This window comes from Oncorhynchus gorbuscha, unplaced genomic scaffold (assembly GCF_021184085.1).
Source record: "Oncorhynchus gorbuscha isolate QuinsamMale2020 ecotype Even-year unplaced genomic scaffold, OgorEven_v1.0 Un_scaffold_2983, whole genome shotgun sequence".
In the NCBI taxonomy this organism is placed as follows: Eukaryota; Metazoa; Chordata; class Actinopteri; order Salmoniformes; family Salmonidae; genus Oncorhynchus; species Oncorhynchus gorbuscha.
In genome coordinates, this window is record NW_025747351.1 from 1 (window position 1) to 59,634 (window position 59,634).

At 43.1% G+C, this 59,634-nt stretch overlaps 3 protein-coding genes and 2 long non-coding RNA genes across 7 annotated transcripts; 2 read left to right on the plus strand and 3 right to left on the minus strand.

Annotated features, from left to right (window-relative positions):
- Nucleotides 1-7,624: 7,624 nt before the first annotated feature.
- On the minus strand, nt 7,625-11,155 carry LOC124027193. Of its 2 annotated transcripts, none has more exons than XM_046339659.1 (4): nt 11,019-11,155; nt 10,412-10,774; nt 9,558-9,661; nt 7,625-9,338 (listed from the first exon to the last, which is right to left on the minus strand). In XM_046339659.1, exons 1-4 carry the CDS (start codon nt 11,074-11,076, stop codon nt 9,126-9,128), a joined length of 738 nt encoding a protein of 245 aa, XP_046195615.1. In that variant the 5' UTR covers nt 11,077-11,155; the 3' UTR covers nt 7,625-9,125. The 2 variants fall into 2 exon arrangements, with proteins under 2 accessions (XP_046195615.1, XP_046195618.1); XM_046339662.1 differs by having other exon boundaries at nt 9,558-9,607; nt 11,019-11,045.
- A 3,942-nt stretch (nt 11,156-15,097) lies between these two features.
- LOC124027194 (sterile alpha motif domain-containing protein 9-like) lies at nt 15,098-24,369 on the plus strand. 2 transcript variants are annotated; one of them, XM_046339663.1, is made up of 4 exons: nt 15,098-15,158; nt 15,936-16,092; nt 17,357-17,394; nt 20,196-24,369. In XM_046339663.1, the coding sequence occupies exons 3-4, from the start codon at nt 17,391-17,393 to the stop codon at nt 21,338-21,340; spliced, it is 1,149 nt and encodes a 382-aa protein (XP_046195619.1). In that variant the 5' UTR covers nt 15,098-15,158; nt 15,936-16,092; nt 17,357-17,390; the 3' UTR covers nt 21,341-24,369. The 2 variants fall into 2 exon arrangements, with proteins under 2 accessions (XP_046195619.1, XP_046195620.1); XM_046339664.1 differs by lacking the exons at nt 15,098-15,158; nt 15,936-16,092 and adding an exon at nt 16,545-16,568.
- Nucleotides 24,370-26,417: 2,048 nt separating this feature from the next.
- On the plus strand, nt 26,418-33,681 carry LOC124027196 (protein Njmu-R1-like). The gene is given in 10 exon segments (XM_046339665.1): nt 26,418-26,674; nt 28,084-28,209; nt 28,578-28,706; nt 28,839-28,899; nt 29,364-29,454; nt 29,457-29,482; nt 30,764-30,828; nt 31,009-31,142; nt 32,922-33,025; nt 33,461-33,681. Coding segments are annotated over 10 exon segments (1,104 nt in total). The 5' UTR covers nt 26,418-26,519; the 3' UTR covers nt 33,674-33,681.
- Nucleotides 33,682-43,015: 9,334 nt separating this feature from the next.
- Nucleotides 43,016-44,801, minus strand: LOC124027192. Its single transcript, XR_006837374.1, has 3 exons — nt 44,706-44,801; nt 44,513-44,587; nt 43,016-43,894 (listed from the first exon to the last, which is right to left on the minus strand). It is a non-coding gene; the product is annotated as an uncharacterized LOC124027192 (long non-coding RNA).
- A 3,571-nt stretch (nt 44,802-48,372) lies between these two features.
- LOC124027195 lies at nt 48,373-54,598 on the minus strand. Its single transcript, XR_006837375.1, has 2 exons — nt 54,338-54,598; nt 48,373-49,692 (listed from the first exon to the last, which is right to left on the minus strand). It is a non-coding gene; the product is annotated as an uncharacterized LOC124027195 (long non-coding RNA).
- Nucleotides 54,599-59,634: the final 5,036 nt, after the last annotated feature.

Genomic DNA, 59,634 nt, shown 5'->3' on the forward strand with positions numbered 1-59,634 from the left:
CATCACCTCCACTCTATCCCTCTCTGTTCATCACCTCTCTATCCCACTCTCTGTTCATCCCTCCACTCTATCCCTCTTCTCTCTGTCTGTTCATCACCTCCACTCTATTCCCTCCTCTCTGTTCATCACCTCCACTCTATCCCACCTCCACTCTATCCCTCTCTCTCTCTCTATCCCACTCTCTGTTGTTCATCACCTCCACTCTATCCATCTATCTCTGTCTCTCATGCAAGGATCACTTTAGCCAGAGATGGAGAGGTTTTTGAATTGTGTTAATTTTTGGGGGGTTAATTTTTTTTGGTTTATTATTTTCATTTCTGGAAAAATCTCCAGAGTTGTTATTTTAGTTTTTGTCAAACTTGCTGTTGTTGATGTTTGTTTTATGATGATTACAATGATTTTTACGGATGTTTTTTCAACGGCTCCATGCAGTGTTCAGCTGCTCTCCTGTCCCCTGCTCTTACTGCTCGTAAGCAGAAGCTAAAATACTTCTGGTTCGACGCGCACCTCAGCAAACGCAGCCCACCACAGGAATGTTATGGATACGGACACTGCAGATCTCAGTGGGGGTGGTTCATTTGGTGTGGTTGTTGGACAGTCAGTGTTTTGGTTCAGGAGCGGACCTAATGGTTCTAATGTATAGTCAGATCATGTGTGAGATTGAGGGTATCTATCTACCCGGCCTGCTCTGCTCCCCCTCTCTCTCAGCCTCTGCTGCCCAGCCCACCCTCTCTCTCAGCCTCTGCTGCCCAGCCCACCCTCTCTCTCAGCCTCTGCTGCCCTGCCCACCCTCTCTCTCAACCTCTGCTGCCCTGCCCACCGTCTCTCTCAGCCTCTGCTGCCCAGCCCACCCTCTCTCTCAGCCTCTGCTGCCCAGCCCAGCCCACCCTCTCTCAGCCTCTGCTGCCCAGCCCACCCTCTCTCTCAGCCTCTGCTGCCCTGCCCACCCTCTCAGCCTCTGCTCAGCCTCTGCTGCCCAGCCCACCCTCTCTCTCAGCCTCTGCTGCCCAGCCCACCCTCTCTCTCAGCCTCTGCTGCCCAGCCCACCCTCTCTCCTGCTCTCCCCTTCCCATCCTCATGTTGTCCGCTCCACACACACATACACATCCTCCACTCCAGTCAGGCCTCATTCACACTGGTGCTTTATTTTCCATAGGCTGTCTAGGACAGACTCCTAACCACTATCCCTCTCCGTCACCCTGAATACCAATAAAACTGACGCAGCACTCGATTTCTATGCAAAGACAGAGGTTCGCGCTCAGAACCATCAACCATCAGTCCACCAACCATCTGCCAATTGTCTAACCCTCTCCTTTCCACCCCCTGGCATTTTTTCTTACCAGCCAGCACTGGGCTGACTCCCAACTACCCTCCCCACTGTCCCATCACTGTGGTGTGTTTGTAATTCAGTCTCACTGATATCCCTCATACATACACGCCTCAGGAGGACCACTGAGTGGACTCTGCTTTCCCCTGTTGGCGCTCTAGCATTGTGTAAAGTACATCTGTAAAGTACAGTTCTTCATTATGATGATTTCAAGAGCTTTTAGGTAACACTAATAATGAACTGCTGAGTGGTATGAGAAGTATGAGTGGTGGGGATGGGGGTTTCTGGGAGTCCTTCCTCATGTGTCATGTGCCAACTGGACTAAAATATATACTTCAGCCCTGCCATTTACCATTGAGTTGTCTCTGCTGTCAAATGAGCCTTCAATTTCCAAGATTCAGTAGTTTTGAGACTACATTTCCTCCTAAATCCTAGACTTAAAGGCACATGGGTCATGGAGGAATGTGGGGTGGGAGGAGGGGGTAATATTTGGGCCAGGACATATGAGGCAGTCCCTTGTCCCAGCTGTCAAAAGAAAACAGGCAGTCTTGTGTGTACTGTTGATGGGTCACATTGGGTACACCTTTTATAAAACCAAAAACATGTTATCTTTTTTTTTTGGGGGGGGGGGGGGGGGCAAAAAGTAGAAACTAAAGTACAAAAAAGTGTTTTCAAAAGTCCTACAGTATGTTTTTTGCTGTGCACTCCTTGGCTGAGAGGCCTCGTTCTGTCTCTGCAAGCCTTTTCCCCCCAACTGTGGCCCTCTGACTGGGGCTTTCTTCTGGAACACTGTGTTGATGCTGTTTGTTTCTGACCTCCAGCCTCGAGTGCACCACCCACAGAACATTGCCCCAGATCTGGGTTTTTGGGTTAGGGTCCAGGTGGGGCCCACCGTATCAGCAGGGCCAGGACACACCTCACAGTTTTGTTCGGTACCAAGTCTTAAAAGGGGAAAGGCCTCTTCCAAGAGTTGTTTTTCGTACTTGTCATTGTCGTGTGACATTAGCAACAATCACTAATTGCCTATTTCTGAAAAACCTGAATTGTTTTGCTCCACGCTGGGCTCTCGAGGCTACAGACTGGAATAGGGTCACAAAAAAGGGATTAGGGGGGGTCAAGTCTCAGAGGCGTCCCAGGATTCTCTGTGCAGCACGAGCACTGAGAGCCCACCTGTCACTCTACCCACCCCTACCCCACCTTATTGACCCACCAATATACACCATGGATGACTGGTGTAGGAAGTCAAGAGAATCTCCCTTTTTAAATCACTCAAAGGCAACTGGAGTTTAAGCAAAGTATGCTTCTCAATCATGGACCAGAGTAGGTTCTGGGGTAGGGACCCCATTTCAAGAGGAAAACAAGAAAACAAATCTTTGTCAAGGGCCTGGGTTGAATATGCACATGCTAGTTTATATACATGTATACATCCAAGTGTGCATATGTATACAGCTAGGTTTCTCTTTCCACTTTACCCTAAACCCGCTCTCTGCCCCAGGTCCAACCTTACCCCTATGTATTCTCCTTCTCTGTATATTTCCCAGAAGATAAATATAATATTAACATATCAGAGTAATACAAAAATAAAGAATACAAATACTTGAATCAAAAGAAGCGCCAATATTGTAATGTGAACACTTTGTAATAATTTTGTCTCATTCATACACTTCCTGGATATTTGAGAATATCTGTTCTGAGTGAACTAAATCTGAAAAATGAGGATTGTTAAAAACAAAGATTGGTATAAAAAAAGGCTAAATGACATCTGTTGTATCTGAGTGTTTGCACAAGGTTGCCTGTACTGTATGGTTCATGGGTGGGTGGATGGATGTGTCTGTTTGACAGACTGTGTGTATGAGGTTTCAAACGATTGTGAGCCTGTGATTTACAGCGGGAATTATCTCCGCTTTTTCATTTGATTTCTATTCAGTATATTAGTTTTATGTTTTATTTTGGCTTATCAAAGTATATTGTGATGTTTATTGTTATTAGACTCTAGCGTTGCACTGAGTGTCAGTCCTCCCCTCAAGCTAATCGAACAACGCCAGATAAAATACTGGGGGCAGACGGCGACTTCACGTGTAAATGTTTACTCAAGGACTTAAGAAAATAAGTGTTTTTAATCTGTAATATGTTTATATACCTTGTAGTGGCTTTCATTGTGGAATAATCCAAGAACAAATATGGATTATTAAGTATAAGTATTGCACCATTCTTTTCAGATTATAAACTTTAAAAGTATACAAAAGCAACAAAAAAACAAATATTGAAAAAAGTAACAAAAAAAGTATTTTTGAAGACCTCTGTGGCCATAGAGTTTGGGTAGAGAGACTTGTAGCTCTCCCTGTCTATTCAGGGAGAAACCGAAGGACAAGACATCAGAAGGAGGGTTGATTACAAGGCTCACTTCAGAGGTGCCTACCTTTTTGGTTTGTTAGCTTTTGTTCAGTTTCATTTTTGTTCAAATCTCATGCGTTATGTCTGCTTGTTTTCTGCAAGGCCACTGACGGTTTACAGCCATGTTTGTTTGTCTGAAGTTCGAGGAAAATGAATTAACTTTACGAAAATGTTGGAGAAAAAAAAAAAAAGGACATACTTCCATTTTTAAAAAGAATAACAAAAACACTTTACAGAATGAAGATTTTAATATTGTGCTACTTTCAGAACTCTGGGATCCAACAGTGTTGTCATGTTATATTTGACCTTTGACATCTTTGTTCTATGTTGATTTCATGGACTATCTAAAGCCTGTGCGTTTTTATTACATTTTTCCTTTGTAAAAAAAACTTTAAAAAAACCATAATTGCTCACTATCTTGCACATAAAGTGGATCTTGTCTCAGGAAGGCCAGGGTTCCAGAGTTCCAACTCCACTCCATTTTAATGTACGAAGAACAAAAAATGATTTTAAAAAATGAAGCACTGAAAAACTTATGACTTTCAGAAAGAGAGAAAATATCCTTTGTTTTTAAATCCGTAGCAGTTTACAGGGCCTTCAGAAAGTATGCACACCCCTTGACTTTTACCAAATGTTGTTGTTATAGCCTGAATTTAAAATGGATTAAATGTAGATTTCTTTTGGTCACTGGCCTACACACACTACCCCATAACGTCAAAGTGGAATTTGATTTTCTACATTTCTAAATTCAATAAGTATTCAACCCCTTTGTTATGGAAAGCTTAAAAACATTCAGGAGTAAAAATGTGCTTAAGTCACACAAGTTGCATGGACTCTGTGTGCAGTAATAGTGTTTAACATGATTTTTGAATGACAACCTCATCTTTGTACCCCATACACACAATTATCTTTAGTCAGCAGTGAATTTCAACCATAAAGAACAGGGGGGTTTTCCAATTCCTCGCAAAGAAGGCCACCTATTGGTAGATGGGTAAAAAAAAAAAAAAGGCATAGAATATCCCTTTGAGCATGGTGGTTATTAATTACACTTTGGATGGTGTCTCAATGCACCCAGTCACTACAGAGATACAGGCGTCCTTCCTAACTGCGTTGCCGGAGAGGAAGGAAACTGCTCAGGGATTTCACCATGAGGACAATGGAGACATTAAAACAGTTACAGAGTATAGTGGCTATGACAGGAGGAAACTGAGGATGGATCACTAACATTGTAGTTACTTCACAATTACTAACCTCATTGACAGGGTGAAAAGAAGGAAGCCTGTATAGAATCAAAATATTCTGAAACATGTATCCTGTTTGCCACAAGGCACTAAAGTAATACTTCAAAAAATGTGGCAAAGCAATAAACTTTTTGCCCTGAATACAAAGTGTTATGTTTGAGAGTACCACCCTCCATATTTTCAAGCAGTGATGGCTGCATCTTGTTATGGGTATGCTTGTAATTGTTAAAATTCTATACGAAAACCTTGGTCAGTCTGCTTTCCACTAGACTAGACACTGGGAGAGGAATTCACCTTTCAGCAGGACAATAACCTAAAACACGAGGCCAAATCTATGCTGGAGTTGCATACAGTGAATGTTCCAGAGTGGCCGAGTTAGTTTTGACTTAAATCTGCTTGAATGGCAAGACCTAAAAATGGTTGTCTAACATTGATCAACAAACAATTTGACAGAGCTTGAAGGATTCTAAAAAGAATAATGGACAAATGTTGCACAATCCAGGTGTGGAAAGAGACTTACTCAGACTCAAAGGTGATTCTAACATGTATTGACTCAGGGGGTTGAATACTTATCTCATCAACATATATTAGTGTTTTTATTTTTCATGAATTTTGCACAAATATTAGATTTTTTCTTACACAATTCTCTCATTTCAAAGTGTATATCATTGCCAAAAAAATCCCACTAAGTAACAACAAAATGTGGAAAAAGTCAAGGGTGTGAATACTTTATGAAGGCACTGTACATATTAACCAAATAATGGGCTTTAAATGAACTTACAAAAAATGGAGTGCTTTATATACATTTTTATTAAAATTGCTTTACATTTAAAAACAAAATTATCATTTGATTTTGATTGTTACAAAAAAATGACCGTGAAAGAACATGCAAATTCTGTATGTTTTGAATCTTTATTGTATTTTCTTAGAAGTCCTGTCCTGACTGAATAAGGACCATTGTGCATTACTCTCTTTCCTCTGTCATTCTCTCTTATGTCTGGTATTAAAGAACAGGGAAATAACTGACGTCGATTTATTTGGAGGATGTTTTTAAAACTAGCTGGTTGTAAAGGATCATGATCTATGCACAAATTTGGGGGGGGGGGGGCTTTGATGGGTACAAGGTGCATTTTATGCAGGGGTTTTGGGATCCACTGTTTTTATTTGGTTGGGTAGGCCTACCCCCCCCACCCCAAGACTCCAACATCTGGCTTCTTTAATTCAGATTGACATCACGCTACATGGCTATGCTGTGTATTCAGATTGACGTCACGCTACATGGCTATACTGTGTATTCAGATTGACATCACGCTACATGGCTATACTGTGTATTCAGATTGACATCACGCTACATGGCTATGCTGTGTATTCAGATTGACATCACGCTACATGGCTATGCTGTGTATTCAGATTGACATCACGCTACATGGCTATGCTGTGTATTCAGATTGACATCACGCTACATGGCTATGCTGTGTATTCAGATTGACATCACGCTACATGGCTATGCTGTGTATTCAGATTGACATCACGCTACATGGCTATGCTGTGTATTCAGATTGACATCACGCTACATGGCTATGCTGTGTATTCAGATTGACATCACGCTACATGGCTATGCTGTGTATTCAGATTGACATCACGCTACATGGCTATGCTGTGTATTCAGATTGACATCACGCTACATGGCTATGCTGTGTATTCAGATTGACATCACGCTACATGGCTATACTGTGTATTCAGATTGACATCACGCTGGCTATGCTGTGTATTCAGATTGACATCACGCTACATGGCTATGCTGTGTATTCAGATTGACATCACGCTACATGGCTATACTGTGTATTCAGATTGACATCACGCTACATGGCTATGCTGTGTATTCAGATTGTCATCACGCTACATGGCTATGCTGTGTATTCAGATTGACATCACGCTACATGGCTATGCTGTGTATTCAGATTGACATCACGCTACATGGCTATACTGTGTATTCAGATTGACATCACGCTACATGGCTATGCTGTGTATTCAGATTGACATCATGCTACATGGCTATGCTGTGTATTCAGATTGACATCACGCTACATGGCTATGCTGTGTATTCAGATTGACATCACGCTACATGGCTATGCTGTGTATTCAGATTGACATCACGCTACATGGCTATGCTGTGTATTCAGATTGACATCACGCTACATGGCTATGCTGTGTATTCAGATTGACATCACGCTACATGTGTATTCAGATTGACATCACGCTACTGTATGTGTGTATTCAGATTGACATCACGCTACATGGCTATGCTGTGTATTCAGATTGACATCACGCTACATGGCTATACTGTGTATTCAGATTGACATCACGCTACATGGCTATGCTGTGTATTCAGATTGACATCACGCTACATGTATGTGTGTATTCAGATTGACATCACGCTACATGGCTATGCTGTGTATTCAGATTGACATCACGCTACATGGCTATACTGTGTATTCAGATTGTCATCGCGCTACATGGCTATGCTGTGTATTCAGATTGACATCACGCTACATGGCTATGCTGTGTATTCAGATTGACATCACGCTACATGGCTATGCTGTGTATTCAGATTGACATCACGCTACATGGCTATACTGTGTATTCAGATTGTCATCGATGGCTATGCTGTGTATTCAGATTGACATCACGCTACATGGCTATGCTGTGTATTCAGATTGACATCACGCTACATGGCTATGCTGTGTATTCAGATTGACATCACGCTACATGGCTATACTGTGTATTCAGATTGACATCATGCTACATGGCTATGCTGTGTATTCAGATTGACATCATGCTACATGGCTATGCTGTGTATTCAGATTGACATCACGCTACATGGCTATGCTGTGTATTCAGATTGTCATCGCGCTACATGGCTATGCTGTGTATTCAGATTGACATCACGCTACATGGCTATGCTGTGTATTCAGATTGACATCACGCTACATGGCTATGCTGTGTATTCAGATTGACATCACGCTACATGGCTATACTGTGTATTCAGATTGACATCATGCTACATGGCTATGCTGTGTATTCAGATTGACATCATGCTACATGGCTATGCTGTGTATTCAGATTGACATCATGCTACATGGCTATGCTGTGTATTCAGATTGACATCACGCTACATGGCTATGCTGTGTATTCAGATTGTCATCGGGCTACATGGCTATGCTGTGTATTCAGATTGACATCACGCTACATGGCTAAGCTGTGTATTCAGATTGTCATCGCGCTACATGGCTATACTGTGTATTCAGATTGTCATCGGGCTACATGGCTATACTGTGTATTCAGATTGTCATCGGGCTACATGGCTATACTGTGTATTCAGATTGACATCGTGCTACATGGCTATGCTGTGTATTCCTAAACCTCTTACTCTTTAGCACTGTGCCCGTCACCCCATCTGTATGTTCGGTCGTTTCATTCAGTTATTGTGTTTTTGTTGGGATGATGGGTGGGACGGGGATTTGGGGTTCGGGCTGCTTTTTGCCTTTTTTGTTTTAGAAATATTAAGGAAAAATGTCTGTACTGAGATTTAAAGAGTCAGTGGCTTGTAATGATTTATTTTCTCAATGTATCTCTTTCTCCTCGTAGAATGTGATTGTTAAATGACATGCACCGAAAACAATGTTTTCATGAACTATGGAGCTTCTTTCATCTATTAATAAAATTGCAGTTTTTTTCTGGTCTGTTAAAGGGTGTTGTGGTCAGTTCTTGATGCTTGATGTTGATGTTTGTCAATTAGTTTGCAGATTGGAGTTTTCCCTATTAGATCCTGTTCTGAGGGCATCACCACTAGTTCACCTATACAGGCACTGTGACCTATGTACTAGCTCTCAGTATTTTCCATTCTCATCCTGTTGGTGGGTTTGTTGGGCAACCATAGTTGGGTGACTCCTTGACACTGTAGAAAAGAGAGGTGAGGTGGGACCAATAGTTTACGATCTTGCACACACTTGAAAAAGCAATGATGACAGTCAAACTCTTTCCCACCACCTGTCAGAGTGGGTTAGAACATGTATATCTGGAACTCTGGTACTGTTATTTCTGCCATCCACTCCCCCTTTAAAAAACATTAGGGGGGCATGACACCACCCTCTGTGGTTCGCTCAGGGCTTCAGAGTGATCTGTCTGGGGCTGGCGTAGTGGTTCTCCTGTGCTTGTCTGGCCTGGGGGTTGGCGTACACAGGGGACTCTGTTTCCTCCAGGTGTGTAGGCACGGGATGGTTATTTTGGGCACTTCCAGCTCCTCGACACCCACTGTTCATTTCCTCATAGATGGGAATGGGGGCTTGTGTTTTATGACGTTTTCTCAGCTTAGCCTGAAATGGATATGAGGCATACTTTTATACTGACAAATTTACTCATGACTTTATACCTGACTAAAATTAGATGTGGAAACAATGTTCATCATGTGTCTGAAAAATAAACTGAAGTAATTCCCGAGAGTAACAGTGAGGACTGCCCCTTCCTTTAAATTTCGACATGAACATACTTGGTTTTGGTATGGTGGTAAGATTCGGGTTGATTAGGCTACTTACACACTCTACTGCACACAGGCAGATGAGGACGAGGAGAAGCAGGCCAGCTGCTGCAGAGATGGTGTAGATCAGTGGGGGGTAGCTGGAGCACTGACACACACTCTCTGCACAATCAACACCCACACACTTTTATCCAAATACATAGTAATTGTAAATCCAGGACACTCCAATTAGTATGATATGTTTTGTAAGGTATGTATTCATTTGTAGATGTCTATTATCCATTTCGTATGATATGTTACGAATTACAATTTGTTGTGGCTAACGTTAGCTAGGTGACTAACGTTAGCTAGGCTATGGTTTAGGGGTTAAGGTTAGAGGATGGTTAGCTAACATGCTATGTAGTTAGAAAGTAGTAAGTAGTTGTAAAGTTGCTAATTAGCTAAACAAATGTAAGTTGTCCGTGATGGTATTCCAGACTGCATTCACGGTAAACGCTGCATATGTCGGCTCAATCGAAAATGACCTTTACATTTATATCGCGGAATCTGTAACAAACACTTAAGCTTTACAAATGGAATAAATCCCTAAATCAAGGTCAGAATGCAGATTATCTGTAGACACATCTCCGCCACACCTTAATTCATTGATCTCCACCCAAACGAATAGCGGGGTGAATAGCATTCTATTCTCATGCTTACATTTAAGGTCAGAATACGTGGAGGTAACAGAGCATAAAAAGGAAATTGTGTTCCATTCACTTGCATTTAACTCAGGTCGGAATTCCCCCAATGAGAATGTGGACACATAGGATGAACAGGGCTTATAGCCGTCACTCTCAGTAACTCCAGTACCACGGTTGGTGACCACTGATAGTTCCTTCTCAGTGCTATAGCCAAATCATGATCACGTACCTGTCCCTTCAACAAACAGGAAGTATTCCAGACTGCCGGAGCCTGTTCGATCAGAGGGGTCAGCTGTGTAGACAAACTCACATAGGTACAGGCCTGTGTCTGTGCGCTGTAGATGGGCTATGGTCACGTTGAGCAGGTCAGAGTTCAATCCGCCTGTGACCTTCAGACGATCTTTGTATAGCCGGTTAACCCTCACCGTCCCGGGACTCCGGTCCTTGGCCATGAACAGCACCTCCCTCTCAGGCCGGACACACCTGCGGGTCAGGTAGAGACTGACAGGGGCTCCACCTGTCTGCTCAGGTGTACAGGAGAGATCCACTGACTGCCCCTCTGAGCCCTTTATGTACATCACCTCCTGACGGGCTGGAGAGACGGTTGTGGGTTAGTGAGGGTAATGGATTAAAACTCATGCAAGTTACTCATAACCTCCATTGTGTATTAATGGTAACCTTTTGGTATTTGCAGGCGATATGATTGAATGGATAAATGAACATCAATATATTTTATTTTCCAACAAAGCCAAACACAACTTTTATTGTGTTCCTAAAAAACCTAGTTTTAACCTCAGTCCCCGGAGGAAACCCCTCAATGGAAATTCACCACTTACCAGTGCTGATCATCAGTGTGAGAATGAATATCCAAATAAAGTACCAGCTGGTCTTCATGGTTTTACTTATGTATTGATCCACATGACCTGCTCTAGCATATCACCCTAATGTTAAATCATGTGAGGAGGACTATTTCCTATAGGCTACTAAACTGTGAAGCTCTGCGGTTATGCATTGTGTACATGTATAGTTCTCCCACCTATGAGCTCAGCACAGGAAGAAGACTTGAAAGCCCCAACTGTCATCAATCTAGATGAATACATTTGAGAGGAAACACGACCATATTTGATGAATGGCTGTGAGCACATGCAGGAAACTGAACACTGCTTTTGCTCAAACTCACTTCTGAAAGTGCAGTGTGGTATAACTTTTATGTGCAAATTGAATTCCAGCCTAAATATTGATATTTGGGTAACATTATACATGGAGCTATACATAACACCTCATGAAACCAGTCATAACACCTCTATGACAGTTTCAATATCATGCATAACAACCTTTATAACACATGTATTCAACATCATTTATGAGGAGTTTTCAAAATGAAACTCCCTTTAAATAAATAAAGTGTATTAATCCGTTGTGACATTGAAATGTGTATCTGTACTGTCACAGTACCAAAACTCCTTACACACTATTCAAGCAACAGGCTGGGAGCACAGAGCCACAATGGCAGTAAGAGATGTCAGCAGCCCCAAGTTTAGTATATTTCAAATACAAGACATAGCTGTGCTTGATTGAGCTTGCCTGGGGCGTTCTCGTCTTGTTTATATTGTGGGAGGCAACCTGTCTGCCTAGGGAGACGAGGCGAGATCCATCAAATCAAATCAAAATCAAATCAAATTTTATTTGTCACATACACATGGTTAGCAGATGTTAATGCGAGTGTAGCGAAATGCTTGTGCTTCTAGTTCCGACAATGCAGTGATAACCAACAAGTAATCTAACTAACAATTCCAAAACTACTGTCTTATACACAGTGTAAGGGGATAAGGAACATGTACATAAGGATATATGAATGAGTGATGGTACAGAGCAGCATACAGTAGATGGTATCGAGTACAGTATATACATATGAGATGAGTGTGTAGACAAAGTAAACAAAGTGGCATAGTTAAAGTGGCTAGTGATACATGTGTTACATAAGGATGCAGTCGATGTTGTAGAGTACAGTATATACATATGCATATGAGATGAATAATGTAGGTAAGTAACATTATATAAGGTAGCATTGTTTAAAGTGGCTAGTGATATATTTACATCATTTCCCATCAATTTCCATTATTAAAATGGCTGGAGTTGGGTCAGTGTCAATGACAGTGTGTTGGCAGCAGCCACTCAATGTTAGTGGTGGCTGTTTAACAGTCTGATGGCCTTGAGATAGAAGCTGTTTTTCAGTCTCTCGGTCCCAGCTTTGATGCACCTGTACTGACCTCGCCTTCTGGATGATAGCGGGGTGAACAGGCAGTGGTTCGGGTGGTTGATGTCCTTGATGATCTTTATGGCCTTCCTGTAACAACGGGTGGTGTAGGTGTCCTGGAGGGCAGGTAGTTTGCCCCCGGTGATGCGTTGTGCAGTCCTCACTACCCTCTGGAGAGCCTTACGGTTGAGGGCGGAGCAGTTGCCGTACCAGGCGGTGATACAGCCCGCCAGGATGCTCTCGATTGTGCATCTGTAGAAGTTTGTGAGTGCTTTTGGTGACAAGCCGAATTTCTTCAGCCTCCTGAGGTTGAATAGGCGCTGCTGCGCCTTCTTCACGACGCTGTCAGTGTGAGTGGACCAATTCAGTTTGTCTGTGATGTGTATGCCGAGGAACTTAAAACTAGCTACCCTCTCCACTACTGTTCCATCGATGTGGATAGGGGGTGTTCCCTCTGCTGTTTCCTGAAGTCCACAATCATCTCCTTAGTTTTGTTGACGTTGAGTGTGAGGTTATTTTCCTGACACCACACTCCAAGGGCCCTCACCTCCTCCCTGTAGGCCGTCTCGTCGTTGTTGGTAATCAAGCCTACCACTGTTGTGTCGTCCGCAAACTTGATGATTGAGTTGGAGGCGTGCGTGGCCACGCAGTCGTGGGTGAACAGGGAGTACAGGAGAGGGCTCAGAACGCACCCTTGTTGGGCCCCCGTGTTGAGGATCAGCGGGGAGGAGATGTTGTTGCCTACCCTCACCACCTGGGGGCGGCCCGTCAGGAAGTCCAGTACCCAGTTGCACAGGGCGGGGTCGAGACCCAGGGTCTCGAGCTTGATGACGAGCTTGGAGGGTACTATGGTGTTGAATGCCGAGCTGTAGTCGATGAACAGCATTCTCACATAGGTATTCCTCTTGTCCAGGTGGGTTAGGGCAGTGTGCAGTGTGGTTGAGATTGCATCGTCTGTGGACCTATTTGGGCGGTAAGCAAATTGGAGTGGGTCTAGGGTGTCAGGTAGGGTGGAGGTGATATGGTCCTTGACTAGTCTCTCAAAGCACTTCATGATGACGGAAGTGAGTGCTACGGGCGGTAGTCGTTTAGCTCAGTTACCTTAGCTTTCTTGGGAACAGGAACAATGGTGGCCCTCTTGAAGCATGTGGGAACAGCAGACTGGTATAGGGATTGATTGAATATGTCCGTAAACACACCGGCCAGCTGGTCTGCGCATGCTCGGAGGGCGCGGCTGGGGATGCCGTCTGGGCCTGCAGCCTTGCGAGGGTTAACACGTTTAAATGTCTTACTCACCTCGGCTGCAGTGAAGGAGAGACTGCATGTTTCCGTTGCAGGCTGTGTCAGTGGCACTGTATTGTCCTCAAAGCGGGCAAAAAAGTTATTTAGTCTGCCTGGGAGCAAGACATCCTGGTCCGTGACTGGGCTGGATTTCATCTTGTAGTCCGTGATTGACTGTAGACCCTGCCACATGCCTCTTGTGTCTGAGCCATTGAATTGAGATTCCACTTTGTCTCTGTACTGACGCTTAGCTTGTTTGATAGCCTTACGGAGGGAATAGCTGCACTGTTTGTATTCAGTCATGTTGCCAGACACCTTGCCCTGATTAAAAGCAGTGGTTCGCGCTTTCAGTTTCACGCGAATGCTGCCATCAATCCACGGTTTCTGGTTAGGGAATGTTTTTATCGTTGCTATGGGAACGACATCTTCGACGCACGTTCTAATGAACTCGCACACCGAATCAGCGTATTCGTCAATATTCCCATCTGACGCAATACGAAACATGTCCCAGTCCACGTGATGGAAGCAGTCTTGGAGTGTAGAGTCAGCTTGGTCTGACCAGCGTTGGACAGACCTCAGCGTGGGAGCCTCTTGTTTTAATTTCTGTCTGTAGGCAGGGATCAGCAAAATGGAGTCGTGGTCAGCTTTTCCGAAAGGGGGCGGGGCAGGGCCTTATATGCGTCGCGGAAGTTAGAGTAACAATGATCCAAGGTTTTACCACCCCTGGTTGCGCAATCGATATGCTGATAAAATTTAGGGAGTCTTGTTTTCAGATTGGCTTTGTTAAAATCCCCAGCTACAATGAATGCAGCCTCCGGATAAATGTTTTCCAGTTTGCAAAGAGTTAAATAAAGTTCGTTCAGAGCCATCGATGTGTCTGCTTGGGGGGGATATATACGGCTGTGATTATAATCGAAGAGAATTCTCTTGGAAGATAATGCGGTCTACATTTGATTGTGAGGAATTCTAAATCAGGTGAACAGAAGGATTTGAGTTCCTGTATGTTTCCTTCATCACACCATGTCCCGTTAGTCATGAGGCATACGCCCCCTCCACTCTTCTTACCAGATAGATGTTTGTTTCTGTCGGCGCGATGCGTGGAGAAACCCGTTGGCTGTACCGCCCTGGATAGCGTTTTCCCAGTAAGCCATGTCTCCGTAAAGCAGAGAACGTTGCAGTCTCTGATGTCCCTCTGGAATGCCACCCTTGCTCGGATTTCATCAACCTTGTTGTCGAGAGACTGGACATTGGCAAGAAGAATACTGGGAAGTGGTGCGCGATGTGCCCTTTTTCGGAGTCTGACCAGAACACCGCCGCGTTTCCCTCTTTTTCGGAGTCGTTTCCTTGGGTCGCTGCATGCGATCCATTCCGTTGTCCGGTTTGTAAGGCAGAACACAGGATCCGCGTCGCGGAAAACATATTCTTGGTCGTACTGATGGTGAGTTGACGCTGATCTTATATTCAGTAGTTCTTCTCGACTGTATGTAATGAAACCTAAGATGACCTGGGGTACTAATGTAAGAAATAACACGTAAAAAAACAAAAAACTGCATAGTTTCCTAGGAACGCGAAGCGAGGCGGCCATCTCAGTCGGCGCCGGACTAATCAATGGAATAGCCTCAAAAGTGCAGACCCCACATGCCCAAGATTTTAAATACTATCTAAACCCAGGTCTAGATGGCACCTGAGTAATTGTTTACCATTGTAATGTGTTAGTAAGCCATCTATAGCTGCGACCTGAAGACGAGCTCCACAAACTAATGCCTATCTCAGCAGGCTAACACAATGTTGTGGTGTGCAGGAGACCTGGGCTTCAACCCATCCTCTTAGTAACCATCTGGTTACTACCACCAGATTTTTCTACTAAAATAACCTTTTGTACTTTAATGAAAAGGGACTTCTTTTGAAGAGCCCTTATTGGCCTACTGCAATTGAAGAATGACCCAGTTGTTTCTTTAAGTTTTTATTTCCTGACGTTTCTTTCCTGAAGTTTCGATTTCCTGTTCAGCACAAAACCCCCATAGTTTCAGTGTTGCAACATTTAGCTGTTGCAACAGAATTAACTCATTAAGTACCATATCTGATTGGAGAGAAATACTTTATGACAATATGTATCAAACAGTTAAATATGTGTATGCACCAAGGATAAGATAGTTATGTACATTATTATTCAATACATTGTCAGCCCCATAACATCACACTTACTCTTTAAAAGGATGGACATTATTCAAATGCACTAGGACAATGTGCATGTCTATGTGGACTGCCCTGGCAGAAGACACACCCTGTTGCTACGACCGGAAAATAAAAGCAACCACACTGTCAAGTAGTCACTTCATATGGTGAATACCACTTCAGCCGTCAGTTTCAAGGTGAGCAGAATGAAATGTACTTAAACATTGTGGAACATTTGTATTTTGTAAGAAGCTAATTGAATGCCATAATAATCATAAAGGCTTTTAAAAGTGCAATGTGTGTAGGTTTTGTTGTGGATTCAAAGGAGTATAATTACTAAGGGCATAAGATTATCCCAATCTACAAATGTACCATTAAGCATTGCCATTTCATCTCTAGAATAAAACCAATACATTTTTAATGATTCACTATTTAACTTTATTCAGCTATTAAGAATGATATCTGCCTGAACTTTTAGTGAACAACATTTTGTTACGATTGCACAGAATTTAAGGTATTTATATATAAAATATAGAAATAAGAACTGGAATTGATTTGTTTATGTTTTGGAATTTGGACTCAGAAATGTTAACTGTCGTTCCTTAATGTTTTGTTATGCGAATGATAAAAGGTGTGTAGAGAAGAGTCATTGAAGTCCTGCAGGAATTATAGGGTGAGAAACACATGCAATTACATGTGTTTTAAACTTTTAAATTAAGTTCATATACTTCCAACTAATGAAAGTTAAACATAGAACATTTTATTTTAAAGAGGAAGTTCTGAGATTCCTGGTTGAAGTGTTTGTCAAATCTGACAAACCTGTCTTTGAACAACAATGCTGCGCTGAATATCAAGTTCATGTATGAGGGTAGATAAGCACCCATCTGAATCCCCGTTTACACCTTATGCTAACATGTGGTTGTTGTGTTCCTATCAAGGTGACCCAATCACTTTCTGATCAAGGTTTCTTGTTTCTACACATGGTATTTATATGTTTATTAGCCATCCACCTTGTTTACAGTGTGACTTTATTTCCTGATCCCTCCCTATATGCAAATGATTTAAAATAAATTGTTTCAAAATAATGATTATTTTATGTTAATACAAATAATGATGCCTTAGGTCAAAGGTGCCACCTGTCAATGATTTTAGACAGGGGTATAATGATGATTTAAATGTTTGATCATCCAGTAAGATATCCAGATACAATACCTCTATCTACCTCCTGAGGTCAGGAAGATCTGATCACAAACAGTTATTTTAATAATCTACACCTGTCTAAAAATCTAAATGTGGACAAGATCAGGACACACAATGCATGTTACTACCTGGTATAAACAGGGCTTGAATGATTTCATTGTAAGTAATTTGTCAAGGGCAAAAAATAAGGCTTATTGAGATCAACGATTCATTTTTCACCTTTGCCTCAATTACCCTTCCTTTTATTTTCCTCTCTCAAAGATGCCAAAATGAACTGACATGTAGTGTCTGCAAGATGGGTAAGTCAGATACATCAAACTGTCAAATACTTTTATACTGTGTGTAGTTTTAAAGAACATTGAATGAAAATATATCAGTGAAATGTGGATTCTGTTTCTGATCAATTATATACATCTAGGCAATTGCTATACAAGTAGAGATGGCCTAGATATGTTTATATATGTCCAAGTTTCATCCATCTTAAATAATTGGCCAAAGTGTTATGGCCTGGAAGAAGAAAATAAAAACCATGATGTGTCACAGTTCTTAAGCCTAGTCACGACATGTAATCAGAGAGGAATGGCTATTATCCATCATCTGATGAATGTTTCAAAATAAATGGGGTCATTCTTGAAATGAGGCTTTTGCATCCCTCACTTTTGCCACCATGACAAACACGTAAAATGTTGAAAAGATACACATCATATATGCTTTTGTTTATATTGAACAGTTTATCAGTGATAAAACATAATGCCAGTGCTTTAAACTGCCAAACTGTATTTGTATGCATTGTTTAAAGTACAATATGACAAGCAAATTAGCTTGAGCCAGCAGTGATGAGTAGAGTTGTAGTGACATGGTTTGGGGATTTATTGATTTTGGATATACATTACCAGTCAAAAGTTTGGATACACCTACTCATTCAATGGTTTTTCTTTATTTTTACTATTTTCTATATTGTAGAATAATAGTGAAGACATCAAAACTATGAAATAACACACATGGAATCATGTAGTAACCAAAAACGTGTTAAACAAATCAACATATATTTTAGATTCTTCAAAGTAGCCACCCATTGCCTTGATTACAGCTTTGCACACTCTTGGCATTCTCTCAACCAGCTTCATGAGGAATGCTTTTCCAACAGTCTTGAAGGAGTTCCCACATATGCTGAGGACTTGTTGGGTGCTTTTCCTTCACTCTGCGGTCCAACTCATCCCAAACCATCACAATTGGATTAATGTCAGGTGGTTGTGGAGGCCAAGTCATCTGATGCAGCAAACCATCACTCTCCTTCTTGGTCAAATAGCCCTTAAACAGCCTGGAGGTGTGTTGGGTCATTGTCCTGTTGAAAACAAATGATAGTCCCACAAAGCGCAAACCAGATGGGATGATGTATCGCTGCAGAATGCTGTGGTAGCCATGCTGGTTAAGTGTGCCTTGAATTCTAAATAAATCACTGACAGGGTCACCAGCAAAGCACCCCCACACCATAACACCTCCTCCTCCATGCTTCACAATGGGAACTACACATGCAGAGAATAACCTACTCTGCGTCTCACAAAGACACGGCGGTTGGAACCAAACATCTCAAATTTGGTCTCTTCAGACCAAAGGACAGATTTCTACCAGTCTAATGTCAATTTCTCTTGTTTCTTGGCCCAAGCAAATCTCTTTTATTCACTGCGTGAATCGACCATTAAGGCCTGATTCACGCAGTCTCCTCTGAACAGTTGATGTTGAGATGTGTCTGTTACTTGAACTCTGTGAAGCATTTATTTGGGCTGAGAGTTAGTTTCATCATAGCGCTTGATGGTTTTGCCACTGCACTTTTCCAGAAATTTTCCAGATTGACTGTCCTTCATGTCTTACAGTAATGATGGACTGTCATTGCTTATTTGAGCTGTTCTTGCCATAATATGGACTTGGTCTTTTACCAAATAGGGCTATCTTCTGTATACCACCCCTACCTTGTCACAACACAACTGATTGGCTCAAACGCATTAAGAAGTAAAAAAAATCCACAAATTAACTTTAACAAGGTACACCTGTTAATTGAAATTCACTACCTCATGAAGCTGGTTGAGAGAATGCCAAGAGTGTGCCAAGCTGTCATCAAGGCAAAGGGTGGCTACTTTGAAGAATATCAAGTATAAAATATATTTTGATTTGTTTAACGCTTTGTTGGTTACTACATGATTCCGTATGTGTAATTTCATAGTTTAGATGTCTTCACTATTATTCTACAATGTAGAAAATAGTTAAAATAAAGGAAAACCCTTGAATGAGTAAGTGTGTCCAAACTTTTAACCGGTACTTTACACTCCCGGGCAAAAGTTTTAGAACACCTACTCATCCAAGGGTTGGAACCAACATTTTGGCAGCATTTTGTATTCCTAGACAAATTGCCAACGGTCCAGTGTCCAAGGAAAATTATTAGCTAATCACACCCTTTTAACATGTCATACATTTGAGAATGATTTAGTGGGTCTGAAAAGAAGTGTTACTGGTTAATTATATCACTTTAGTAAATTATTAAGTTAATGACCATAGATTTGAGCATCTCTGGCCTCCATTTAAGAAGACCCTCAGTTACCTAAAATGTGTCAGTCATTGGTGCTACCGTCATTGGTGTTACTACTCCTACTGGTGGTATAATGTTATAGTAATGGTCAACAACAAATCATTTTCAAGTCATTGGTGTTACTACTCCTACTGGTGGTATAATGTTATAGTAATGGTCAATAACAAATCATTTTCAAGTCATTTTAAAGTTGATTTAGAATTTTTCCATAATTCCATGTCCAAAGCCACCACAATTCTAGAATGACCTATGTACAACATTCCTTGGATAAAATTAATACCTGATGGAAAATCTCAATCGAAAATGATTAGTCTATGCTCAGGGTTGGGGTACATTTTACAATCAGACATTAGAGAGTGAATTGAAATTCAATTAATTATTTTCTGAATATTTTCAATTAATTTATTGGATTTCATCTTCCTGAAATTACTCAATTTTAAATATGATTCACTCCAACCCAGGTGCAAATATTGATATACCATGAAGTCTTACATGGGGTGTATTCTTTTTTTACAGAGTGGAACGAATTGCCATGTGGCAAATGGACAGAATCCCATGTGAGCTCCTGGTTAAAATCCATTGGAGTGAAAGAGAAGTACATTCTGAAACTGTACGAAGAGGAGGTTACAGGACCTGCACTAATGAGGCTGCAAAGAGAATATCTACGTGACACAATTGAAATGAAAGGTGGCCAAATCGAACTTCTGCTATCTAATCGTAATGATCTATCAAAGCCAAGGCCACAGAAACTAAAAGCAGGCAGTAGCACACAGAGAGATACCAGAAATGTTGAATCCATTGCTGCATCCACACAAGAGTCAAAAGACAATGTTGAGAGTACCTGTGAAACAAGTGAAAATGAACAAACACCAATTGGCGCATCTTCTTCTCTAAGTAACTTCCGTGTATTTGATGACCATGACAACGACTTCCGATATGTCAAGCACAGAGTGCTTCCAGCAGAGACTGGAATTGAAAACATGATTGTTCCATGCCATGAATACAAATCACTGGAAATTGCCCACAAATTAGAACCACTGAAGCTTAGAGTCAAAGTCGCAAGTGAGGTAATCAGATTTGCTTGTGGGTGCATGAACATGCGGACCAATGGCACAATACACTTTGGGGTCATGGATAAGATTAAAGGCAGCTACAAGCATGGTGAAATCATCGGAATACCAGTTGAAAACCAAAGTGACTTTGTGGATGCATTGGACTACATTGAAAACTGCTTCAAGGATTTAAACCACCATTCTGATGCCAGGAAATGCATAAGGAATCCAAAGTTTATTGAGGTAATTGACAAGGGGAGCAGTGGAGGAAACTGGATCATTGAATTTGATGTTGTCCCAAAGGCAAGAGTGGTGAAAGACCAACTCTACAGTGTTACTATTCCAAAGTTCAGCGAGAAAACCAACAAAGTGATCTATGAGGAGAAAGCACCATACCACAGAGTAGGGGCCAATACACCCCGCATACCTGGTGAAGACTTAGTTCATTTCATTCAAGGACTGAAAGAGAAAGATCTGCAGAGGGAGGAGGCAGAGTCTTCTACCAGTCAAACAGCTGCAGACACCAGGGAGGATCTTGGGAGAAAATTGTCAATTCTCTTGACCTGTGGAAAAAGTACATGGATGACACCTTGTCATTCATCATTGTGACAAATAAGTTTCAAGAAGAACATCTGAAGACTATCAACTTCTTAGTGCACATGAAAATATTCTGTGTTTTTGACTTCGATCCAGACTCCAAAACATCTGGACTTTGTGGACAATATCGTGAGCACCATGCTGCTAACCTCCACTTTTTGCATGACTTTGCTATTGATCCTGGTCTAAGCACCACTGACTTCAAGAAGAGCTTACAGCTATTTGATAGGACAAGCTGGATATTCTGCAATGGGCGGAATCATTACCTTGGTGGAGAAGATCCTTGTGATGAAAAAACCTGGATCAGAACAAAGAAAAAACAACTGAAGAGGACTGTCTCTGTCATCTGCAATGAAATCCTTCCTAAAGGTTCATTTGTGGTGCTTTTCTTGCTCATGTCTCAGGTCGAACAGCCACTTGTTGATACATTTCATGAATTCTATGCAGAAATGAATGGCCATGAGGATTTGGCTATCATTTCAGAGTCCAAAGAGAACTACAACAAGTGGTCAAGTCTCGCTCAAGCGTCTTGTGATTTGGAATCACTGGAACAAATTAGTATTGTTGGCATGCCAATGAGTCATGTAGATGCTACAATTCAAAGCATTCAGCTTTCCAATAAACAACTGACCCGACGCTTACCTGTGTTCAACAAAGGTCTGTGCTTCCTGAAGCCTATAGATGAAGACACAATGCTTTCTCTGGACATAGTCAGTACTGATCAGTGTGAAGAAACAAACTTGGAAGTAATGGGCAATGACCAAGTTAGTAACGTTGAGAAGTATTTCTATCAAGGAGGGAAAATCAGCTGGATGCACTTGTGGCTTGCAGAAAAGGTGAAGTGTGATGAGGTCATTCAGAGAGACGCATACAAAGAAACAACCAAGATTTTAGAGGCCATTTTACAGGATGATACAACAAAAAGGTCCATTCAGAGTGTTAACATATGTCACCAACCTGGCAGTGGTGGAAGCACAGTCGCACATCAGATCCTCTGGAACTGTCGAACCAAACTCCGGTGTGCAGTGGTTAAGCAATCATACCAAATTCAAACTGTATGTCAGCATTCAGTACGCCTGCGGGAATATGAAGAGAAAGACAAAAACCGTTGTCTCCCGGTGCTCTTGCTGCTGGATGACTGTAATGCAGAGTATATAGATGAGTTCAGACATGAATTACATAACGGAATTACAACCATGAAGATCAATTCTTCTGTATTATGTTTCATCCTTCTTGTCTGCAAAAGATGCCACAACCCAGAAAAGATGAGCAGAACAATGCCTTCCCAGACAGTAGCAGTAACACACAAGCTGTCTAGCCAGGAGAAGATTCTGTTCAAAAAGAAACGTCAGGAACTGATTTTTGAACCAGAGTCCATTCTTGCTTTTGTACTCATGAGTGAGGAATACCAAAAGAGTTACATTGAGGACTTTGTGAAGAACCTACTGGAGGATATTGACCACTCATCTCTCACCACTCGCCTTATCAGATTTGTGGCCTTGCTGAACTGTTATGTTGCGAACTCCAGCATATCTGTGTCACATTGTGAGGCCTCCCTGGGCTTAGGTATTCAAATGGATCGTTTCCGTTACCATACATTTGTGAATTCTCTAAGTGAACAAGCTAAACTTGTTTTCATACACCTAAGAGAAAGTACAACACAAATCTCATCTATTAGAATCCATCCTCTTGTAGCAAAGGAAATTCTGAAACAGTTGTCTGCCATTCAGTCTCAAAGCTCTATCGCAAAGAATCTTCTCTCAGATAAGGTGCTGATGGATCATAGGTTTGGTAGGGATGAATTTTTAAAGTTTATCCGAGATCTGCTCATCAGACGAAACAAAATAAGCAGAGGAGATCCCGACGACAGTTCTTTCTCTCCTTTAATTGAGCATGTCTGTACAGAGAAAGATGGCCTTCAAAAAGCAATTAAACTTTTAGAAGTAGCCTACACTTACTTTGGAAAGAATGCATTTGTAGCCCAGCAGCTTGCACGACTGCTTTACACAAACAAATTATTCATTCAAGCCCAGCACTGGGCGGAGGAAGCAAAAGCACAGCTTCCACATGACACTTTCATTCTTGATACGGAGGGGCAGGTGTACAAGAAGTGGTTTTATGAACAGCATGATGCTCTGGAAAAAGCTGAACTAAGGCCCGAAGAGGTCTCTGAAGCCATTGGTACAGCTCTGAAAGGAATTGCTGCCTTCCGTGCCTCTGAAAAAGCTCCGAAATCAGAGACAGTCAGTCTCAACAACTCCTACTTTGGGGAAGTAGACGTTGGATGTCGGCTACTTCAACTCATATCATCAGTGAATGTTTTCTCAACAAAAGAAGGAAAGTCTGAACTAATGAGGTATTTACTCAGTGACAACATACCAGACGCTGTCAAAAAACCCTGGATGAAGTTCCATGGTCAGTTAAAAGGAATGCAGAAGAGTATTTACATTGCTCTTGAGTGCATTTCTGAAGATCTCAGTTACTATCGTACAGATATAAGTGAGGAAGAAGAGGAGCTTGACACAAGAGAACCGGAACAAGTGAGCAATCCAAGAAAATGGCTTACAAGGAAAAGTGCTGTTTATGCTGGATTTTTCTGTAATGTTGTTTCACATTTAGACAGTCCAGTGTCTGACTGCAGTGACACTAGAATGGTCTCTCCACTCAAAAGAAAAATGAACATTTACCAGCTGGGTGGTGGTAATGTCACAACCATACTCTCCCTGCTCTCTGATCAGAAGAATGAGAGATGTGGCAAAAAGCTAGAGGAGATAATTGCCATGTATCCAGAGAACCCCCAAAGGAATGACCTTGACCAAACAGAACTGATCAACTTCATTTTCTCTCAAATAGCTCTTGCTTGTGTTTTACCTGGTTCTTCAAAGCTGGTTGCGCTTACGAAACTTCAAGATCTGAGCATGAGATTTTACAGGGAAGGCAGCAGGTCAGCAAGTGCCTTCTTTTTGCTTTCAATCTTATTCTGGCCAGAGGATCCAAGTGACAACCGTTGGAAGGAAGCTAGCTCTGCAAAAAATGAAAAAGTCTTAATCTCAGCAATTGACGACCTTCAAAGACTATGTATGCTCAAAACAAAACCACGGAAAGGGAGAATAGTGACTCACTTCTTTTGGAAAGGCAAGGGGTCTGTACAAGATTGTTCATCGAAGTGCAATCGAAAAGCACATAAAGGGAACTCTCACAGAGAGAAGGCTCAAGTGGAGAGGTGGAGAGGTGTGGACAACCCCTGAGGTGGTGCAAATGCTGAAACGTGTTGAAGGATGGACAGAAAACGGGCAACTCTTTGTGCGAGGCACTACCAAGGGAAGCAAGATCAGAGTCATCCCCTTGTATTCTGCCTCGTTACCAAATGCCAATGAAAACGTCACTTTTTACCTAGGATTCTCTTTCGATGGGGTGGTTGCTTTTGACATTCAAGTTCTGGAGGAGTAAAGTACACTTCAACTTTATGTCCATATAAGCACAAAATGTGCTCCCAAAAGTTTCTACAACATAGCGAAACGAGAGTAACCAAATGAATGTGATTTACATTTTCACTACTGTGAATGGTTAGCAGCTGATTATGAGCAAAATGCAGCAAAATGTAAATACAATGGGAACCCTGGAACACATACAGTACATTGTCCAGTTTGAATAAGCTGCATTGTGCAAAAGGTAAAGAATGTTGTGGTACTGTATGTATGACAATGATGTGGCCGGGTGGGAGCATTGGACAAACTTCAAGGTTGTCCAAATGCTGAAACTGTTATGAATTTTATGAATAATGACTAAATGATGTATACGTAGAACTATAATTAACAGAATTCTTCTACCCGGTCACTGTATGATTGTATGACATTTATTAGAATCATAAAGCTAAATCTGATGTGTGTAGTTCTAGTCAGAATTAGAACAAGGACATTTTGTTCCTTTTTAGTATGTAAGCAGGGTGCAAGTGTGAAACAAATGAGAAGAGGAGCTATCGACAGACAAGCTGTACTACTGTGTTGCTTACAGGACATTCTGTCCCCACCCAGGGAGGGGAGAGACCTTTGGCTTGTAGTAGATTGTATAACAGGGGGCAGACGATGTATGAGTAGGAGAAGACTTATGAACTATATTGTCATTGTGTCTGAGAGGAGGAGGGACATTTATGACGAAATGTGAGGTATATAGACCAATGTACAGGAAATGATAGGCAGAGCTCTCGTAAATAAACCTGCTGACTAATTATACTGGCCTCTGACTGTTTCATTTCAATAAGAACCTTACAAAGTATTAGTAACAGACAGAGTATTTTAATTGAAGTTAACATTGAGACCAAAATTCGACAGAAACGTATAGTGTTAGACAGAAAATGGAAACATGTACAGTGCCTTGCGAAAGTATTCGGCCCCCTTGAACTTTGCGACCTTTTGCCACATTTCAGGCTTCAAACATAAAGATATAAAACTGCATTTTTTTTGTGAAGAATCAACAACAAGTGGCACACAATCATGAAGTGGAACGACATTTATTGGATATTTCAAACTTTTTAACAAATCAAAAACTGAAAAATGGGGTGTTTTATACCTAACCCTAACTTTAATCCTAACCTTAACCACACAGCTAACCTTATGCCTAATCTTAATAAATCCCAAAATATTTTTTCGTTTACATGAATTTTTACTATATAGACCATTTTGACTTTGTGGCTGTGGAATCGAAATACAAAACAGTCCATCAGTCATCGGATAGTAAACCTTCAAAAGACCGGTAAACAGTGACCACTAGCGGCTGTTCAGGCTAATGAACGCCAATATCCCAAAAGTTATTATGGCATTGTTTGTATATTCAGAAACATTAGCTTAATTTTACCCATTGATACGTGGCTATAAGAAGGCAACGACCTCTGATAATTTGGGCATAATTTAGCTAAATGATGTGTTCAGTTTATTTCCTGGACCAAATCATGTCATAGCAAATTTTACACGGACCTTAAACAGCGACGGATTCATGGAATTACACTCCGCATGCGTGAATCAGATCATGGATCTTTAGAAATAATGATAGACTCGTCTCTTCAGTAAAGGAAGATGTTAGTCTATCCACATGCCTAGTATTGTTATTATTTCTTATCCAGTTCAACCTGCATCCTAAATATCTGAACGTCATTTCTCGGTATCTGTCATTTGTTGATACGTGCGAAGCAATCATGTTTACCTCGCAAACTTCCATGCAAACGTCCTCCTTCCAAGATTCAATTGACGTGGAAGAAAAGGATACGGATTATGATAACGAAGAGATGGGATATAATCAGAAAATACAGTTGAACTGTTACTATACCATTTATCTCTACCAAGGCACCAGGTAATCTTCTCCATCTGAATGTTCTGCTTGAGTCTATCTAACTTTACATCAAGCAATTTGTTTTGACAGTACACAATGACCTAAACTAGGGCATTATCTGGTATGCAAATATCTGCAGATGACGTGTAATGTTTACTTGCCTTAGCTACTCGGCTGTAGAGAATCTATGGACCTCGGTGCCTCACCCTTCTCCATAGGGATGAATTGAAATGCATTACCAATCACACCAATGTCTGACTTTGTTGATATTATTAGACTCATTAGAGGTTGGAGGTTCTCACAATGTACAGTATTCATGCTCTGACAGTCTTTATACATACACTGTCTTAGTGGAGGCTGGTGGGAGGAACTATAGGAGGATGGGCTCATTGTAATGGCTGGAATGGAACCAATGGAACGGTATGAAACATGGAAACAACATGTTGGACCCCGTTCCAGTTACTCCATTCCAGTCATTACAATGAGCCCATCCTCCTATAGCTCAACTCACCAGTCTCCACTGACTGTGATAACATCATCAAGCTAGTCCAGCTGCATATTGAGGCCAATTTCTTTGTCACTATATAACCACTTTCTCCCAAATTCACTGGTTCTCAGTGGACATCAACTGTGGATCCTGCTGCTGACTTACTGTACTGTCAGTTCAGACTTGCTGTTCTGTTCTCCACTAACTAACCAAGTCATGAGTATAGTAACTACCCACAGTACCTGTCTAGATCTGAGGCAGCTGCAGAGGGCAACGTGGCATGGAGCCAGAGAAGAACAGATTCCACAGCCAGTACCAGTCAGGAAGACTTTAGGTAACCAAGGTCTCCCGTGACCTGTCTGTTTCTCTGGTGGTTTTATTTCTGTGGCTTTCAGTGTTGTCCTTCTCTGTCGTATCCATGGGCCTGCTGCTGGAAACCTATCAACCTGGAATCAACACGGTTTCTTTCCTGTCATGATGTCATCAGTGTGCTTCCGGCTATCTGGGATATGGAGTCACAAAGCCTAGTACCAATCTACCTCCTTCTGTACACACTGTTCACCCTACTTCTTTTGGCATGTCGTCTTTCTGTGACGTCAAGTTGTTTCAGCCTCAGATTCTATAATGATGATGATATAGTTATGTGATATGATATTGTTATGTTATTAAAAGGTGATATTTCAGTGTCACATCATGCATCTTACATAGTGACCATAAGGAAAGAGAAGTGGGAAGGAAGGATTTAAATAGGCTCTGTGACTCACATGGAAACTGGAAGATTCTGTTTCACTACATCTGAATCTAGCCTTCATGTTGTGTTGATGTGGCTTTTGTTCGTCGGCTTCCTTCTTCATCTCCTCTTTGGCTGTCCACTTTCTCATCAGATCGGATGGGTTGCCTGTCACTCTGTTTCCATGGTAACTGACTCTTGCCCCACCAACAGCCTCACCCTAGTGGACAGCAGCCTGCCGGTAGAGGCGGAGCCTGAGCTACGATGCTACATCTCCCGGAGGCTGAGCAAAGGAGCCCTGCTCGGGGGCATGGGAAACATTGCCGCCGTGGAGCTCAGGTGACCTTAACGAACTTAAACTAAGGGCCTCATTCCAAACCAACCCATCTCTCCTTTCCTTAAGAACTTGTTGAACCTAATTTCAAACAAATCCAGCTTTAATATCCTTAGGAACCTGTTGAGCCCATCTCACAGATCTGATTGGATGGCTTAGGTATGGTATCAGCAATATAGTAACTATATACAGGCCTGTGTGTCTCTGGCTCTATCTTGCTAAGCAAGGTCTTGATTTGGAATCAGACCAAAGTATTCTCTCCTTGTGTATACATCTGAAGCAATGTGGCACCAATTAGCCTGCACACATCTAAAGTAGTGTAAAGCCAGTGTTTTACATTCATAATAAATATGTGTTTGTTGTCCCATCCCAGTGTCCCAGAGGCAGCGGTGGGCTGTTACTGCTGTCTCCTGGAGCAGGAGAGATCCCCAGAGCAGCCCGACGTGGACGGCAATGGCTATGTGATCTGCCTGATGGGAGGCTCTGAGAAAGGCCTCAACCTATATCCTTTATAGGCTAACGCAGCTCTTTCTGAATCATAATAATGTAGAGTCAGTCTAGATGTATAGATGGGTACTGAAACTCATAAACCATTCATCATTAAACCAAAAACCATTTCCTTAATCGACTGCACGTTTAGACTTGAACTGGACAAGTACGTGCAAGGCCTGCAGAGCAGTCTACAGACTGCTGAGGTAAGCAGGAAGTGGAATCACCAAAATAATTTAATTGTACTGGATTCCATCATCTCTTGGACAGGGCTCCTTTGTAATAAACACTATCTGAAGGGGACTCACCTAGGTTGTGTTCAAGAGGTACTACCTGATGTTGTCAAATAAGAAAACAGATTTTTATTCTCCATTGTGAAATGTTTTGCTATCAGTGTGACCTACTTAACACCACCCTAGATAGATAAATATAAAATGACTACACAAATAGGTAGTCCCCTGTGTAGGGTTATAAGTGTTATTTCCCTCTCTGTCCTCCGTGTGTGTGTGTGTGTGTGTGTGTGTGTGTGTGTGTGTGTGTGTGTGTGTGTGTGTGTGTGTGTGTGTGTGTGTGTGTGTGTGTGTGTGTGTGTGTGTGTGTGTGTGTGTGTGTGTGTGTGTGTGTGTGTGTGTGTGTGTGTGTGTGTGTGTGTGAGAGTGTATATATATAGCTGGTGAACCTAGAGACTGAGATCAGGCCCTACCTGAGCATGTGGTACGAGGAGTCGGTGATGCACATCCACAGAGTGGTGCAGATGGTCCAGGGAGCATCAGCTTCCTGCTATATGCTGTGAGTCACCTTTGACCCGTCATTTGACCGTTACCATAGTGATTAATTCCCCCTGTACCAGTGATTCCCCCTCATTGTTTCTATACATTTACTTCCCCTCCAACCTTCACTATGTTATGTTTTTGCTAGTTACTTACTTGGGCTGTGTCCACTAGCTAAAACTATAATTTAGTCTTTACTGACTAGTAGACATCTTGCTTGACAAAACAAATGGGAAGTGGAAACATTCAAATGCAAAATGAGATATTCCCAGCGTATTGTATTGTCACAAAACATCCACTCTAACAATGAGATATTCCCAGCGTATTGTATCGTCACAAAACATCCACTATTCCCAGCGTATTGTAACAAAACATCCACTCTAACAATGAGATATTCCCAGCGTATTGTATCGTCACAAAACATCCACTCTAACAATGAGATATTCCCAGCGTATTGTATCGTCACAAAACATCCACTCTAACAATGAGATATTCCCAGCGTATTGTATCGTCACAAAACATCCACTCTAACAATGAGATATTCCCAGCGTATTGTATTGTCACAAAACATCTTCACATTTGTTGGCGTCAGTCATGAAATTGCATAGTTCAAAACGCATCATTTTCTTTGATGGCCATCAATGTTGCCACTGTGTAGCTTAGAGCAGAAACAAGGTTCCAAGAATCATTTTGACTGGTTGTAACGTTGATCAGGCCCATGTCATTGTAGAATAAAGTTTAGTTTAATATGCAGCGCTGATCAGGCCCATGTTATTGTAGAATAAAGTTTAGTTTAATATGCAACGCTGATCAGGTCCATGTCATTGTAGAATAAAGTTTAGTTTAATATGCAACGCTGATCAGGCCCATGTCATTGTAGAATAAAGTTTAGTTTAATATGCAGGATCAGGCCCATGTCATTGTAGAATAAAGTTTAGTTTAATATGCAACGCTGATCAGGCCCATGTCATTGTAGAATAAAGTTTAGTTTAATATGCAACGCTGATCAGGCCCATGTCATTGTAGAATAAAGTTTAGTTTAATATGCTACGCTGATCAGGTCCATGTCATTGTAGAATAAAGTTTAGTTTAATATGCTAGATCAGGTCCATGTCATTGTAGAATAAAGTTTAGTTTAATATGCAGGTCCATGTCATTGTAGAATAAAGTTTAGTTTAATATGCACGCTGATGCTTGTAGAATAAAGTTTAGTTTAATATGCAGCGCTGATCCATGTTATTGTAGAATAAAGTTTAGTTTAATATGCAACGCTGATCAGGCCCATGTTATTGTTTTCAAGGCTCTGAGTCACATACACGTGGAGGTCACCAATGCAGATGACAGGACCAAGGCTGATGTTGCTCGGTGAGTTACTTTAAAGGTCCAGTCCAGTCCAAATTGGGTTTTCGGCCAAATTCTATTTAATAAATGAGTATCACTTCTGAAAATAATCTGAAAACACCTAGTCTTTATTCCTGTGGTTAAACTATAGAAATATACAGTATGTGCTGTGAATATGAATGAATATGGTTCATGTGTGTGTAGGTTCATTAAGGCAGCCAGTCTGCAGGGCCTGGTCCAGGAGGACACTACCACAGCCTCTCTGTATAAGGCCTCAGAGGCTCTTACTGACCTGGTCATAGACTGCTCCACCAGCCCTCCTACACTCTCCAACACAGGTCTGTGTGACTGCTCTCACCTGTGGATATATATATATACACACACACACAGGTCTGTGTAACTGCTCTAACCTGTGGACATATACACACACACACAGGTCTGTGTGACTGCTCTAACCTGTGGATATATACACACACACAGGTCTGTGTGACTGCTCTAACCTGTGGATATATATATACACACACACACACAGGTCTGTGTGACTGCTCTAACCTGTGGACATATACATACACACACAGGTCTGTGTGACTGCTCTAACCTGTGGATATATACACACACACATACACAGGTCTGTGTGACTGCTCTAACCTGTGGATATATACACACACACAGGTCTGTGTGACTGCTCTAACCTGTGGATATACACACACACACACACACACACACACACACACACACACACACACACACACACACACACACACACACACACACACACACACACACACACACACACACACACACACACACACACACACACACACTGTGTGACTGCTCTAACCTGTGGATATATATACACACACACACACACACAGGTCTGTGTGACTGCTCTAACCTGTGGATATATGGAGCACACACACTATTTTTAGGTCTGTCCAGTGATTTTCAATCTGGTTCAAGTCCGGTCTCTGGCTGGGCCACTCAAGGACATTCAGAGACTTGTCCTGAAGCCACTCCTGCGTTGTCTTGGCTGTGTGCTTAGGGTCATTGTCCTGTTGCAATGTGAACCTTCACCTCAGTCTGAGGTCCTGAGTGCTCTGGAGCAGGTTTTCGTCAAGGATCTCTCTGTACTTTGCTCCGTTCATCTTTGCCTTGATCCTGACTAGTCTCCCAGTCCCTGCCGCTGAAAAACATCCCCACAGCATGATGCTGCCACCACCATGCTTCACTGTACGGATGGTGCCAGGTTTCCTCCAGACGTGATGCTTGGCATTTAGGCCAAGAGTTCAATCTTGGTGTCATCAGATCAGAGAATCTAGTTTCTCATGGTCTGAGAGTCTTTAGGTGCCTTTTGGCAAACTCCAAGCGGGCTGTCATGTGCCTTTTACTGAGGAGTGGCTTCCGTCTGGCCACTCTACCATAAATGCCTGATTGGTGGAGTGCTGCAGAGATGCTTGTCCTTCTGGAAGGTTCTCCCATTTCCACAGAGGAACTCTAGAGATCTGTCATCAGGTTCTTGGTCACCTAGCTGACCAAGGCTCTTCTCCCGTGATTGCTCAGTTTGGCCCGGCGGCCAGCTATAGGAAGAGTCTTGGTGGTTCCAAACTTCCTCCATTTAAGAATGATGGAGGCCACTGTATTCTTGGAGACTTCAATGCTGCAGACATTTTTGGTACCCTTTCTCAGATCTGTGCCTCGACACAATCCAGTCTCTGATCTCTGCAGACAATTCCTTCGACCTCATGGCTTGGTTCCTGCTCTGACATGCACTGTCAACTGTTGGAAATAGCGATGCACCTGAGCTCAATTTCGAGTCTCATAGCAAAGGGTATGAATACTTATGTAAATAAGGTGTTTCTGTTTTTTATTTTTAATACATTTGCAAAAATGTACAAAAACCTGTTTTTGCTTCGTCATTATGGGATATTGGGTGTAGATTGCTGAAGAAAAACAATTATTTAATCCATTTTAGAATAAGTCAAGGGTCTGAATACTTTCCGAAGGCACTGTACATGGACACACAGACATAGAATCACCAAAACATTTTCCATGAATAATCGTCACAGAATACACACTGGCTAATCACTCCGTCATCCCTCTCGCACCTTTTTCCACAGTCAGTAACCGTTTCTGTGACGGTTGGATCCAGTCATTCCTGAACGCAGCAGAACGCTGTAACCCTTTCCTCCTCAGACAGATCCTGGAGAACTTCAAACTCAAGGTGGGCAAACGCACAGCACACAGACAAGTGGATCACTTTAAACCATTATATAAATACTGTATGTCCAGGCCATGCTTACTGTTTTCTCATCCATGCTCTTTCCTTCTCTCCCCTCTCTCCTTCTCCTCCCCCTGTCTCTCCAGGCCATGTTTAAAATGACTTACTGTTTTCTCATCCATGCTCTCTCTCTCTCCCCTCTCTCCTTCTCCTCCCCCTGTCTCTCCAGGCCATGTTTAAAATGACTTACTGTTTTCTCATCCATGCTCTTTCCTTCTCTCCCCTCTCTCCTTCTCCTCCCCCTGTCTCTCCAGGCCATGTTTAAAATGACTTACTGTTTTCTCATCCATGCTCTCTCTCTCTCCTCTCTCCTTCTCCTCCCTTCTCTCCCCTCTCTCCTTCTCCTCCTCTCTCCTTCTCCTCCCCCTGTCTCTCCAGGCCATTCAGGACATGAACAGTCTGAAGCGGTTCATCCGCCAGGCTGAGTCGAGTCACTACGCTCTGTTCCGCTGCTGCCAGTTCCTGCAGGGCTGTGGGAATGGGGACGTGCTGCTCCAGAACGCCCACGCCGAGCACCGGGACCTCCCTGAGGCCTGCAGCATCATCCGCGTGCTGGACCAGTTCCTCAGCGAACAGCAGGCCCAGGGATGAGGATAGGGATGAGGACACTGACACACCGCAGCCACCAGGTCGGCGATAGTTAAAGTCAAATTGGCAGTGACACCTCGAGGGCGGCGGTAGTTCAACTCTAACCTACCCAGTCTCAACACCATGGCCTGTATTTATAAATGATCCTATAGAAGTCACAACTCCTGTTCTGAGATGTGAATTTGTGAATACAGGCCCAGACCTGTGTGAAATAGGGGTGTGCTTGATTTGAGTTAGCCACTTTTGGGTCCATTTCTTTTGTTCAATTGTTGTACCAGACTAACTAAATCAAGCACAGCACAAGGATGTGGAAGTATTTGACCCAGGTCTCCTCACACGGAACTGTTCCATGCTAGATGTCAGTGTGTATCTGTATTTGACCCAGGTCTCCTCACACGGGAACTGTTCCATGCTAGATGTCAGTGTGTATCTGTATTTGACCCAGGTCTCCTCACACGGGAACTGTTCCATGCTAGATGTCAGTGTGTACCGTATTGGGAACTGTTCCATGCTAGATGTCAGTGTGTACCGTATTGGGAACTGTTCCATGCTAGATGTCAGTGTGTACCGTATTGGGAACTCTTCCTTTACCGTTGGTGTTTTACAGTTGGTCCCTGTCTTCCATTTGGGGTGTGATTGAATAGCTTTTACCCAGAAGAAACAGACCAAGTATGTTGTATCTGGATCAGAATTAACTCTAAAAACAAAAATATCCAAAGTCATGTTAACACTAGTGTTTTCTTTGCTGGTAATTAAAACACGCAGTACTATAAACGAATGGAAACACAATCAGTATGTTTAACCCAGACTATACATCTCAACCATTTGTTTTGCTTGTCTTACATCATGTCCAAATGTTGTATTTCTTTTCAACTATTAGTGTTGCTTGCCTTTTGTCTGCATGTCAGTATGCTATCAACATACTACAGTACAATCCTGCTTTTCTGCACAGTGGAACAATGCACAAATCACTTTAATCAGCTTTTGTTACTTACTCAATTTCACCAGTAAAGAAATTGCTACACACTGACATTCCCACGTAGCTCAGTTGGTAGTGCACTGCACTTGCAACGCCAGGGTTGTGGGTTCGATTCCTAAGGGGGACCAGTACGAAAATGCATGCACTCACTACTGTAAGTCGCTCTGGATAAGAGCTTCTGCTAAGTGACTAAATTTATGCGCTGCTTGTTTTTGTATTTCTGTTGCTGACTGCTGTCTTCGTCTTATCTAAAGATACTTGTTCATGTGGTTAATCCTTAGTAGGGAATATTAGTGTTGTAGAGGCCAACGTGTTGTATATCTACTTCACAGGAGGCTGCTGAGGGAGGATGGCTCATCATAATAATAGCCAGAACGGAGTGAATGGAATGGCATCAAACGCATAGAAACCATGGAAACCATGTGTTTAATACCATTCCACCCTTTCCTCTCCATCCATTACCATGAGCCCGTCCTCCACCATGTGTTTAATACCATTCCACCCTTTCCTCTCCATCCATTACCATGAGCCCGTCCTCCACCATGTCCACCATGTGTTTTAATACCATTCCACCCTTTCCTCTCCATCCATTACCATGAGCCCGTCCTCCACCATGTGTTTAATACCATTCCACCCTTTCCTCTCCATCCATTACCATGAGCCCGTCCTCCACCATGTGTTTAATACCATTCCACCCTTTCCTCTCCATCCATTACCATGAGCCCGTCCTGTGTTTAATACCATTCCACCCTTTCCTCTCCATCCATTACCATGAGCCCGTCCTCCCAAATGAAGGTGCCACCAACCTCCTGTGATCTACTGTCACTGTATGTTAAGTTACAAAAATGACCTTCACTATTCTTCACCAGCCCTATTGTAATGATAGTGTGTTCAGGGCTAAATAACCCACATGATTTATTGTGCCTGTATGACAGCAACTACGTAGGTTCTATTTTCCTATCAATGTGTCGACGTCTCTAAAAAGTATATTATGGTGAAAATGAAGCAATATTGTCTGTGAAGGTGTGTCCTTTAAACTGTGAACCAAGTGACATGTTAGTCGGTGATCTATTGTAGTGGACAATGGTGAATGATCATTCAACCTTTTAACTGTGCATTTAAATCTCCTGTACAAGTTAATGTCTAATGTGGTGTCTATCATGTAGCTCTGTGGTTTGACTTGTATAAATAGTCATGTGAATCCTCTGTGTGGACTGAATCATGAATATGCAATCTGATTTCTGACCATATGAAACAATGGGGTCCCAGTTTACCTATGTAATTATGGCCCTGCCTACACCTAACGATTAAAAAAATACAAATCATATGAGCAAAAAATATTCCACTGTATTTGGAGTGTCTAACCAAACAAAGTTAAACGAGCCTATTTTTGGACGGGCAGAAATTATTAAATATTAGAGCATTAGACCTCACTAAAGGCTTCAATCGTACAACAACTTTACTTAATTCCGAACTGGTTCTCTAGTACAGTGGTTCCCAAACTTTTATAGTCCCGTACCCCTTCACACATTCAACCTCCAGCTGCGTACCCCTCTAGCACCAGGGTCAGCTGTACCCCCTCTAGCACCAGGGTCAGCTGTACCCCTCTAGCACCAGGGTCAGTTGTACCCCTCTAGCACCAGGGTCAGCTGTACCCCTCTAGCACCAGGGTCAGCTGTACCCCCTCTAGCACCAGGGTCAGCTGTACCCCCTCTAGCACCAGGGTCAGCTGTACCCCCTCTAGCACCAGGGTCAGCTGTACCCCTCTAGCACCAGGGTCAGCTGTACCCCTCTAGCACCAGGGTCAGTTGTACCCCTCTAGCACCAGGGTCAGCTGTACCCCCTCTAGCACCAGGGTCAGCTGTACCCCCTCTAGCACCAGGGTCAGCTGTACCCCCTCTAGCACCAGGGTCAGTTGTACCCCCTCTAGCACCAGGGTCAGCTGTACCCCCTCTAGCACCAGGGTCAGTTGTACCCCCTCTAGCACCAGGGTCAGTTGTACCCCTCTAGCACCAGGGTCAGTTGTACCCCTCTAGCACCAGGGTCAGCTGTACCCCCTCTAGCACCAGGGTCAGCTGTACCCCCTCTAGCACCAGGGTCAGCTGTACCCCTCTAGCACCAGGGTCAGCTGTACCCCTCTAGCACCAGGGTCAGCTGTACCCCCTCTAGCACCAGGGTCAGCTGTACCCCTCTAGCACCAGGGTCAGCTGTACCCCCTCTAGCACCAGGGTCAGCTGTACCCCTCTAGCACCAGGGTCAGCTGTACCCCTCTAGCACCAGGGTCAGCTGTACCCCCTCTAGCACCAGGGTCAGCTCAGCTGTACCCCCTCTAGCACCAGGGTCAGCTGTACCCCCTCTAGCACCAGGGTCAGCTGTACCCCTCTAGCACCAGGGTCAGCGCACTTTTTTTGCCATCATTTTAAGCCTGCTTCTGATTAAATGACATTTTCACAGAACTGCTTGTTGCAATTTGATGAGGCTCTCTTGTTCAGATATCACTAACTGGACTGGAGGCAGGGCATGAAAGGGATAACGAATCCAGTTGTTTGTGTCGTCCGTTTCGGGAAAATACCTGTGTAATTGCTCACCCAACTCACTCAGGTGCTTCGCTATATCACATTTGACATTGTCCGTAAGCTTGAGTTCATTTTTGCAAACAAAAATCATGCAATGATGGGAAAGACCTGTGTGTTGTCCTTGTTAATGCAGACAGAAAAGAGCTCCAACTTCTTTATTATAGCCTCACACATTGATTATAGTTGTGGAGAGTCCCTGTAATCCTAGATTCAGATCATTCAGGTGTGAAAAAACATCACCCAGATTGGCCAGTCGTGTGAGAAACTCGTCATCATGCAGTCAGACAAATTAAAATGGTCAGTAAAGAAAACTTTAAGCTCATCTCTCTATTAAAAACGTGCCAATACTTTGCCCCTTGATATCCAGCAGACTTCTATGTTGTAAAAGCGTAACATGGTCGCTGCCCATATCATTGCATAATGCAGAAAATACACGAGAGATCAGGGGCCTTGCTTTAACAAAGTGAACCAGTTTCACTGTAGTGTCCAAAACATCTTTCAAGCTGTCAGACATTCCCTTGGCAGCAAGAGCCTCTCGGTGGATGCTGCAGTGTACCCAAGTGGCGTCGGGAGCAACTGCTTGCACGTGTGTTATCACTCCACTATGTCTCCCTGTCATGGCCTTTGCACCATCAGTACAGATACCAACACATCTTAACCACCAAACTGCATTTGATGTCACAAAGCTGTCCAATACTTTAAACATATCTTCTCCTGTTGTCCTGGTTTCCAGTGGTTTGCAGAAGAGGATGTCTTCCTTAATTGACCCCCCATAAACGTAACAGACATATACCAGGAGCTGTGCCAGGCCCGCCACGTCTGTTGACTCATCCAGCTGTAACAGACATATACCAGGAGCTGTGCCAGGCCCGCCACGTCTGTTGACTCATCCAGCTGTAACAGACATATACCAGGAGCTGTGCCTGTCCCTCCACGTCTGTTGACTCATCCAGCTGTAACAGACATATACCAGGAGCTGTGCCAGGCCCGCCACGTCTGTTGACTCATCCAGCTGTAACAGACATATACCAGGAGCTGTGCCAGGCCCTCCACATCTGTTGACTCATCCAGCTGTAACAGACATATACCAGGAGCTGTGCCAGGCCCGCCACGTCTGTTGACTCATCCAGCTGTAACAGACATATACCAGGAGCTGTGCCAGGCCCGCCACATCTGTTGACTCATCCAGCTGTAACAGACATATACCAGGAGCTGTGCCAGGCCCGCCACGTCTGTTGACTCATCCAGCTGTAACAGACATATACCAGGAGCTGTGCCTGTCCCGCCACGTCTGTTGACTCATCCAGCTGTAACAGACATATACCAGAGCTGTGCCAGGCCCTCCACATCTGTTGACTCATCCAGCTGTAACAGACATATACCAGGAGCTGTGCCTGTCCCGCCACGTCTGTTGACTCATCCAGCTGTAACAGACATATACCAGGAGCTGTGCCAGGCCCTCCACATCTGTTGACTCATCCAGCTGTAACAGACATATACCAGGAGCTGTGCCTGTCCCGCCACGTCTGTTGACTCATCCAGCTGTAACACATGTAATTCACTGGCTTGTATGCGAAGCAGTAATTGTTTCAAAACATCTCCTGCCATGTCACTGATGCGTCGTGAAACAGTGTTGTTTGATGAAGACATTGTATGTATAGTTTTTCCACCCAGCATTGTCCCATTAAGTCCTCCACAATAGTCTGGGTCTTGCCTGTCCTAGCCACTCGGTAGCTCACCATATAAGACTATTTTAGCCCCTTCTTATTAATGGTATCTGTTGTTTTTATACATGTCTTACGACTCGAAAGTCGTCTTAATTCTCAGACAAAAAATTCCTTATTTTTAAAATTGGCTCGTTTTGTTTCTAAATGTCTGTGCAAGAGTGAAGGTTTCATCGAGTTGTGAGATAGTACTTTTACACCTATAACACACTGTGGCTGAGGAAAGGCACTACTCCCAATATAAGTGAACCCCAAAACAACGTAGTTCTCATCATATTTGCGCCTCTTCGATGATCCAATGTCCCTCTCTGTTGTTCTGTGCTTTCCCAGGTAAGGGGCAGTAGCTATTCGGCTGCATCAGATTCACAACTGCCAGTGTCCATGCTAGCTGGGCTAACAACACATGTAGAATTACTGATGCTGGCATTGGATGTGCTCGTGCAATCAGAACCACTTGTGTCGTCGACAGGTGCAGGTGTCGTACTGATGGTAGTAACTGGTGGTATGTGTCTCTATGGACGTGGGCCTTACTAAATGGACTGTTTGAAAATGTGAATAAAAATAATAATTATGATAAACAAAATGTTTTACAAAATTATGTGAATCACATTTTTATTTGGCGACGGCATTGCGCGTAGTACCCCAGTTTGAGAATACCTGCTCTAGTAGATTACCTGCTCTAGTAGAATACCTGCTCTAGGAGAATACCTGCTCTAGTAGAATACCTGCTCTAGGAGAATACCTGCTCTAGTAGAATACTTGCTCTATTAGAATACCTGCTCTAGTAGAATATCTGCTCTAGTAGAATACCTGCTCTAGTAGAATACCTGCTCTAGTAGAATACCTGCTCTAGGAGAATACCTGCTCTAGTAGAATACCTGCTCTAGTAGAATATCTGCTCTAGTAGAATACCTGCTCTAGTAGAATACCTGCTCTAGTAGAATATCTGCTCTAGTAGAATACCTGCTCTAGTAGAATATCTGCTCTAGTAGAATACCTGCTCTAGTAGAATACCTGCTCTAGGAGAATACCTGCTCTAGTAGAATACCTGCTCTAGGAGAATACCTGCTCTAGGATAATACCTGCTCTAGTATAATATCTGCTCTAGTAGAATACCTGCTCTAGTAGAATATCTGCTCTAGTAGAATACCTGCTCTAGGAGAATACCTGCTCTAGTAGAATACCTGCTCTAGTAGAATACCTGCTCTAGGAGAATACCTGCTCTAGTAGAATACCTGCTCTAGGAGAATACCTGCTCTAGGAGAATACCTGCTCTAGTAGAATACCTGCTCTAGTAGAATACCTGCTCTAGGAGATTAGTAAGAGTGAATCACCCCGTGTTCAAGAATGGCCTTTTTACCTTCATCCAGATTACAACCTCTCACTTTCAGTTATTTGAAAGTGAAATAATCTCCAAAATATGGCTATTTTTAAAACAAGCAATAGAAAGTTGGTTGCAATTTCAGTTTAATCCACCAGAAAAGACAGAACAAATATTAGAACAAATACTATGGTTGAAATCAAATACACTAATTGATTTTAAAAAAGACAGTATAATCTTTGTAAATTATTTACATTTACATTTAAGTCATTTAGCAGACGCTCTTATCCAGAGCGATCAGAAATAGGACTGGTGGAGTTATTTCATACATGCAGTTAACAAAAAATATATGGAAATGTCTGTTCTATCCAAAATGACAACCAACTGATTGCAGCATTACCGCAAAAATGGAGGAGGCAAGTGGAAAGGGGACAAGGTAAGGAACTTGTCCCTCGGACCTGCATTAAATACCAACATTTTTCTAAAGACAATTGTGATAAATAACAAAGTATACCAGTTTCATTTAAGGACCAAAAAACACAACCAGAGTTTTGCCATTTAAAATATTCTATAACATTCTTGCAACCAATAGAATGTTATATATATATATGGGGCTACAACCATCCCAGCTTTGCAGATTTTGTTGCAAAGAGACAGAATATTTGGATCATTTGTTTTGGTACTGTCCATATGTAGTGAGCTACAGAAGGACCTGTAGTGTGTTTTTGGTCGCAGGTTCAGAAATGGCCGAAAAATTGCCAAATTTACTTGGAGCCAACTTTGCAAATAGCTCTGCTGGGTGATTTGAAAAGTCATAGTCAATCGATCAATAGAATAATAATACTCTTAGCAAAGGTGTTTATCTTTCATTTACAATCTGTAGAAACTATGAGTATAGAAAGGTTCAGAACTTTTATGAAAAATCACAGCACAGTTGAAAAATATATGGCAGCCAGAAATGTATTGTATTACTATATTATTTAATGTATGTTTGTTTACTCCATGTGTAACTCTGTGTTGTTGTATATGTCGAACTGCTTTGCTTTATCTTGGCCAGGTCACAGCTGAAAATTAGAACTTCTTCTCAACTAGCCTACCTGGTTAAATAAAGGTGAAATCAAAAAATCAAAAAAATCAAAATTGAATGGTCTTCAAAGATATTATGAGGGAAAAAGTATTTGATCCCCTGCTGATTTTGTACGTTTGCCCACTGACAAAGAGATGATCAGTCTATAATTTTAATGGTAGGTTTATTTGAACAGTGAGAGACAGGAAAACAACAACAAAAATCCACAAAAATGCATGTAAAAAATGTAATAAATTGATTTGCATTTTAATGAGGGAAATAAGTATTTGACTCCCTCTCAATCAGAAAGATTTCTGGCTCCCAGGTGTCTTTTATACAGGTAATGAGCTGAGATTAGGAGCACACAATTAAAGGGAGTGCTCCTAATCTCAGCTTGTTACCTGTATAAAAGTCACCTGTCCACAGAAGCAATCAATCAATCAGATTCCAAACTCTCCACCATGGCCAAGATCAAAGAGCTCTCCAAGGATGTCAGGAACAAGATTGTAGACCTACACAAGGCTGTAATGGGCTACAGGACCATCACCAAGCAGCTTGGTGAGAAGGTGACAACAGTTGGTGCGATTATTCGCAAATGGAAGAAACACAATAGAACTGTCAATCTCCCTCGGCCTGGGGCTCCATGCAAGATCTCACCTCGTGGAGTTGCAATGATCATGAGAACGGTGAGGAATCAGCCCAGAACTACATGGGAGGATCTTGCCAATGATCTCAAGGCAGCTGGGACCATAGTCACCAAGAAAACAATTGGTAACACACTACGCCGTGAAGGACTGAAATCCTGCAGCGCCCGCAAGGTCCCCCTGCTCAAGAGAGCACATATACATGCTCTTCTGAAGTTTGCCAATGAAAATCTGAATGATTCAGAGGACAACTGGGTGAAAGTGTTGTGGTCAGATGAGACCAAAATGGAGCTCTTTGGCATCAACTGATGTCACCGTGTTTGGAGGAGGAGGAATGCTACCTATGACCCCAATAACACTATCCCCACCGCCAAATATGGAGGTGGAAACATTATGCTTTGGGGTGGATGTCATAAGGTGATTGCACCAATTTGTAAGTCGCTCTGGATAAGAGCGTCTGCTAAATGACTTAAATGTAAATGTAAATGTGTTTTTCTGCTAAGGGGACAGGACAACTCAAATCTTGGATGAGAACCTCCTTCCCTCAGCCAGGGCATTGAAAATGGGTCATGGATGGGTATTCCAGCATGACAATGACCCAAAACACATGGCCAAGGCAACAAAGGAGTGGCTCAAGAAGAAGCGTATTAAGGTCCTGGAGTGGCCTAGCCAGTCTCCAGACCTTAATCCCATAGAAAATCTGTGGAGGGAGCTGAAGGTACGAGTTGCCAAACGTCAGCCTCGAAACCTTAATGACTTGGAGAAGATCTGCAAAGAGGAGTGGGACAAAATCCCTCCTGAGATGTGTGCAAACCTGGTGGCCAACTACAAGAAACATCTGACCTCTGTGATTGAGAACAAGGGTTTTGCCACCAAGTACTAAGTCATGTTTTGCAGAGGGGTCAAATACTTATTTCCCTCATTAAAATGCAAATCAATTTATAACATTTTTGACATGTGTTTTTCTGGATTTTTTTCGTTGTTATTCCGTCTCTCTCACTGTTCAAATAAACCTACCATTAAAATTATAGACTGATCATTTCTTTGTCAGTGGGCAAACGTAGAAAATCAGCAGGGATCAAATACTTTCCCCCCCTCACTGTAGATGGGAGGTGTTGATGGTAGCTGAAGGCTGGGACTAAAAACTAACAGAAGATAACTAATGTCAAATATATTTTCCATTAAATGTATGTAGTATGTATAACCTGGAAGTGGAAGCCTAAGTATTGTTGGGTTAGGGGAAATTAATAAAGAAGTCAAATCTATTTCATTTGTTTACTCCAATTAAGGGAGGGGTGGTAGGGTTAGGGGAAAATAATAAAGAAGATAAATATATTTAAAATGTATATATATTTAAAATAATATATACTCTATATATTTACAAAAAATATACACGTGTGATTGGAAATGATGCAGACAATTACATTGATAGAAGCCACAATGTATCTGCAGTATTAAAGCTGATCTACCTCCTAAAAAAGAAGGATAGGGTCTGCCTGAATACTATAGTACCTCTCTCCTGACATTATATACTAAGTGGAACACTTTGACAGTATGAAGTTAGTTATTTAATATGGTATTTCCTTGACAGTAGATTGTATTAAAAGAGAAGTCAATAGAATAGAATATCATGACAAAGGAGATTTTTTTTTCATAAAATGTAAACGTATTTAAATCTCTAACAGAATGCGTCAAGCTTTATAGAACAATTTGAATGAGGAAAACTCATTCAGTCTATATTATCCAGAGTCTATACTATATACCAGTCCTAAGAGCCATGATGAGCCAGCCCGTAGGGCTCCACAGTAGAAGCACCTGTTATCCAGCCCACCGTCCCTCCACCCAGACTGGCCATCATGTCATCCAGGAGGCCCCTGTCCTCCACCAGTATCTCACCTCCAGGGTAAGGCTCTGCTATGAGAGTGAGGGATAAAGACGTGTGTGTTTCTGTTAATACTGATGATGAGTCTGGTTAGGATTTTCATGGGGTAGATAGGGGGGAAAGTGTCTACTTTGCTTCTGGTTCTACACATTCCTTTAAATAAAAGTATACCATTCTCATAATATGTTAGGGCTCTATTCAATCCGTATCGCGGGAGTTCAGCCTTACAGCGTGATTTACATTTAAAGGCAATGTTTCTTTCTTAGCGGAGACTGCATTCACGGCAAATGCTGCATATGTCGGCTCAACTGTCTAAGGCACTGCATCTCAGTGCAAGAGGCGTCACTGAAGTCCCTGGTTTGAATCCAGCCTGCATCACATCTGGCCGTGATTGGGAGTCCCATAGGGTGGTGCACAATTGGCCAAGCGTCGGCCGGGGTAGGCCGTCATTGTAAATAAGAATTTGTTCTAAACTGACTTGCCTAGTTAAATAAAGGATAAATAAAACATAAAATCGTAAATGACCTTTACACCGTGCTATTCAAGGAGATAGATTGAAAGGTCCCTTACATTTGTGTGTCTATAAAATGAGCAGAAAACAGAAATGTATGAAAAGGGAATTAGAACAAGAACGCTGCTGTCATACTCACCAAGTGTGTGTTCAGACATTTTCCTCATTAGGGAACTGGGGACGTCATAGATGCTCTCTGTCATCTCCCTATAATCTGAGATAGAACATGAAAATAAACACAAATACACTTCAATTTGCTGGTAAACAAATGAAAAATATTGAATTAATTTAAAACGCATTCAATTGAAAAATAAACATTTTCATAATCTCACCTTGGCGGTCACTTGCCCTCCTATTGGACAGTGGGAAGTCATAGAGGTCCTCTCCGTCAGTCAAGTCTTCATCTGATTGGTTGATGTGATACTCAGCTACAGAGGAAATAGCAGGTAGGTTTTTGGTCATTTATCAAACACAGACCATTAACATAAGTCATTATCATGTAATATGTTGATATCTACTTGTATTTTGTATCATATACAGTGGTTTCCATAATGGAAGAATCTATGACATTTATGATGGATCATTGATTGATTTATGACATATAACGACACACTGATGTGACCATGAGGGTAGTACTCACAGTTCCGGGGCTGGTAGAATGTCATACTGATCCTCTTCCTCCTTACACTCTTCCTCCTCTTCTTCATCTCTCTCCTCGTCACATCTCCTTCTAAATCTATGGACACTGTCTTCATCCTCCTCTCCATCTGAAATTACAGTGAAAAGATGTTGCCATATTTCAGAGCTGAACATACAGCTTGGCTCCCCACCTCACCACCAAAGCATTAAATGCCACAACGTGCCCATTTCCTCTTTCCACGACACAACCAAACCATTGATTCCCGCCAACTGCTTGGCACAGCAAATGTGAATGAAAAAACAAACATAATTCCACTTAAATTTGCTGAGTTTACAGAGGATTGATGCTCTACTTACAATGTGAGATGGTGTTCTGGCATATGGCTTCCTCATTACTGAGCTCGTCAGTGAGGGAGAGAGAGAGGGTAGCCCTGTGCCCCACATTTTGGTCAGGGGTGAGGGGGCCAGAGAGGCAGTGGGTAATCCTGTGTCCCTGGTCGAGGTCTTGGTCAGGGGTGGAGGGGTTGAGGGGTGCAGAGAGGGGTCGATGAACCCCAGTGGTTCCATCATGCTGTCACATTCTGAGCTGTTATAGGTGCTGAAGCGACCTCTGGCCTTCAGGTCATCAGTCCTCACATCCTGCTGTCTGGAGACAAAACAGATGGACAGGCAACACTCAAATGGACAGAAATAAAACTAATGTTTCCCAATATATTTTATTAAACCAACATTTTTGCAGATGATGCATTCCAAGGCACTCAAATGCTGACCAGGAATACATAAAGTATTATCTTAGACAGCTGTTGCATAGGCTATGTCTGCCACTGGAGGCTGCTGAGGGGAGGACGGCTCATAATAATGGCTGGAACGGAAACCATGTGTTTGATACCATTCCACAAATTCCACTCCGGCCATTACCACGAGCCCGTCCTCCACAATGAAGGTGGCACCAACCTCCTGTGCTGTCTGCATAGCAAATCCTCCCATATCTATTTAGTAGTTTCAGGCTTCAAATACACCTGCACAGATTTAATCTATTCTAGCACTGTGATTGTTACAAACAGTTATTTTTTAAGGTTTAACTCATAGGTTATTTAGCCTAATTTGAATGAACCTTTTGGAAGTCGTTCTAGGTATGAGCTCCTGATAAATTACTAGTGTAATGTAATGACAAACAGTGCAGTAGTGTCTCAATAATCCTGAGCTTTCTGTTACCGTATGCAGCCTGGGTCTGTTCCCCCTGGGCCTGAGAGATGCATGGCCCTCCACAGCTGGCCAATCCACTCCCTCCTCAGATCCCCTGTCTCTGCAGCCTGCAGACACATGGTCAGGGGGTAGCAGGGATGAATCTAGTACATTGTTACAGTCTGAGTTAAAAAGATCATCCTTAGTTGTTTGAGGAAGTGTTAAATGACTTTAAGCAATCCAAGTACTGTAGAACACAGCTGGGATGCAGTTAGCCTAGTGGTTAAGAGTGTTGGGTTAATAATCAAAAGGTCTCTGGTTCTATTCCCCAAGATGACTATTTGGGAAATTCCCATCAGTGAGTATGAAGTGACAGTAATAGACCACATCCTGAAACAACATGTTAAACCTACACAGGCATCGGCGCCCATGCGGTTCTGTAGTGACACTAGTAAACAGACCACATCCTGAAACAACAGGGCAGCCTGCACAGCCCACACCACACGGTTCTGTACACCTGAAGTGGGAGTAGAGCTGCCTGTGTGACTCACCAGTACTTTCCTCTTCCCATTCTTCATGGTGATTTCAAACACGTAGTGCTTACGCTTCTCCCTCTGGATCTCACGCACAGACTGCACCTGACCCAACAACAACACTTCTATTTCAGACATAAAGTGCTATACATACTTGTAAATAGTATACTATTAAGCAGCTGTAACTAGGGCATATGGAATAGTGGGTAATGTTCATTGAACACAAGGGAAAGTAGAACAAAGTCCAGGGCAATTGTTCCTGTCTGTCTGGCTAGAAGGACCAGGAAGGCTTTCAGACCAAATCAAATCAAATCAGTTTGACTTACAGTGTAGATGTAGTACAGGCCTCTTAGGTGTGACTGTGGGGGACAGAGAAGATCAGAAGACTATTACTACTTTGAACAGTGTAAATAACATTCAACTTCCCCTGAAAACGTTGGATTTCTCACAGCTGATACTCACAGCACTCCCATGTTTCTTAGTGTAGAAGAATAATGTTGTGTTTTGGAGCCTGAACCAATAGGTTGACCACTTCATTTTCTAAAAGAGAAAAACACAGACTCAGTGTCCCTCCAGACTCAGTGTCCCTCCAGACTCAGTGTCCCTCCAGACTCAGTGTCCCTCCAGACTCAGTGTCCCTCCAGACTCAGTGTCCCTCCAGACTCAGTGTCCCTACAGACTCAGTGTCTCTACAGACTCAGTGTCCCTCCAGATAGTGAAGACCTGATTCTGGATACAAACCATGACTGACTGGCAATAACAGAGTAAAACACAGTAGTATGGAATATATTGGCATAAATAGAAAGCAGTTGACAAAAATATTGGAAAAGCGATCACTTTTAAGTATTCATCAACACATCAAATCAAATGTTATTGGTCACATACACGTGGGTAGCAGGTGTTAATTTGAGTTTAGCGAAATGCTTGTGCTTCTAGTTCTGACAGTGCAGTAATATCTAACATTTCCCCAACAACTACCAGGTAAAGTGAGTCCAGTAATTGAGCTGTTAATGTGACAAGTTGTTCTACATTTTTGAGAGCTTTGTCTTACCATTGTATCTTTCCGTTTCTTCAGGAAGCCCTCGAAAAGCAGCTGTTGCCTCTCCGTTGACATCGTTTCAGAAGTTATCACTTGTACTAAATCCTGTTATTAGTTCTTGTTCAGTATCACTAGTCGATGGGTGACTTCCCCCTTTCACTGAGAACTGGGATATCACCGGCTCCATCACCTGCCCACTTCTCCATTCTGACACACAAAATGCTTGTTTGTCCCCATGTTTGTCTTCAGTCACTCGTTATAGAAACGTATGGGATATTAAGGTCAAGTTGACGTTGACTGTGTGTGTTGAACTATACGCGCCTGCATAGCCATTATATGTTCCCACATTTGAGGTGTTTGTCCACTGAGAATTTTGAGCTCAATGAAGAGAACATTATTCTTCAAAGGATTCAATGTCAGTAAAAGCAGGCTACACTTCGTGACATGTTGTACAATGAAAATGTAAGTATGGTGGATTTGAAGAAATCAGATGACTCCAACATTTACACACTGTTTTGACACTGCTAAAAGATAGGGAATAGTTTGAGGGGGGATAATGTGTATGTTATATGAATGGATCAAATCATATTGCAGACACCTGTATCAGATCACACAGTTCTTTATTGTAAATGTTGGAAAAGTCAATGAGAATAAACAGTTCTGTCCATGGTCCAAGGAGGGAGTCAGAGGTGCACTGCATGGCTGTTAATAACATAGTGGAATCTGGAGGCATAACAGTGGAACAGACAAATAGAATCACAATATGAAAGGAAAAAAGCTATTTTAAAAACAGGAAAATAAAACAAGTGGAGGAAGAAGCAGTCATGATAATGTTGTAGTATTTTGTCTTTCAGAGTTAGTGAATGATGGATGTCATTATTAATAACGGCTTTGATAATACTAGATATACAAAAACACATGGGAAATGAATGCATTATCCTCTAGAAGTGCGTCTGTTTCATGCAATGCTGAACAAACCATTCCAAACTGATAAACCAAAGAAAACAGGTTAATAAATTAATAGCGATTGAAACCCCCATGACCTTTTCAAGTTAAAAATGGCTTTGACTTTGCAGCTCTTCCTGTAGGCTCACTGTTGAGGTGTTACAGAACTGAATGCTTTGATCCTGGCAAGCTTTGTTCACGCCGTAATCTAGTTGGGTATTTCTCTAAGTACCCGAGCAAATATATATATTTATATATACACACACATACCTATAAACAAATATTTTCAGTCCCTTTTGTAGTGAGTTGTATGCGGCTGCCTTCTTTGCTTTCTCCTGGGCTCTGGGGGTCAAACCAGCTAGCTATAATACTGACCTGAGAAAAAAGACCGGGTTCTACACAGATTTAAAAACAATCAGCAACTGCTACTGTCTGACCTGGAGAAGAAAAAACCCCAAGACTCGACCAGATCACACGATACCAGAATGCCTGCGGTAGATTGATTAGATGGTGTTCAAAAAATACAATGTGAGTTTGTGGTGACATTTTTTCCCCCAAAGAAAAACAAAAAACATTTGATGACAAGTTTTTTTCTCCGTTTCAAATATATAAAATCAATCTATGGTTTCTCCAGTTTGTTCCTTCTCCGGTAGGGTGGATGTGGGATCAGGGCTGGTTCAGATGGGCTGGAAGTTCCGTTTCATTCAGTAGTTGTCTCTTTTTTGGGGAAGGGGAGCAGAGGATTGTGGGATGTTGGAGATCATGTTTTCTTTCAGGGAGGGGATAAGGGGTCAACGGGCAGAGACTAGGCGGTGGGGGGCGGGTCAATGGTCATCTCATGTATCCTGTGTCCGTCTTGATCATCGTTGTTTGAGGATAGCTCTGTACATAGCGAAGCCCAGGACTGCAAACACGGTTGCCCCCACGCTTGCCCTTAGCCAAAACGTAGAGCTCTTCAGGTCTGCCTGAGCCATGTGCCTGAGAAGAGGGAGGATAAAGAGAGGGAGTGGGGGGATAAAGAGAGGGAGGATAAAGAGAGGGAGTGGGGGATAAAGAGAGGGAGGATAAGAGGGAGGGAGGGGGATAAGAGAGAGGAGTGGGAGGATAAAGAGAGGGAGGATAAAGAGGGAGGGAGGAGAAAAGAGAGGGAGGATAAAGAGAGGGAGGATAAAGAGAGGGAGTGGGGGGGATAAAGAGAGGAGGATAAGGGGGGGATAAAGAGAGGGAGGATAAAGAGAGGGAGGATAAAGGAGGGAGGATAAAGAGAGGGAGGGGGATAAAGAGAGGGAGGATAAAGAGAGGGAGGATAAAGAGGGGAGTAAAGGGGGATAAAGAGAGGGGGGGATAAGAGAGGAGAGGGATAAAGAGAGGGAGTGGGGGGATAAAGGAGGGAGGATAAAGAGAGGGAGTGGGGGGATAAAGAGAGGGAGTGGGGGGGGATAAAGAGAGGAGGAGGAGGGGATAAAGAGAGGGAGTGGGGGGATAAAGAGAGGGGAGGATAAAGAGAGGGAGTGGGGGATAAGAGAGGGAGGATAAAGAGAGGGAGGGGGGATAAAGAGGGGATAAAGAGAGGGGAGGATAAAAGAGGGTGGGGGGATAAGAGAGGGAGGATAAGAGAGGGAGTGATAAAGAGAGGGAGTGGGGGATAAAGAGAGGGAGGATAAGAGGGAGGATAAAGAGAGGGAGGATAAAGAGAGGGAGTGGGGGATAAAGAGAGGGAGGATAAAGAGGGGGGATAAAGAGAGGGAGGATAAAGAGAGGGAGTAAAGGGGAGGGGGGATAAAGAGAGGGAGGGGGATAAAGAGTGGGGGATAAAGAGAGGGAGTGGGGGGATAAAGAGTGGGGGATAAAGAGAGGGAGTGGGGGGGATAAAGAGTGGGGGGATAAAGAGAGGGAGTGGGGGGGTGGGGGGATAAAGAGAGGGAGTGGGGGGATAAAGAGAGGGGAGTGGGGGGGATAAAGAGAGGGAGGATAAAGAGAGGGAGTGGGGATAAAGAGAGGGAGGATAAAGAGAGGGAGGAGAAAGAGAGGGAGGATAAAGAGAGGGAGTGGGGGATAAAGAGAGGGAGTGGGGGGATAAAGAGAGAGGATAAAGAGAGGGAGGGGGATAAAGGGAGGATAAAGAGAGGGAGGATAAAGAGAGGGAGGATAAAGAGAGGGAGGATAAAGAGAGGGAGGATAAAGAGAGGGAGGATAAAGAGAGGGAGTGGGGGGGGATAAAGAGAGGGAGTGGGAGGATAAAGAGAGGGAGTGGGGGGGATAAAGAGAGGGGATAAAGAGAGGGAGGATAAAGAGAGGGAGTGGGGGATAAAGAGAGGGAGGATAAAGAGAGGGAGTGGGGGGATAAAGAGAGGGAGTGGGGGGATAAAGAGAGGGGAGTGGGGGGATAAAGAGAGGGAGTGGGGGATAAAGAGGGGAGTGGGGGGGATAAAGAGAGGGAGTGGGGGGATAAAGAAATGAATACAACAATACAGCCTCGTTTCCAAATCACATGAGGATATGTTGACAAATGACAAACCAAAGTTATGTTCTCTGAGCTTCCTAAACAAATGTCTACAAAAACAGAGGTACAGTCCAACTGTTCGATAGTACCAATGTTGTAGTACCAATACAACCTCTTTACATGATATACTGTCTTCTGAAAATGAGTTAGCCTGGTTAAACATGATATACTATCACAGACTAGCTCATTTTCAGAAGACAGCCTAGTTAAACTGTCTTCTGAAAATGAGCTAGTCTGTGATAGCCTGGTTAAACCAGACTGAACGCTGCAGTCACCATTGTTTCACTTCCTAGAATGGGGAGTTCAGCGTTCAGTTAGTTTAACCAGGCTAAGTCTGTGATGCGAGCAGTACCACATACACTAACATGTGAGTGGCTGGTACTGGAACATTAGATTTGTTTGGTCAATCTGACAATAACTCCTATTTATTGGGTGAAACCTAAAAGGCGAGGAAAGTATTGGCTATGGACAGAAAGAGTGAGGGACGGGAGAAGGTTCTGCTAGGGAAACAGGAACAAGAGAAAAGCCCTAAGTCCGGGTCACATTCAATAGGTACACAAAGGTGAAATTAACAAGCATTTTGACTGTACTGATTGAATATAGTGCCTCAGTTTCTAGGTCCACTGACCACAACCCTGGCTATAACATACAGTACTAACAGTATGAGACAACAACATGGAGGAAGACAGGAGGCTGAGAGGGAAAGGAGGGGGGAGAAGGAGGAGGGGAAGAAGGAGAGGCTCTAGAAGGAAAATGAATTTCTGAAGTGCAGAGGTTAGCAGAAAGCTCTAACTTATAAATTGCCAAACACACAATCTCGTGTTCACACTCACATTCTCTCCCTCTCACACTCACACACACATATTCTTTCTCTCACACACACACACACACAATTCTTTCACACACATATTCTCTCACTCACACACACACACACACACACACACACACACACACACACACACACACACACACACACACACACACACACACACACACACACACACACACACATATTCTTTCTCTCACACACACACACACACACACAATTCTTTCACACACATATTCTTTCTCTCACACACACACACACACACACAATTCTTTCACACACATACATTCTTCACACACACACACACACACTTTCACACACACACACACATTCTTTCACACACACACACACACACTCACACTCACACACACACACACACACACACACACACTTTCTCTCAGCACACACACACACACAATTCTTTCACACACACTTTCTCTCTCACACACACACACACACACACACACACACACACACACACACACACACACACACACACACACACACACACACACACACACACACACACAGCTCAACAACCCATTAATCTTCACAGTGATATCTGACACAGCAGCAGAAACCCTAACCCATTCAAGCAGGAAGTGTCCATTAGTTAGACAACTGCCATCCTGCTTAACCATGACATGTACCTCAGAGGAAGAGAAATACCTTCCTCCCAACAGCATACTGCACAACAAAGCTTATTCAGCAAGCAGCCACACACAAACCAGACCAACCAGCTATTTGTAGGACTAAGACATCGACCGGTACCTTCAAAAGTAATGATAGATGGCCATTAAAAAGGTAGTCAGTGAGTTCCATCAGGTACACTGGGTGAAAACAGATCAAAGGCTGTTGTTTATTGAAGGTTGAGGCCAAAGTACTTAGATGTAGCTCGTTATGTCTGTAGCCTTCATTATAATCTCTTCTTCATATAATAACGGAGCCTACAGCAATCTCCTCTACCAACAGTGCTTGCCTTTGCCCCATCAACGTCCACCATACCTGGATCTACCCAGCCAGTGACAAACAGCTGTCCCTTAGCCCCCAGTTTGTCAGATGCTGTGTTTTACCTGGCCTGGGGCCCATAAGACTAGACAGAAGACTCAATGCTGTGTTTTACCTGGCCTGGGGCCCATAGGACTAGACAGAAGCCTCCATGCTGTGTTTTACCTGGCCTGGGGCCCATTGGACTAGACAGAAGACTCTCCATGCTGTGTTTTACCTGGCCTGGGGCCCATAGGACTAGACATAAGACTCCATGCTGTGTTTTACCTGGCCTGGGGCCCATAGGACTAGACAGAAGACTCCATGCTGTGTTTTACCTGGCCTGGGGCCCATAGGGCTGGACAGAAGACTCCATGCTGTGTTTTACCTGGCCTGGGGCCCATAGGACTAGACAGAAGACTCCATGCTGTGTTTTACCTGGCTTGGGGCCCATAGGACTAGACAGAAGCCTCCATGCTGTGTTTTACCTGGCCTGGGGCCCATAGGACTAGACAGAAGACTCCATGCTGTGTTTTACCTGGCCTGGGGCCCATAGGACTAGACAGAAGCCTCCATGCTGTGTTTTACCAGTCCTGGGGCCCAGGGCTGGACAGAAGACTGACTCCATGCTGCGTTTTACCTGGCCTGGGGCCCATAGACTGACAGAAGACTCTCCATACTGTGTTTTACCTGGCCTGGGGCCCATAGGACTAGACAGAAGACTCTCCATGCTGTGTTTTACCTGGCCTGGGGCCCAGGACTAGACAGAAGACTCTCCATGCTGTGTTTTACCTGGCCTGGGGCCCATAGGGCTGGACAGAAGACTCCATGCTGTGTTTTACCTGGCCTGGGGCCCATAGGACTAGACAGAAGACTCCATGCTGTGTTTTACCTGGCCTGGGGCCCAGGACTAGACAGAAGACTCCATGCTGTGTTTTACCTGGCCTGGGGCCCATAGGACTAGACAGAAGCCTCCATGCTGTGTTTTACCAGTCCTGGGGCCCATAGGGCTGGACAGAAGACTGACTCCATGCTGCGTTTACCTGGCCTGGGGCCCATAGGGCTGGACAGAAGACTGACTCCATGCTGTGTTTTACCAGTCCTGGGGCCCATAGGGCTGGACAGAAGACTGACTCCATGCTGTGTTTTACCAGTCCTGGGGCCCATAGGGCTGGACAGAAGACTCTCCATGCTGCGTTTTACCTGGCCTGGGGCCCATAGGACTAGACAGAAGACTCTCCATGCTGTGTTTTACCTGGCCTGGGGCCCATAGGACTAGACAGAAGACTCTCCATGCTGTGTTTTACCTGGCCTGGGGCCCATAGGGCTGGACAGAAGACTCCATGTAGATAGACTCCTCTACATTACTGATGGCGTGAACCTGCTGGATCAGACTGCACTCCTCGTCAGCCAACAGATAGGCTCCAACATCATGTAACCTTGTGTACACACACACACACACACGTGCACACAGTAGGCAGTTCAACGCCAACCCCACACACAACGGGACATGACACCACCGCAGAACTCACCCCACAGCACACCACACCTGGTCACACACCACACCTGGTCACACACCACACTGGTCACACACCACACCTTGCAGCTAAAAATCTTGTCCAATGCGGTGGCTGAGTTGGCAAAATGCCAGCCAAATAAAAGACAGGCTTCAAATCATAAGATTGATGAAGATACAGGGTTAGAAAATACTTTACATTCAGTTTGTCTGAATTTGTTGAAATAGGCTACTTTGAGTCATTACATGAGATATATATATATATAGATATATATCTATATATAATATAAAACAGATATATATCTGAAAACCAAAAAGCGAAGATTCAAACCAATTAGGTGTTAAATACTATAGTATCTCAGCTAGTCAATGTGGTGTGACCGCCTTCAATAACTTCTGTATTAGTGGCATGCCATTTCTGGTGCGTTAATTCTCTTCTCCCAAGGTTAAACAGGCATTGACAAAGGAGTTAGCATGTAACACATTAGTGTTATATCAGGCATGCCTGGGTCCCCAGAAGCCATTGTAAACTTACTAGGAACCATTGTAACCTCCCAAACCATAGCAATACATACAGTAATTTACACTCTCACACAACACACACTCTATTGTACAAGCATATACAAGCACAATGAAATGTCAACCCTTCAATGGTGAGCCACCACAAGCCATCCAAACCCTGCACATCATAAACCACACGCACTCAAACCCCAAGCACTAGGCTAGTTCCCATACTTCCCAATGCTCAAAACAGACTGCTGATTTGAGTGGAGCCTATGCATAGCCGTCCATAGGGGACAGTGGTGAGCTGAAGACCAAGGCAAGCCTATTGGAAGATGAGACAGACAGCGTCTAGACCAGGCCTGGGCAACTCCAGTCCCCGGGGTCTGATTGGTGGCACACTTTTTCCCCAGTCCCAGCTCACACACCCGACTCCAATAATCATATAATCATGATCTTCAGTTTAGAATGCAATTAGTTGAAATCAGCTGTGTTTGCTAGGAATGGAGAAAAGTGTGACACCAGTCAGGCCCCCGAGTACTGGAATTGCAGAGACAGACGGACAGCGTCGAGACAGAGACAGACAGACAGCGTCGAGACAGAGACAGACAGAGTCGGGACAGACAGACAGACAGACAGGTGCGGGCAATTAACAAGAAGTAAACACATGCAACAGTAACAGAAAGAGGGGCAGCCAAAAACGTGTGTATGAACACCTATAGGATGAAAACAAAGACAACGGAAACAATGAAATTACATGTGATCCATACAGTGTAAAATCACTTTGTGGAAGAAAAACATTTGTGTCATACAAATTAAAATGTTTTTTGTTAGTAAAAAAAATAAAAGTTTCAACCACAAGAGAAGCAGGATTGTAAAGAAGATTGTCTAATAAACTGTTTATTTGAATTAGGTTGTGATAACACTAGGGCTGCAGTATGTGCCACGTTTGAGAGTGAATTTAGGGCCTAACACAGGACCTTATATAGACTAACGATATCTTGTGAGTGTAAACTTAAGAAGTGAAAATCACTCCACAACCAATCAAACTGAAATCATCATAGAAATCAAACCATGCACATCTCTGGCGGTGGAAACAGTTCAATGACAAAGAAAACTAAAAAAGATAGACATTTAGAAAATGCCATTTGAACCAAATATTAACTACTTTCGTAAAGAGGGAATAACCAGACAGTCAACCCAAGCTGACTTCTATGAGGCTTTCAGTTTCACCATCAGCTTCAGTGGGGCGAAATGTAACCAAAACAGAAAGATCTGCAAGGTGACGTTTTCCCCTCACTCACTATGCAAATTAGTCTTTAGTACAGATTTACAGTTTGCATATCCACTTAACATGATAGAAACACCATTTCAAACGAAATGGCCATGTTGGCTTCAACATCCACTTGTATGTTCAACTCTCGAAAGATGAATGACTTGCCAAGTAACTTCGACATTTTTATATCTTAAAAAATCCATGCATTAGTTACTTGATGATAGACTGCAACGTGTTGCTACAGGAGGGTAATCTACCCACAACCCATCGCCAACAGACTGGCTCAAACAGAAAGCAACACAACCACACGGTGGGGTCGACCACAACACACGGTTACCTCCCTGGCTAGCACCACAGGTGTTAGATGATGGTGCAGTGTGGGCAGATAGTGGGTAAAGCGCTGTGTCACGGTGGTGAGCAGATTGGGAGTGCTGTGTGAGGCTGTAGCAGAGATGAGGAAGACACACAATCACATTACAGCACCTTATAGTATTATGTTACCTTACAGCTGACCTATAGTATTATGTTACCTTACAGCTGACCTATAGCATTATGTTACCTTACAGCTGACCTATAGTATTATGTTACCTTATAGTATTATGTTACCTTACAGCTGACCTATAGCATTATGTTACCTTACAGCTGGCCTATAGTATTATGTTACCTTACAGCAGACCTATAGTATTATGTTACCTTACAGCAGACCTATAGCATTATGTTACCTTACAGCTGATCTATAGCATTATGTTACCTTATAGTATTATGTTACCTTACAGCTGACCTATAGTATTATGTTACCTTACAGCTGACCTATAGTATTATGTTACCTTACAGCTGACCTATAGTATTATGTTACCTTACAGCTGACCTATAGTATTATGTTACCTTACAGCAGACCTGTATTACATATTACCTTACAGCTGACCTATAGTATTATGTTACCCATACAGCTGACCATAGCATTATGTTACCTTACACCAGCTGACCTATAGCAGTACATATTGCTACAACAATCCTATAGCATTATGTTACCTTATAGTATTATGTTACCTTATAGCATTGTTACCTTACAGCAAGACTATCGTATTATGTTACCTTACAGCTGACCTATATAGTATTATATTTACCTTACAAAGCAATACAATCATTATGTTGCTGCCAGCTGACCTTCTAAGTAACTATGTTACCTGCTAAACTGTTGTATAGTGCCACCACCACTGCTAAACTGTTGGCATGTGCATACCACTAACTAAACTGTTGCCATGGCGCACCACCACTGCTAAACTGTTGCCGCATGTGTGCCACCACCACTGCTAAACTGTTGCAGCAGCGCTTCACCACTGCTAAACTGTTGCCGCGGCGCACCACCACTGCTAAACTGTTGACGCGGCGCACCACCACTGCTAAACTGTTGAAGCGGCGCACCACCACTGCTAAACTGTTGAAGCGGCGCACCACCACTGCTAAACTGTTGAAGCGGCGCACCACCACTGCTAAACTGTTGAAGCGGCGCACCACCACTGATAAACTGTTGAAGCGGCGCACCACCACTGCTAAACTGTTGAAGCGGCGCACCACCACTGCTAAACTGTTGAAGCTGCGCACCACCACTGCTAAACTGTTGCCGCGGCACACCACCACTGCTAAACTGTTGCCGCGGGCGCATCACCACTGCTAAACTGTTGAAGCGGCGCACCACCTGCTAAACTGTTGACGGGCACCACCACTGCTAAACTGTTGCCTTCAAACTCAGTGCCTCTTTGTTTGACACCATGGGAAAATCCAAAGAAATCAGCAAAGACCTCTGAAAAAAAATGGTAGATCTCCACAAGTCTGGTTCATCCTTGGGAACAATTCCAAACTGAAGGTACCACGTTCATCTGTACAAACAATAGTACGCCAGTATCTTCACCATGGAAACGCAGCCATCTTGCTCAGGAAGGAGACGCATTCTGTCTCCTAGAGACAAACGTGCTTTGGTACGAAAGGCCTGCATCCAGAACATCAAAAAGGACATGAATGCTAGAAGTAGGTACAAAAGTATCCACAGTAAAACGAGTCCTATATCAACATAATCTGAGCCGCTCAGCAAGGAAGAAGCCACCTGCTCCAAAACCGCCATAAAAAAGCCAGCCTACGGTTTGCAACTGCACATGGGGACAAAGACCGTACTTTTTGGAGAAATGTCTCTAGTGTGATGAAACAAAAATGAACTGCTTTGTATCCGTTATGTTTGGAGGAAAAAGGGGAGGCGTGCAAGCCGAAGAACACCATCCCAACCGTGAAGCACGAGAGGGTGGCAGCATCATGTTGTGGGGGTGCTTTGCTACAGGAGACCCTTCACAAAATAGATGGCATCATGAGGAAGGAAAATGATGTGGATATATTGAAGCAACATCTCAAACATAAGTCTGGAAGTTAAAGCTTGGTGCAAATTGGTCTTCCAAATGAACAATGACCCCAAACATACTTCCAAAGTTGTGACAAAATGGCTTAAGGACAACAAAGTCAAGGTATTGGAGTGGCATCACAAAGCCCAGACCTCAATCCCATAGAAAATGTGTGGGCAGAACTGAAAAACGTGTGCGAGCAGAGGCCTACAGACCTGACTCCAGTTACCAGCTCTGTCAGGAAGAATGGGCCAAAATTCACCCAACTTGTGTGGGAAGCTTGTGGAAGGCTACTCAAAACGTTTGACCCAAGTTAAAGAATTTAAAAGGTAATGCTACCAAATACTAATTGAGTGTATGTAAACTTCTGACCCATTGGGAATATGATGAAAGAAATGAAAGCTGGTCCTCCCGGGTGGCGCGTGGTTAGGCGCTGTACTGCAGCGCCAGCTGTGCCATCAGAGTCCCTGGAGTTCGCGCCCAGGCTCTGTCGTAACCGGCCGCGACCGGGAGGTCCGTGGGGGCGGCAGCACAATTGGCCTAGCGCCGCCCGGGTTAGGAGGAGGGCTTGGTCGGTAGGGGTGTCCTTGTCTCATCGCGCACCAGCGACTCCTGTGGCGGGCTGGGCGCAGTGTGAGCTAGCCAAGGTGGCCAGGTGCACGGTGTCTCCTCCGGCGCATTGGTGCGGCTGGCTTCCGGGTTGGATGCGCACTGTGTTAAGAAGCAGTGCGGCTTGGTTGGGTTGTGTATCGGAGGACGCATGACTTTCAACCTTTGTCTCTCCCGAGCCCGTACGGGAGTTGTAGTGATGAGACAAGATAGTAGCTACTATAACAATTGGATACCACGAAATTGGGAGAAAAGGGGGTAAAAAAAATGTCAGGAATTGTGAAAAACTGAGTTTAAATGTATTTGGCTAAC

Bases quoted from the DNA above. Each gene is read 5' to 3' on its own strand.
- LOC124027193 (XM_046339659.1), bottom strand. From the start codon at position 11,076: ATGAAGACCAGCTGGTACTTTATTTGGATATTCATTCTCACACTGATG. The intron at 9,662-10,411 runs GTACGTGATCAT...TTGATTGTGCAG, and splicing joins CCTGTTTGTTGAAGGGACAG to AGAGTGTGTGTCAGTGCTCC. The intron at 9,339-9,557 runs GTAAGTAGCCTA...TATCCATTTCAG, and splicing joins GCCTGTGTGCAGTAGAGTGT to GCTAAGCTGAGAAAACGTCA.